Raw genomic sequence first — 72,089 nt, 5'->3', positions numbered from 1 at the left:
AAGGACAGGCCGAATTTTAAACAAACGGTCACAATCAGGGTGATCGCGTGGCAACGCTAAACCATTATCAACAAAATGCATCATCCGAAGAAGAAGCATATACCAATCACGACTTATGACTGCTGGAAATATAGCTGTTGCCATCAAGGGACTAGTGGACCAATATGAAGCGATTGATGGCTTCCTTAGCAAGCCCATCAAAAAAGTTAATCCCAAAAACTTCATCATCTCTTCAACATTTGTGGGAGTCCACCGGGTTGCTCTAGAATGGGGCTTAAGGCTGGCACTGTTGTCCCTCAAAAATTGATCTGCATACAAATTAGTTTGATCAACATTCTCTTGCAAAAACACATCGTCAAAAAACAACTGAAAAAAATTTATTGGCAGAAAATTCTCAGTATTCACTCTATACCCAGGAACACCAGTGAACTCTGGCAATGCCGGCTGCACCATGCCAGGGGAAACCCAGAGGCCATCCCTATCAACGGGGGGAGCAGCCACCCCAGCCTGCAGCCCAGAAGCCTCTTGCTGCTGTCCACCAACGGGAAGCCTAACAGCCACAGATACTTCTGGCTGCACAACACCAACAGAAGACATAGCATCCCCAGAGGGCTCTTCCTGCACTACCCCAACGGGAAGCCTAGCAGCCTGAGATGCTTCTTGCTGCACTACACCACCGGGAAACCAAGCAGGCCCAGATGCCTCTTGCCGCTCTACACCAATGGGAAGCCTAACAGCCCCAGATGCCTCTCGCTGCACTACACCAGCAGGAAGACGAAAAGCACCAGGTGCCTCTTGGCGCACCACAGCAATGTGAAGCCTTTTGGGCGCAGGCTGCAGCCCACATGCCTCTTGCCGACGTAAAAATAAAGGAAACCGTGCGGCCCTAGGCAGCAGCACAGATGCCTCTTGGCCCACTACCGGCACATCAATGTCTTTCTCTACCATAGGCCCTTCATCAGCACTAGAAGAAGATTCATCATCCGATGAGGATGATTCCATGCGAAGAGAAAACTCACTGCCTGAATCTTCTGCCCCTACCTCTGGGTCCGAATCGGACTCAGTCTCTGAACCATGGTCAGAGGAAGACTCACAATGCAAACCAAGAACCTGCTGAGCAGTAATCCTGCGACTAGCCATTATCCTTACAAAGCAAGAAGACTGCACACACAAGTGAACAACAACCTACACTGTGCAAAGTAAGAAGTAAACAAGATAAGGCTTTCACAAAAAGATCAATACAATCCAAAACAATTTCACTCTTACCAAATATAGCTACACTCACCAGCACCTACTCTGCTGAGACACAGCAAAAAGAAATGATATCCCACTAGAAAGAAAAAAAGAAATGACCGATTAGAAAACAAAGTGCACATCAAACACTAATGCTGAAAAAACAAAAAAACAAAAAAAAAACACAGAGCCACACAAACTGCTATAAGTACAACCTTTTTCAAAAAGACAAACATCAAGGGAAAGTAGTACAAAATACATTCACTTACCAAGCACAAGCAACTACACAAGCTGCAAACAGACCCGCAACCTACAACAATCCAAACAGCAAAAGCCTGGAACAAGACAAAAATAGAGAAGAAAAAAAAATTACTACCACATTTCACAAACAATATAACAATTAAAAAAACAACACACAAATTTGCCCCCCCAAATTTAAATTCGCCCAGATGGGCCATCAAATAGGGCTTAGACCAATTGAGATTAGATGAGGTTTAACATCAAGACACTGGTTAATTTTTCTGAATTTTTTTTACTGCCTGACCCCTTTGGTGCCAGTCGGTCTTTTGCTCCTACCAGTACCCCCATCACACAGGGGCAGTAAGGACATTCATACACCTTTCCTATGTGTGACACATACAAAACATTCACACCGCCAGCGCCATTCAAGGGCCCATCACTTTCACACGCCCACATATCTGACACAGCAACTACAGAAAATGATGGACTGCGTAGAGTGTCACTCAACTAGCAGTGTGTGTAGTGACCAACAGAAAGTAACTACTCACACACCGCCAGCCGAGCGCCAGTCCACCCACACCGCCATCCAAGCACCACTCCATACATACCGCCAGCCAAGCACCACTCCACGCACACCGCAAGCCAAGCGCCACTCACCGCCAGCCAAGCACCGCTCCACGCACACCATCCAGCCAAGTCCCACTCCACACACACCGCCAGCCAAACACCACTCCACACACACCACCAGCCAAACACCACTCCGTGCACAGACAACCAAGTACCACTCCACGCACACCTTCCAGTCAAGCGCCACTCCACACACACCGCCAGCCAAGCAGCACTCCGTGCACAGACAGCCAAGCACCACTGCACGCACACCATCCAGCCGAACGCCACTCCACGCACACTGCAAGCCAAGGGCCACTCCACACATACCGCCAGCCAAACACCACTCCGTGCACAGACAGCCAAGTACCACTCCATGCACACCACCAGCCAAGCGCCACTACACACACACCGCCAGCCAAGCACCACTCCACACACACCGCCAGCCAAGGCAGTAAGGACAAAAAAAGACCAACCGGCACCAAGGGAGGCGGACAGTAAAAAACAACCAAAATTATAAACACCATTGGAACAAAACTCAAATCCTAGGGCCTAGTGGGCCAAAAAACAGGAGGCAAAACGTCAAAAAAACGGGCAGATTTGCCCCAAGGGGGGGGCAGAAATTCAAAAACATAATTACTTCCCACCAGGAAGCGACCCTTGCCCAAGGGGTCGCTTCCTAAAAACTAAATTTAAATTCCCTGGTGCTAGTGAGCATTTTCTGCCCCCCCCCGGGGGCAAAACGGCAAAAGAAATGGGCCGATTTGCCCCCAGGGTGGACAGAAAAAACAAAAACACAATCATGGCCACCTGGAAGCGACCCTTACCCAAGGGGTCGCTTCCCAAAACGAACACATTGCCCCAACAAAAATCCCTGGTGCTAGTGGGAAATTTCTGCCCCCTGGGGGCAAAACGGACGAAAAACGGGCCGATTTGCCCCCAGGGGGGGCAGAAAAACAAAAAGTTCATTGTGAGGCCACCTGGAAGCGACCCAGATTCAACACAAAAGGCATTAAGAAAAAATCAATGTAATTAGCTACCGTTCCTTTAGTGATCCCTGTTCAGACACTATTGGTCGCCCTGGTCGTTTTAGTGGGTTCTTATGTACCTTGGGTAAAAAATATACAGTTGCTGTGATAGGGTGTTACGTAATTAAGAATTTCCTTTCATCGTCATCAATCAGATTCTGTTGCTGCCAGAGAGAATTTCCTATCCAAATTGTCTTTATATATTTGTGTTGGATTCCTCTCCAATCTTTTGTAATATTCTTTGTTCTTTAACTGCGTGTGAGCTTCCAGTTCATAATCTATGGTGTTTAAAATGACGATGTTGTCACCCTTACCCGTCATTTTTATGGTTATCGATTTGTCCTCCATTAGGTTTTATAGAGCCATTCCCTCTTCCTTTTTCAGATTATCCTGATATTTAGTTCCTCTAATTTTATAAATATCCTGAACTACAGCTTCTTGGAAAATATCGATCTTGTTACCATGAGGTAATTGAGGATAGAAACATGAGGGAGGTTTTTTACCACTCAAGCCCGCTTCTTTTTGCTGGCATGCTGTAGTTTCAGTGATATTTAGTTCAGCTATCACATCCAAGTTCACCAGCGTCAGGAAGGCAAGCATATCCATAGTTGTTAAGGACGGTTCTCCCAAATTGATCTCCATTTTTTTCTTTTTCATCTTCGAGAAATTAGCCATTTCTTGATTCTCCTGAAAGATTTTGGCAAGTTTGATCTTTCTTATATATTTATAGATGTCAATACGTGTCTGAGCCATATCTATCGGTTGTGTAGAACAAAAGTTAATCCCATGTTTTAAAAGGGATATTTCGTTTTCTGTAATCGTACGTGTTGAGAAGTTCATTACCACTAATTCTTCCTTATCATCTGAGGTATCCATTAAATTCATTTCAAAATCTTTTGGCGCATGCTCCTGGTGTTTGTAACAATTTCCTCGGAGCCACTTTCTCCTTTTGCCTCCCCTTGTTGTTCTTTTGATGCCGATGCCCTGGGTACCCATTGTAGCCCTCTTCCCCTTCCTCTTGGGACTTGGTATTGTTCTGTTCCCAAAGTCTCTGTTGGAGAACTAATCTCATGTCTCCTAAAAAATTCCGAGTGGCTTGTTTCTCACTTGATTCCACATCATTCTCGCTAGCTCGTGTCGATTTTAGTGATGTGACACTGGTGGAGCTTTGTGCCGTGCTCGCCATATGGCCCTGATCTTTAAATATATCAAATTTGTTTGCATATGTGAATATGTGACCTTGTGCATAATCTTCCTTGTCTCTTTGAAATTTTGACTGTGTCCTTGTTTTCACTACTACCTCATGTTTCTCCACTTATCTTTCTAAATCCTCTTTTAATTGTGTCATTTCGGCATTCATTTCAACTGCAGCTAGACCTTTTTCAAGTTCTTGTAGTTCTTCCTTAATTTTTGATAATGCTAATTCGATATGTTTGACTAGAATGGATATTAAGCCCAGAGTGGAAGTTAGCAGATATTCCCCCCACTCTTGTAGGACTTCATTGGTCACATCTTGTTGACTCTGCATTAATAATATTCTCAATCCCCTGGGGACTCTCCGTACTTCCAGATATTTCCTTAGGGTGGTGAGTTCCCACCATTTGTTGATCTCTTTTTGGCTTAATTTCTCCCATAGTTTGAGTTTGCTCTGTGTATCCGATTTTTTGGCCTGAGTGTTTTATTGTTGTTGTTGGATTTGTTTTTGTGATGTTACATCTTGATCAGAAAACAAGACTATTTGTTCATTTAGTTTGGCATCTCGTTTCTGCATATTTATTTCTTATAGACCTGGGTTTAATTGTTGCTCTTTTTGAAAATTGCTCCAATCATTACAGATTGCTTCAAGGGGATATGAATCCTCTCCGTGGGGTGAAAAAACAGTTTTGTTACTGAAACAGGGGGTTAACCGCTTGTTCCCATTGGACAAGTCTTGCGGTATCTCTCCAGTACAAAATGTCACCCTTTCACGGAAGAAACCAGCTTTTACATGAGAGTCAATTGCAGTGTTTTGCAGTCCAATTTCTAGCGCGTAGATCACGGCTGAAACCGTGCTTACCTCCACCCTCCGATGTCGGGTACGCCGGTTCATGCCGTGTTGGCGTGTTGATCCTTTCCTGCACACTTCCAAGCAGCTGGTGTTCTCTGGGTACCGTATTACTTCTCTCCACAACAAGGCTCGAAATCACGGATCCCTGGCTCTTCTCCTCTCGGTGCGGAACTCTTCCGCAGAGACACGCCAATGAATTATCCACCACAACTTCCTTTGTCAGGAAAATGAGTACGCACTCACAGGATGCAACCTTTCCCCAAATCTCTTTATTTAAAGATAAGCACCCAGTTCACAAAGAAATACCGACGTGTTTTGTTATCAACTGATAACTAATTCACGGTTGATATCGTACAACATTCAAAACACCCTATAAAAAGAGATTAACCAAACATGTGACTCGTGATATCACTCAATACTCCATGCAATGCATTATGGTAATGGTAGGTAACGAAAAATACATATATGTTATTGTGGTATTACAATGGTATAGATGGTGTGCCACATTGTTTGACAGTATTGTTAAATGTCCCTTCTTAATTCATGTAGTCTCATCCTTGTTTATTTTGATTTTATTTTTAGTATTATTTTTATTTTTATCTGTTTACAACAAATTTTCCCTCAAGCACAGAAGTCGCTCGTCTTAATGTGCCTATGGTGCGTGATTTAAAAAAAAACTTTATTTGTTCTTTTCTCAATTTTATCGTTCATTGACAAGTTTTACCCACACAATTAAAACATTGGATCCAATGTGTTCTTTTCAACCACCCTCTCTTTAAGGTGACATCGTAACCGCACTGGACGGTGCTTCAACTGTTCAAGATACCATCATATTTTATTTTATTCGTGACTACGTGTGGCTTCTAGCAACAGAAACCCGATTCGGTGTTTATTTGAGATGCCCCAAGAAAAAAACTAACCAGGTCACCCTTCCATTTTGAGGATTTAGGTAACTGTTTTATAAAATGACAGGGACTGTTTAAGTATTTAAAACGATCCTATTAAGGACGTCACAATCTATTTATTTGTTTATTTATTTAAGCCCTCCAGTGGGCATATGAGACTATTTAGTTATGTTTGACAGTCCGTTACTACATTTATTACCGTATAGGGCAAATCGCCATTCCCATCATGCGATGGGTTATCACGTTAGTCATAAATGTATCTTGATCTGTTTGGGTAGCAATCCCTGTTTAGGGTATCACCAACTGTCATAACCATTGCTGTCAATGGTTATGACTGTATTTTGATATGTTGTGTGTGCGAGACAAAGAGCCAAATATAACTACAAAAAGGCACTGCACAGAGTGGGGCTGCAAGTCCCAGGGAGCCCGGAGTTACTGGCCCGCACCTGAGACCACTTGCCTGCACCTTCAAAGCACCTCACCGCTCCCGCTTCGCGGGAGCCGCTTCATTTGTTTGAGGAGGACACCTGCAATGCACAGAGTGGTACTGCAAGTTCCAGGGAGCCCGAAGTTACTGGCCCGCACCTGAGACCACTTACCTGCACCTTCAAAATATCTCGCCGCTCCGGAGCCTCTTCGCGGGAGACGCTTTGTTTGTTTGAGGAGGACGCCTGCACTGCACAGAGTGGGACTGCAAGTCCCAGGGAGCCCAGAGTTACTGGCCTGCACCTGAGACCACTTGCCTGCACCTTCAAAGCACCTTGCTGCTCTCGCTTCGCAGGAGCTGCTTCGTTTGTTTGACGAGGACACCTGCACTGCACAGAGTGGGACTGCAAGTCCCAGGGAGCCCGGAGTTACTGGCCCGCACCTAAGACCACTTGCCTGCACCTTCAAAGCACCTCGCCGCTCCCGCATCGCAGGACACGTGCGGGACCCGCGCCTGGCCAAGGGCGGGCCCGTTTGAACCCATTAGAGGCCGGAGGAGGCTGGGCTGGGCCCCCCTCTTACTCCTGTGATTCCTAAGGTTAGTTGATACATACGTACTGGTGACTTAAATATCTAGGGATTTCCCTTTTCACTCTTCAAATTTTATTTTTACCTTTCCCTTCCTCTGCTGTGGTCGTATTCTGTTATAATGAGCACTTGCGAGGGGAAGGCTAAATCTGTATTCCCTGGAAGGAGCGTTGTGGGGACTTTGGACCAATTTTTGATTAGAGCTAACTCGGTCTTGGCCCACGAGATAGCGCAGAGCGAGCGAAGTCTCTCTTAGATTTCCCACAAGGTAACCGCTTATCGCTGGGTGGTCTGAAATCTGTACGTATACCTGAGCATTCATCGACTCCAGACATTGATTCTCATGACCAAGCGAGATGTGCAACCCAGATGCCCCCGACCCCCTTGGATTTCTCAATAATAATGGAGGATTCAAATAGTCCTCCGGTCACGGAGAATGCCTCAGAAGGTGCACCCAGATGTATAGCTTCACGTATTGCCACAAGGTTGGCACCCAAACACAAACCTCCATCTACGGCTTACCATCGGTATTACCAGAGGAAGAGGGGAGGGGCCTGCAAAGGCAGAAAAGTGTAAAAAAGCCTATGTCATCAATCCCCCTCCCTGCAATCGTCGGCAACGTGGCTTCTAATCAAGATCTACATACTGCTCTGCTTCTTGATACTCACGAGGCTCCGTTGGCCAAAGTGGGGGCTTTTATTTCATCATCTTTGACCCCAATTTTGGAAAGGCTTACGTTGATTGAGGACAGATTAACTAACTTTTGAATCACAAACTGTACCCAATCTTTGTATTATTAAGGACACTCTGGGAAAATTGATCGGGTCCCTATACCTGCTACAAATGTGTTGTGCAATCCGGTTATCCCCAAGCCTATTCCCGCAATTCCCCTTTTATCTAATTTAATTCCTGTACCACCTGGCATTTATGATAGGGCGGGAATAGACTGTGTTGTTGATCCAGTGCCCATGGGTACCCATGTGGGTGAAATAGGGAACATGTCCAGCGAGTTTGCTCAGCTCATCCCAAGTACCCCTAGGGAGGAGGGCAGTTGGATCCGGGGTGGGATACTAAGCAACCCCACGCAACAACATCCTGTTTGCAGGACAGGTAACCAACCTACCACTGTTCATGGCTTTTCAGATTGTGATTTTTTTGGAAAACTTTTTATTAGCAGTATAAATGTGAACAAAAGCGTACATTCAATTATGCATAGCTGTTTCAATAATATGTAATCCACATCCGTTATCAATAGGCACATAATAACCATTTTCAGTTTTTTGTTTGTTACATTACATCCCCAACTAGTCCCTTCCAACTCCCCCCACCCTACTGTACCCTCCCTTGGCACCTACACTCCTGCATTATGTTAATTCTTGGTACGCGGTCCAACCTTGCAATCCAATTCACAAGCAATATACCGTCACAAACCTCCACAGGTCTTTCTACAATATGTACCATACATGTTTTGTATTCTATTCTGTGCACCTGTATCTGTGCTTGGGCATCTGTGCAGTTGGTGACATGAAACACATGGGAGGCTTTACACACTACAAACATAGCAACCCTCCCCTCAACCAAATACAGATGATGAAATAGATGTATCGTCCCCCACACAAGCCTCAAAGGTCCCTACCATAGCATTCCAATCCAGCGACAATGGAGTCTTCCTGAGGCCCCTACGCTCCTCGTGCTGCAGTGCCATACCCTCTGTCTTCCCCATCGCACCACTTCTGCCCTCCATACCTCCGGGTTAGGTGGCCTAGCCGACTTCCACCTCATTGTTATGGTACGTTTAGCAAGCAGGAGAGCTAAGTCAGCAAATCGTGTGGCCACACTTTTTTTCCGTTCAGTGGGCCCCAGCCCCAGTAAGCTATACTCCAGAGATGAGTACGGTCTGGCAGGAGCCACCCTAGTTAAAGCAACATGTATCGTCTTCCAGTAGTACCCCAACTTTGGGCACTCCCACAACATATGCAGTAGTCGCGCATCCTCTGCGCCACATCGGGGGCAAGTGTCAGCCGTGTTTGGGAACATTGCGTGTAAACGGTGAGGTGTGAGGTACGCCCTGTGCAGGACCATCAGCTGTATGAATTTAAACTTCGGGTTCCTTGACACTTCCTTAGGGAATTTAAGGATACGCTCCCATTCCTTGTCTCTGACTGCCCGGCCCACCTCCCCCTCCCAAGCGTCTCGCAAGGGCTGCAACGAGGTCGCCCTCCCCGTTCGTATACCATTCGTTATCCATTTTGTCAGGTGACTGCCCGACCCCATTAGGTACTGCATAGTGAGCAGTGGGTTCGTGTGAGGCTCTTCACCTTCCGGTGCCCATGTTAGTGTGATGTAGCGTCTCACCCTGGCGTGCATTAGAAAGCGCCCTCCCGGGGTACGGTGCGAGTCGTGAAAATCCTCAAAGGACATTACACGGCCCTCGGCTTTTCAGATTGTGATTATCCAGTTGTGCATAATCACTTGGCCGGTAGGATAGATACAATTGGATCGAGAGCCCTACATCTACCACCGGCCGCTGCACCCCTGGCCATGGTCTTAAAGAATGTTCCAACCCTACAGGAAGGGCAGACGGAATCCTCTGAACAGCTAATGGCTTACCACACAACTAAATGCAGAAGGGAAACTGGGCTGGGATATTGGTAACCAAATGATTATGGCAAGACGGGCTCCGTGGGTTGGACATATCAAAAAGGAAGGGTGGGGTGACTGTGTAGTGGCCAATTTTAATAATGGGCATGTTGTTATATTCCTACTGGAGTACCAGGGGAGTAGAAACCCAGGAAATCACACAGGGAAAATCTCCCTTTTGCCACTGTTTTTTTTTATGCCATTACTCCACGCAAGGGAGGGGGGCCTTTTGGCATTAAAAAGACCTATAGACGGTCTCTTTGACTTCAACCATGCCTACAGGTATTCCCCTTTGTCTGGCCTAGAAGCATGTGATTGCCTGCCTTCAGAACATTTAATGGTGGCAGCGGATTATATTCCCCAGCCAACTGTTTCCCTTGTGAACACCTTATCCCCTAAGATAGGTATTACAGGGGGGCCTGTGCACATCTAGGCTTCAATGTTGATAGAACAGGGGGAAGGTCCCACTCCTAGTACATTAAATATATTATCATGGAACATTGCTGGCCTTTTTTCAAAGACCACTTCTTCTGATTGGTTTACTTTTATTGAGCCTTTTGATATCATCGCCTTCCAGGAGACCTGGTCTCTGAGTCAGATTTATTATCCAGGCTATCTGGCTTTTGGTAAAACATCAATTGCAAGTTTCAAAGGGCGCCCCTCAGGAGGATTAACCATTTGGGTCAGACAGCAGATGGGGTATCAGGTAAAAGAACTAGGGTTAGATAACCCGGATATTCAGGCGCTTAAAATAACCGCCAAAGATGAACCCGATTTAATATTGATTAATGTATACGCAAGAGCGATGGTGGGGGGGAAAGCTCTCCAACCGTCTCTAGTTTAGATCAATTCATTAAATCTTTAAAAGGGACAAGTGATTGGGTTATTGCAGGGCATTTTAATTGTACGTTTGAGCCACTTGGCTCAGAAGATGGCTGCCTCACTAGCGATGAGGATGCAACATGGGGTGTGCCGTCATTATCGCTCCCCCCAATTAAAAAATGGACGGAGGCAGTCCTACAATTAAAAAGTCTCACATTGGAAAGAGGGCTCTGAGCTGTCAATGGGAGATCTAAATCCGATAGCAAACCTAACCCCACTTTTAACAATGGAATGAGAAGCAGTAGGATTGACTACTTTTTAATGAACTTAGAACTCTGGCTGAGGCTAAAGGATATGGAGGTCCTAATAAGACCAGAGAGTGATCATGATCCATTATCTCTGAAATTGGAGGTAAAGGGCTGTTTACAATCGAGTGGCGGTACAGATATCATAACGGCAGACTTACTTATGTCACATGACTGTCGAAGATTAAAATGGGCACGGGTCTCCGAGGGTGAGGGTATTATGGCCCAGATAAAGCTGACACTCGAAGAATCCCTCTCAGCCCTTTCCTACCTTGATTCCAGCAAAGCTAACCTCTCTGCTCTTACTGAGATTCACCAGTCCTTGTTTGCTAAGTTGAAAAGCTATTTTACGAAAAATATGAAAAGATCTAATGTCCTTTCAGTGTATAAAACCGCTAAATGGTATGATGGGGCATGTACACTAGCTTTTAGACACCTGTCCCAAGTGTTTAGAGTGGGTTCTACGTGGGAGGTAAGGGAGCGAAGGTTAGAATATAAGGCAAACCAACTTAAGGCAAAGAAGGCCTTCGATGAGAATAGATGGAGGGACTTATTGGAAGCAAGTAATGGGAAAAACTGGTGTCGGTTCTGGCACTTGATTAAATGGGGTAGCGGTAGTGCCGGCCCGGCCCCGGTTAATAATGTCCCTCCAGAAGCCTGAGTGGCACACTATCAGACCCAATTCTCATCATCTGAAGATAGTTCTAGGAATCTGCCCCGTGTAGAGAAGGATTTAGTTCTAACATTCTCGAAGACGGAAATTGAGAGAGCCCTCGATTGTGTAGCAGCAGGCAGAGCACCGGGACCGGATTGCATTCCGTCGGATGTATTTAAGTCAGACCGGGAGAACTGGTTGAATTACATCTTTATTCTTGTGAATGGTTTGGCCAGAGGGGCACCTATTTCTGAATTGTGGCGTGGGGCTGAAATTATCTCCATTTATAAAAAGGGGGATTGCGCTAGTCCAATTAATTATCGGCCCATAAGCCTTATAGACACCATACAAAAAATTGTGGCTAGGGTGGTGCTAAGTAGGGTAAACAGTTGGATAGATGATAACGAAATCCTATCCACCTATCAAGCAGGGTTTCGTTTCCACGTTAGCACTATCGATCAAGTTTTTAGATTCATGTTGATATACTGGAATACTGTGGTCCTAGCAGGGGGGACACTTTATGCTGCATTTGTAGACCTTAAATCTGCATTTGATCTAGTCCCCCACCGCAAGATGTGGGACACATTTAGGGAAGCAGGGATGCCTACTGAGATCCTATCTTTTATTGTAAAATTACATGAGTCAACATATGCCAGAGTACGATGGGGTCAGCAGGGTGAGCTAACAGATCGTTTTCCTGTGGGCAGGGGTGCGTCTAGGCCCCTACCCTCTTCTTCTTGTTCATAAATAATGTTAATGCTTACTATACTGATTATCCAATGGACGCCCCTACTCTTGCTGGGTCTAGGGTTCTGCTACTAATGTTTTCAGACGACACTTTAATCTTGTCTAAGACGCAATCTGGTCTGCAGCGAGCCCTTGATCGATTTACTCTTTTTTGCAGTGACCATGGCTTAGCGGTTATTGTTGAAAAGATAAAGTACATGGTCTTGCATAGGCATAAAACAGTGAAGGCTAGAGTAGAAATGAATAATAAGTCCTTGGAACAAACTGACTCCTTTACATATCTGGGTGTCACTATGGGCAAACGTATGAACTGGAAGCCACAGCTAGACTTACTAGTCTTAAGGCATAATCAATTAGCAGGGGCCCTTTTAAAAGAATTCAGGTTATCCCAGAACAAACCAGACCCTTGCCATATATCAAGGAAAGCTTAGAGCGTCAATAATGTATGGGGCGGAACTATGGGGCTTCCAAAATTTAGCTCCACTAGTTGTAGCTCAGAATACATTTTTAAGGTCATTGACCGGCCTCCCTCAATCTTCCCCTCTTAGGCCCTTACTTTTAGATCTAGGGTGTATCTTTTTTGAGGAAGCTGCGGGTTTTAGACCACTTGCTTATTGGCGCCGACTTTGGACCACTCCAGAGTTAGCGCCCTATGCTAAAGCTGCTAAGTTTACTAGAGAAGCTGATGAATCTAATAAAAGTATGTGGTTACGAAAGATTAAGGCAACGTTATCAGATATGGGCCTCATTCATTTGTGGGAGGACCCCGAAGGGAATTCTTTCCCATCCAAACAAGATTTCAAAGCCATGGTTTATCAAAAGTCTTCGTCCTTGGTCTCCGGTGCATCCCTTACTGGCCTCTTTCTTGATTTTAAAAGCAAATATAGGCTCGAGGCCTATTGGGATATTATTACGTGCCCCGGAGATAGAAAATTATTTCATCAATTTAGAGTGGGCACTCTCCCACTAAAACCTTTTATGAAAAAGTGGGGGGAAGTCCAAGACACAAAATGTCACACTTGTGTAACTCATGATGAGACTTTATCACATGTCCTGTTTGTGTGCCCTACATATAAGGGCCCTCGACAGAAGTGGCTTAAACCGGTCTGTAAAATGATCGGAACAAGATCTTGCCATATGGCTCTGCGTATCCTAAAAACAGATACTACTGAGGTCATAGTTATCGCTATGGCTAAATTTTTTAGCTGGACCCGGGCACTTAGACGGAATAATTTGCAAGGCACAATGTAACCTGATGTATTGTGTAACAGCGTTCTCTAGGAGCAAAATTAGTTAACGTCACTGGCATCATTTTTCGATCTGAAATGGAATTTTAATACGTCAATTCTTTTTTTTTAACAAAACTTCTGTGTTGCTGTGTGTTTTTACATATTTATTGTATTGTTTAAATCTGTCTTTTATGATTGATTTGATTGAATAAAGACGGAAATTGAAAAAAACTACAAAAAGGCACCAAAATTCCTGGGACAATCATTAACAAACTACACCGTATTTAAAACCATTTCCTTGTTCCGTTTTCTGTGTTCTGCCTATATGTAAATAAAATTTCATTACTCAGGGTAAATATTACAAAACCATAATCTTCTTACCCAGTTTCGTTAGGGATGAACATACAGTTCCTCACTTTGATTAAGGCCCCACGGCGCAGAAGTTCTGAAATTCAATATCTGTCGGGATTCTCAACGACGAATTGAATTTGTTGTTGGGCAATTTGACTTCAGTTGTATTTTTGGCAATATTTTGCTCTTTGTCTCGTACACACAACATATCAAGATACAGTCATAACCATTGAAAGCAATGGGAAATTGTCTCAATGTTAACCGAATTCAGAGAGGCTTGTTAGAAATCAAAGAATAAAAAAAGTTTTAATTGTCCACCGGAGGGCTTGAATAAACAAACAAACAGTTGGTGATACCCTAAACAGGGATTGCTACCCTAAAAGATCAAGATACATTTATGACTAACGTGATAACCTATCGTATGATGGGAATGGCGATTTGCCCTATAAGGTAATAAATGTAGTAACGGACGGTCAAAGTTAATTAAAAAGTCTCATATGCCCACTGCAGGGCTTAAATAAATAAACAAATAAATTGATTGCAACGTCCTTAATAGGATCATTTTAAATACTTAAACAGTCCGTCATTTTATAAAACAGTTACCTAAATCCTCAAAATGGAAGGGTGACCTGGTTAGTTTTTTTCTTGGGGCATCGCAAATAAACACCGAATCGGGTTTCCGTTGCTAGAAGACACACATAGTCACTAATAAAATAAAATATGATGGTATCTTGAACAGTTGAAGCACCGTCCAGTGCGGTTGCGATGTCACCTTAAAGACAGGGTGGTTGAAAAGAACACATTGGAATCAATGTTTTAATAGTGTGGGTAAAACTTGACAATGAACGATAAAATTGAGAAAAGAACAAATAACTTTTTTTGCTGAAATCACACACCATAGGCACATTAAGACGAGCGACTTCTGTGCTTGAGGGACAATTCGTTGTAAACAGATAAAAATAATTAAAAAAAATTAAAAAAAATGAACAAGGATGAGACTACATAAATTAAGAAGGGACATTTAACAATACTGTCAAACAATGTGGCACACCATCTACACCAGTGTAATACAACAATAACAAATATGCATTTGTCATTGCCTACCATTACCATAATGCATTGCATGGAGTATTGAGTGATATCACGAGTCACATGTTTGGTTAATCTCTTTTTATAGGGTGTTTTGAATGTTGTGCGATATCAACACTGAACAAGTTATCAGTTGATAATGAAATGCGTCTGTATTTCTTTGTGAACTGGGTGCCTATCTTTAATTAAAGAAATTTGGGGAAACGCTGCATCCTGTGAGTGCGTACTCATTTTCCTGACGAAGGAAGTTGTGGTGGAAAATTCATCGGCCTGGCTCTGCCGAAGAGTTTCGCACCGAGAGGAGAAGCGCCAGGGGTCCATGCTTTCGAGCCTTGTTGTGGAGATATATATATATTTATATATATCAAACAAAGAGGGTACAGCAATAAAATACTGCTTGAGGCAAAGAATAAGGTGAAAAACAAAAATCAGATCGAATTGCTTTTACATCAAGCCTCTAGAGCGGACTCCATCAAAAACGAGGCCCCCAAAATGATTACTACATATAGTAGAGGTGCATGGGCATTTCGTAAAGCAACGAAAGCCCATTGGAGTTTCCTAACAACTGATCCAGTAATAGGCAAACACATGGGTAACTCACCCAACATCACATACAGACGTCCTAAATCCTTGAAGGACTGGCTGGTCCACAGTTATCAACAAGAAGTAACCACAACACATTGGTTAAATCCAACAAAAGGTTTTATGATATGTGGTGCTTGCAAAGCCAGTAAAAAGAGTAAAAGTCGTAAAACCTATGTAACATGCTTAGGAACCACAAAAACCATAATGAAATCGATCACATGTACTAGTGACTTTGCGGTTCACATATTGGAGTGTCCATGTAGACTTAAATATGTCTGTAGCACAAAGCTACAGTTGAAGGCGAGAATGTTACAGCACTTAAGTGTGGTTATTAATCTCGATTTCAACTACCCTGTAGCCAGACATTTTGCTGAAAAGCATGACAGCAATAGCAATCAGCTGCAGTTCTATTGAATAGATAGGCTTCTGCCACACCAACGGGAAGGGGACAGAGAGAAAAATCTCTGTATTCTGGAATCAAGATACAGCATTGATTTAAACACCAAAACCCCCAATGGATTGAATAGTGGAGAGGAATTGCCAACTCATATAGGATGCTAAAATTATTAACCTTGACAAATAACCAGCTTGGTTTCTCTCAAACAGATTTTACCCGAATCACTGATCAGTTTTAAGGTTAGGACAATTAGAGACCCGCCAATTTGCATCCACCTCTCTATGATCATGAGAGAAATAACACGTCTGATCATTTATACCAGAAGGCCAGATGGAGGTTATTGTGTAGTCATGTGAATGCCCATTCTAAAATATAGGAAAGGGACCTTTTGGCGAGTGTAGTATTGTCCTGCAAATTTATCACAGGTATAGTGGTTTTAGATATTTAAGGATTCATTCACTCACGTATGTTCCAGTTAGGAACATTATGTACCAATATGCAGCAATTCCCTATAACAAAGATACCAATTTAGAATTAGTGTAGCGGTACCAGGAGTACAGTACTCTAGATTGCTCGTCACAAAAGTTTGTGTAACACAGGATGACATAGTTGAATTGCTTAGAGGAAGCATACAGCATGCCATTACCTCACGCATTGATTGTAAAAACAGTGATTCCTGATATGAATCAGTGGCAGTATTCGTTTAGCGACGAATCAGGCACAACAATGTGCTTATCCTGTAGGAATATAACATTGGTAGCACTCAGCGGTCAAAAGCTTCCTTTTTTCCGCACACCAATAAAATGGTCTATGCCCTGAAATAATATGGGAATCATGTATATATTTGATTTATGTTCTACATCACAGATAAAGCAATGTTTGAATTAACTTTATTGATCGTGACAACCAGAATGACAAACATCTATGTTGATAATTGCGGTTGAGAAATTTCTGTCTATATTTCCCAATTCATTGTTCTGTTACATATTTGAGATTTGTGAAATGTATTTACTTTCATGATTTGGTGTGGGCCTTTTAAAACCCTGCTGTGGCGATATTCGGCAGAGTTTTTGTGATGAATTAAGAGGGAACAGAAGTATGCTTTCACTTTCTATGAACTTGAATCTGTATTTCTAAGGGAATTTGCGTACACAAATTACTCGATAAAGGCTAACGCCGAAACCCGTCGTCTTGGTGCATAATAAATTATTGTGCAGTCTCCATGTGTGCCGCTCTTGTCGTTTTTCCTGGCAATTATTGAAGGATTACACTGGAAAACCTTTTGATATATATATATTCAATCTCCGAGTCCACCTTTAGTTGCGTGGTTTACAGCACTCTGGAACGGGTGCGGTTAAACGTGGCGGCAGGACCACGAATACATCCAACTCACACTCCCCTTCACAGAAAAGAAGGTACCGCACTCATGGGTTCATATTCATCTTGTTTATTCATAAATAAATGACGGGACGCATTCCGGCTGACTCCTTCCTCGGCCATAGTTTGTTTACTGGCAAGGCACGCCATTTTAACATATACTCGCACATGCGCAATTCGGTTCCAACATATAAATAAAAAGCGGTTTTTTCAAAGGCCACATTTAGCGGGTTACATTGAGCGCCATTACCAAATTAGTTAGTGTGGTTTTACGGTACATCTACCATGTTAATTCATTTCAACATTGCTTTCAATTCACAGTATTTCTAGAAAATAAATTCATTTGGTTAATCAAAATTGTAATTAATCGAAATATGCGATCTCGTTCATGATTTAGCTCTGAATGAGCAAACATTTTCTTAATTTACCCATCTTCTAAAACTCAGATTTTCATCAACATAATCAAACAATATGAGACCATTTGGCAGATGATATTTCTATCGATATATACGATATCGTTCATGATTTAGCTCTGAATGAGCAAACATGTTCTTAAATTGACCATCTTCTAAAACCCAGATTTTCATCAATGCAATCAAACAATATGAAACCATTCAAAATTTATACAAAATTATTACGGAAGCATTTCTTGGTACCGGGGCAAGTTTGTGATTGAGCTCTGGATGAGCCTATCCTTTCAATAAATCCAAGTGATGCTCAACTTATGAATTGTGAGAAACTAAAATTTGCAAAAAATTACTGAAAAGCAAATTAATAAGAAATACAAATCCAAGTAAAGCAATAGGACAGACAGGAAACTATTTTAGGGTTACTTGACCTTAAAGTTGATCTAGCCTACATAAATGACCAGTTTCTCTTCTGTGTTCAGCCCCCCCCCCCGGGGTTCTCGTCTGCAGATAAATAATATATCTCGACTCCAACCTCCGTAAACTGAGTTACCTATTTCCTCCTCTCTTATTGGGGGTAACGTGATCAATACTAAAAAATCTCAAGACATTTCTATTGCTGGAATGAGATTCGGCAAAATGTCGTGCAATGGGGTATGCAGGGTCCTTTTTTTCTCTATAGCTCGTGCATGTTCAAGGATACGTTTTTTAGTTGGATGTATAATGCTTCCTATATACAATAGGTTGCATGGACAGTAGAGGCAGTATACACAGTATGGGGTGTTACATGTCATAAACTTGTTAAATTTCCTCTCTTTCTTCAGACCTGGCACTTTAAAAGACAATATCTTATTACTGTTTTTGCAAGCTTTGCATCTTACGCATAGGTAGAAACCAGTTAGATCACTCAGACGGGCATTCTTTTTATCAGTGTCAAAATGGCTCCGCACAAGATTGTCTTTTAATGACCTGCATCTTCTGTAAGTAATCTTAGGATAGGTCGATAAACCTTTTCCTATTACTTGATCTGTTTTCAAAATATGCCAGTTGTGTTTAATGATTTTAGCAACTTCCTGGGTCTTTTCAGTAAAAGTCATAATTAGATGTGGTTGAGTTACTCGGATTATCGGATTTACGTTCCTGCCTCTTAAGCAGTGATTTCCTAGGATCTTCTCCGCCTTTTTTAATGCAGATTGTATTACCTCATCTGTGTACCCTCTGTTTTTAAATGTCTGTGAAGCTTCTAACGCAGACCTTTCAAAGCCCACTGGTCTGGTACAATTCCTTGTTAATCTTAGAAATTCCCCATAGCTTATACTTTTAATTAAAGGTGTCAGATGACTACTGCTGGCTTCCAAATTGAATTTCCCGCTGTCAGTTTATGATAAAGGGAAGTACAGATGGTACCATCAACTATAAATACCTTCAGGTCAAGAAAGTTCACTTCTATTGCACTTATTTCTCCACTAAAGTGAAGATTGACATCATTTTTTGTTTAAAATTTTTTTATTGCCATCTATTAATCAGCAGTATACATACACATTGTTATCCAATCATTTAATGTCTGCAAGGCCCTCCAGAGTGTCCAGCCGGGCATCATGTCTCTACTCCATATCTCCTTGTACCCTATGACTGCCTGCCACACTATACAGTGCTAGCTGTACTTGATTGTCAGCAATGCTAACAACCTAACAGTTCCCCTCTCTACTATCCCCCCGTCAACCCCCTCCCCTGCTGCTGTCGACCAACCCGCCAAGTTGCCTCTCACTGTATACATGGTCTGGGTCTCATTCATATCCGTCTAAGCCGTGTGTCGTGCTCATATAACCCACCATGTACGGGGATGCTAGGATGCTATGGCCGCTCATGCCTCCCCCTCAGTCCCTCCTTGATCCAGTCTCCCAGGGCTAGCCGGTTGAGATCCTGCCTGTGGCGGGTTAGGTGCAGACTCCTGGTCCTCATTCTTCAGGTCGTCTACCAACTCCCCCTAGGCCTGCATCCTCTCCAGTCGTCCTATGCCTCTCTTTGCATTCCGAAGCAGTATTCTATGTTCCCAGCTTGCCCACTTCACTAGCTCCCTTTTCCAATTGCCTACCCCCGGACCTGCCAGGGTCTTCCACTTGCTGCTGAGTTCGCGTTTTGCCAGTATATATGCCAGGTCTTGGAACCTGGCCATGACCTTGGTTTTCGCGGAGTGGGGGCATAGGTTGAGCACCACTTGACTGGGGGTGCATGGGAACTCCTTCTCAGTGGCGCGTGCTGTCTCCCGAACCACTTCTTGCCAATATCCCTCTATCCGTGGGCAACTCCACATTGTGTGAATATAACTAGCCCCTACCTCCTGGCAGCGTGGGCAACTCGCATCCTCCCAATTAAAATAGCAGTTAATTCTGTCAGGGGTAATATATGCCCTATGCAGAGTATAAAAACGAATTAATTGGAATCGTGCGTTGCGGGATACCTTGGTGGCTCGTAGCAGCGTATTGTCCCAATCCTTATCCGTTACAGGACTCCCAATGTCGGTCTCCCATTTATCTTTCAGGCTCTCCAGTGGCCCCGTGGAGTCCCGCCGAATGGCTCTATAGATACATGAGACCGCCTTAATGACACCTCCTGCTAGACTTATGTATTCGCATGTAGAGTGTGTAGGTGGTTCTAGTGCCTCCTAACCCCATTGCCTGTGCATAGCCCCAGTGACTGCCCCATATAACAGAAAATGTCCCTGGGGAATATCCCAATTGGCTTGGAAGGCCGCGAATGTGAGAAGCTCCCCGTCACCGTATAAGTCTCCTATCTTAGTGACTCCCGCTTGTGCCCATTCCTCTAGCCCCCTCCACTGACCCCCATGTGGGAGCGCCTCCAATAATGCCACAGACATCTCTGGGGAGTAAGGACGTTTCGTTTTCTGAAGACACCTGACCCAGCAATTTCTTAATATCCTATGCCCTGAAGAGTTTATTGTGCGCTGGTTAATGGTGCCCATGAGTGTACTCAGGAGATCTGTTCGATTCGGGGTGAATGGGGGCGTCCTCCTGTCCGGATCTAGACTTCCTGCCACCCACTGTGTAAAGCATTGGAGCTGTCCTGCCAGATAATAATTCTCCATATCCGGCACCGCTAGTCCCCCCTCTGGTTACACTCTGCGCAATGTAGCCAACGCCACTCTGTGCCTGCTGGGACCCCAAATAAAAGTGGCCAGAATAGAGTCGAGGGATCGGAACCATGTCTTGGGGATCCACACTGGGAGCGTGGTAAAAATATATAGCAATCGGGGTAACGCCACCATTTTCAGCAATGATATTTGTCCCGCCACTGACAGGGCCACATCCCCCAGAACGCCATACTGCCTTTTAGTGATCGGAGAGCCCCCCCTATATTTCCCTCCTGAACATCAGAGAGATCATGATACACTCTAACCCCTAGGTATCTAAAACAACGTGGTTCCCACTGTAGGTCCCCCAGGCCCGCAGGTGGCAGAGCCTCCCTTGCTATCGGGAAGAGTCGTGACTTCTGCCAGTTGACGCAGAGTCTAGAAAGTGTTCCGAACTCGTCCATCATGTGCTGGGCTCCCCCCAATGCCGTCCTTCAGGAAAAGCAGTAAATCATCTGCATATAATGCGATATGGTGCGTCTGCTCTGCCAGCCTAATACCCTCGTATGGCATCCCCGATCTTGCCACACACGCCAGCGGCTCTATTGCCAGCGCGAATAGCAGGGGGAAGAAGGGACACCCCTGACGTGTTCCCGCTCTCCATATTGTATTGCAGGGAAATGGTGCGGCCCTTTCGTACCCGCGCCACTGGCTCTTTATAGAGTAATTTAACCCATTGGATGAATCCCTGCCCCAATCCCATCCTCGCGAGGACTGCATATAAAAATTCCCACTCAAGGCTATCAAATGCTTTCTCGATATCGATAGCGAAGATCGCCCCTCCTGCGCCTTTACCGCACCCTGTTGTAACACTGCGAACAGCCGCCTGATGTTCAGGGTGGTGTTTCTGCTAGGGATGAATCCCGCTTGGTCGGAATGTACCAAGGAGGTCATATGTGGCAGTAGTCTGGTGGCCAATATCTTACTGAGAATTTTAAAATCGAGATTTACCATCGATAGTGGTCGGTATGCTGAGCACTCAGTTGGGTTCTTGTCAGGCTTGAGCAGGGGAACCATTACCGCCTCCCTTGTTGTTTGTGGTAACCTCCCACTCTCCCACGTGTCCGGGTATAGTTCCACTAACCTGGGTGCCAGCTCTACCAAGTATGTCGCATAGAATTCCTGGTGTAGTCCGTCTGTGCCCGGAGTTTCTTTCCTCGTGCCATAGCTTTGACTGCCCCCCTGATCTCCCGTTCTGTAATCGCTACTCCAAGCAACTCTGCCTCCTCTGCCTCCAGGGTATGGAGCGGAAGAGGTGTCAAGTATTCTGCGATTCTGACTATGTCGCGGTTGCCAGTGCTTTTGTATAGGCGGGCGTAGTACTCCCTGAACCGGTTACTAATCTCCTCTTGCGTATGTAAAGGGCGCTCCCCCTGGTCATGTATCGTCAGTATAGCACTGCCCCGCCTGGACGGGTTAGCGAGCCATGCCAGCTATCGCCCAGCTTTATCCCGCTCATCATGTGTCCTATCCATGTATTTCTGGAAATCAAAGCATCGTAGATGCTCTACCTGCACTGCCACCTCCTCCTTAGCCTCCAGGAGTTCCTGCCTCTATTCCGGGTGTTCCGGCCATCTCCTCTCTAAGTTCCTGAGTACCCTATCTGCTCTCTCTAAGTCTGCTGTGAGCGTCCTACGGACCCCAATAGATGTAGCCATTCATCTCCCCCTGATCACAGCCTTGAAGGCCTCCCATTCCGTGATTCTAGAGTCAGTGGTGCCAGCATTGCCAGCAAAATATTGTATGATGTGTTCCCTAGTCTCCTGTTGAAAGACCTGGTCTTTGAGTGCTTCCGGTTTGAGACGCCATGTAGGGATGGGCTGCAAAATCCTCTCCCGCCTGTATCGAAGCATGAGTGGGTTATGGTCCGAGACTGTTCTGTTCAGGTACTCTGTCCCCCCCAGCTGGGTGTAGAGGCCCGGTGTACGTAAAAAGGTGTCTAGACGGACGTGTAAATCGTGGGTGTGGGATAAGTGCGAGTAGTTCCTATCTGTCGGGTGTGCCCTGCGCCAGGCATCTACAAGCCCCCAGCGAGATTGCCAGTCCCTAAAATCCCTAGCCACCGTGTGTACTCGAGAGTCTCGAAGAGGCGGGTGTGATCGGTCCATTTCAGGATCTGCAATACAATTAAAATCCCCCCCTACTAAAACCACCCCAGTCATGTATGGTGCCAGAATCCCAGACAGCTGCTCCAGAAACCTAACGTGATCTACATCCGTGCCATACACATTGACCAGGGTGACATCCTGCCCGTCAAGCCTTCCTGAGACAATCACGTACCTTCCCTCTGGATCAATTTTATGCTCAATAGGTTGGAAGGGGAATCCCACCCATACCCAGATCAGGACTCCCTGGGCAAATGCTGAGTATGACGTGTAAAACGCCTGCCCTCTCCAGCGCCTGCGCAGTGCCTCACCCTCCTTGTCCAGTGTTTGAGTCTTTAGGAGCATCGCTATCTGCACCCCTCTCCTATTTAGTTGTGAGAATATTTTATACCTTTTACCGATGGAGTGCATGCCCCTAACATTCCACAACATGATGTTATAAGTGGCCTGTGTCTGCTGCATGAGTGCTCATGTTTACCCCCTTGCATATCCCGAGACCCAGAACCTCTTAACGTAGCATGCAAGCATCTCCTTTCCCCCGTAGACAGCAGCATCCCTCCCCGTTAACTATAGTACCAAACCCTACCTAAAACTAAAAGAACGATCCCAACTCCCCCTCCCTAGGACAAGTGAGAACATCTCCCCCACCCAAACTTCGCACTTCCGTGCTCAAACAGACAGAGCTCAGAGGTGGTGGTTAGGCCAAAGTCCACCGGGAGGATTGCCGTCCTCTCCACCCCTCCGGATCCCACCCCCCGGCTTACGAATCTCTGATAGGCATCAGGGAACCCCCCCATGTGATGTGCAGGGTTCTATTACCGACAGCCCCCTTTTTGCCCCCGAAAATAGTCCTGGGTATACTTGCGCGCGTGGCCCACCTCACATCAGGTCATCTGCTGATCTGGGAGTTACATGCAGCAGGATCTTGCTGGCATCCCCCACTGAACTCGAGCTGGTTTCTGAGTCCGAGTCCCTCTGTTCTTCCCCGGATTGCGATATTGGTTCCCGGGTGTCTGCTGCACTCAGCGAGGCCACCGGTGATCGCACTGGCTCTAGCTCGGTTCGCCTCCTCCGCCTACGGGTGGTTCTTTGAAGCTGTCCTTCTGTCGGGGGAGCGCGGCAAGGCCTTGTCAGCTGGGCCGTTTCCTCCGTGCTGCTGTCCTCGGGTATCTTGCTCCTCAATCCAGCCCCATACGTCCTGGGGGGTGGTAAAGAAGGTAGTTCCTCCATTATGCACTATGCATAGTTTGGCAGGGAAAACCATAGAGTAGGACACCCCCATCTGGCGCAGTTTCTGTTTGACCTCCGTAAAGGATGCTCTTTGTTGTTGCATCTCCCGTGAAAAGTCGGGGAAGATCCGTACCACACTGTTGCCTATCTTAAGCTGCCCTTTAAGATGTGCCTGCCCCAGCACATGGTCTCTATCCTTGTAGAACAAGAGGCGTGCCACCACCGGCCTCAGCGGTCTGCCAGGTTGCGGGGCTCGAGCTGGAACTCTGTGCGCCCGTTCTAGTGCAAAGAATGTGGACAACCCCTCAGCCACTGCCCGTGGAGGGAGTTATGGTGGGGCAGGGAGGCGGGGAGAGGGAGGGGCAGGGTGGAGGGTGCTAAAAGCCGGCATATGGATAATTGCAGGTAAGTAAACAATTTAATTAATAAAACGAATTTGGTAGCGCGCCTTGCATCGCAAAATGCGATGCAGTGCGCGCTACGAAATTCGTTTTATTAATTAGCGTGAATTAGAGTCTCCGCGTTCCTCACTCGCCCCTTGTTACTCAGTGTCCCGCCTCTTGGTGTTCCGGCCCATGATGCCTTCAAGGTCAGCAATTCTTACTCCCAGCGTGGGCTATGGCAGGATGAAGGTGGTTGCGGTCCTACATGCCTTCTCTCGAAGGTGAGTGGGAGCTGGCCGCTCTGAGGCACACTCTTGTCATTATGCGATATTCAAGCCGCAGTCCCATCCACAGTGGAATCCAGTTCCATTGTGATAATGTTCGTATTCCACTTCCGCCCCAGCCCCCTCCGCTTTCGGCCCGTCATCTCCGAACCCGCCTTCGCTGCGTCCCTGACCGATGTGAAGTCCCAGCCACCACTACTGGGTCACTGATGGCTCAGAAGGTCCGCAAACAGCTGTCCCGTAGTCCAGTTTGCCCACTCACTCTGTTCCAGCTCCGCCGCCAGCCTCCCGACCAGTGTCAACAATCGCAGCAGCCACACCGTCTACCGCAAAGGCTCAGCCCGCTGCCCATTATCTTGGGGTCACTATCTGCATCTAGAGCTCCGCTGCACAAAGTCTGAGGAGCTATGCCGCCCTGCGACCCTGCTCCAGCACCTGCGCTCTCCATTAGCCACAAAGCAGCAGTTCCAGTAGTGGAGGCTCAATCAATCAATCATAGCATTTATAAAGCGCGCTACTCACCCGGGGGGTCTCAAGGCGCTTGGGGAGGGGGGGTCCGCTACTGCTCGAACAGCCAGGTCTTGAGCTGCTTCCTGAAGGCGAGGTGGTCATGGGTCAGGCGGAGGTGAGTCGGGAGGGAGTTCCACGTCTTGGCGGCGAGGTAGGAGAAGGATCTTCCTCCTGTGGTGGCTCTTCGGATGCGGGGGACGGCAGCGAGGGCGTGGTTGGCTGATCGGAGCTGGCGTGCGGGAGTGTAGAAGTTGAGGCGGCTGTTGAGGTATCTTGGTCCTTGGTTGTGTAGGGCCTTGTGTGCGTGGGTGAGGAGTCGGAACGTGATTCTCTTGTTGACTGGGAGCCAGTGCAGGTCTCTCAGGTGTCCGGAGATGTGGTTGTGTCGGGGGATGTCCAGGATGAGTCTTGCAGAGGCGTTCTGGATTCGCTGGAGTCTCTTCTGGAGTCTGGCAGTGGTTCCGGCGTAGAGGGAGTTGCAGTAGTCCAGTCGGCTGGTGACGAGGGCCTGGGTGACCGTCTTCCTGGTCTCGGTGGGGATCCATCGGAAGATCTTACGTAGCATGCGCAGGATGTTGAAGCATGACGAGGAGACGGCGTTGACTTGTCTGGTCATGGAGGAGTCCAGGATGAACCCCAGGTTGCGTGCGTGGTCTGTTGGTTTGGGTACGCTGCCCAGGGCGGGGGGCCACCAGGAGTCGTCCCAGGCGGAGGGTGAAGGTCCCAGGATGAGGACTTCCGTCTTGTCTGAGTTCAGTTTCAGGCGGCTGTTCTTCATCCACTCGGCTACGTCTTTCATCCCCTTGTGTAGGCTGGCTCTGGCGGTGGCGGGGTCGTTGGTGAGGGAGAGGATCAGCTGGGTGTCGTCGGCGTAAGAGATGATGTTGAGGTTGTGCTGGCGTGCGATGGCCGCGAGGGGGCTCATGTAGACATTGAAGAGGGTGGGGCTGAGCGAGGAGCCTTGAGGAACGCCGCAGATGACTTTGGTGGCTTCTGATCTGAAGGGGGGGAGGCGGACTCTCTGAGTCCTTCCGGCGAGGAAGGAGATGATCCAGTCTAGTGCTTTCTCTTGGATTCCGACGTTGCTGAGGCGCTGCTCTAGGGTGCGGTGGCAGACAGTGTCAAAAGCCGCGGAAAGGTCCAGGAGGATGAGGGCCGCTGTTTCCCCGTTGTCGAGCAGGGCTCGGATGTCATCAGTGCCAACGATGAGGGCGGTCTCGGTGCTGTGGTTGGCCCGGAAGCCGGACTGCGAGTGGTCGAGGGATCCATTCGTCTCAAGGAAGGCGGCCAGCTGCTTGTTGACGGTCTTCTCGATGACTTTGGCCGGGAACGGGAGGAGCGAGATGGGGCGGTAGTTTTTGAGTTCGGTGGGGTCCGCTGATGGTTTCTTCAGTAGAGCGCTGAGTTCGGCATGCTTCCAGCTCTCCGGGAAGGTCGCTGTGTCGAAGGAGGTGTTGATGATGTCCCGCAAGTGGGGTGCGATGACGGAGTCGGCCTTGTTGAAGACGGGGTGGGGGCAGGGGTCGGTTGGAGATCCGGAGTGGATGGAGTTCATCGTGCGTAGAGTTTCCTCGGTGTTGATCGGGGTCCAGGCGCCGAGGGTGGTGGTGGGGGGTGCAGGTACTGTCGTGGGGTGCGTCGGCTCTGTGCTGAAGCTGTTGTGTATGTCCGCGATCTTCTGGTGGAAGTAGGAGGCGAGGGAGTTGCAGAGGTCTTGTGATGGGGTGATGTCGTTGTTTCCGGCGCTGGGGTTGGAGAGCTCTTTGACGATGTTGAAGAGTTCCTTGCTGTTGTGGGCGTTGTTGTCCAGTTGTTCCTTGAATACGGTTTTCTTGGTGGTGTGGATCAGTTGGTGGTGTTTTCGAGTGGCGAGCTTGAGGGTGGTCATGTTGTCTGGTGTTGGGTCTCTGCGCCAGGTTCTCTCGAGGGCTCGGCAGTTTCTCTTGGAGCTCTTGAGTTCGTCGGTGAACCATGGTGCTTTCTTGCTGCCGGGTCTGCTGGGCGGGGTCCTCAGTGGGGCGAGGTCGTCTGCGCAGTTGCTGATCCACTTTGTGAGGTTGTTTGCGGCCTGGCTGGTGTTCGCTGAGCATGCCGGGGGGTCCTGGCTCAGGGAGGCGGCGAGCTGGTCGGCTGTGATCTTGTTCCATCTTCTGTGTGAAACCTGTTGCTGGTGGTGGTGTATCGTGTTCTTTTTGTAGCTGAAGTGGACGCAGCTGTGGTCCGTCCAGTGGAGTCCGGTGGCGTGGCTGAATGAGATGTCTTTGCTGGAGGAGAAGACGGGGTCGAGTGTGTGTCCGGCGTAGTGGGTGGGGGAGGCTGTGTTCTGAGCACTTTGCCTGCCTGGCGTGTCGCTACCCCTCCGTAGCTGTTGTCCCACCGCTCCGCCTAGCAGGTGCCCCTCTGCACCGGTCCGTCTCTTCTCCGTCTCTGAGCGTCCAGGATTGCCCCGGGACACCGGGCCTTCACTGCCGTGCCCCACCGTGAATCCAATTTCGGCCTCAGCAATGGCCGGCATGGGCGTCCCTCGTAGCACTGCCCCCCTATGCTGCGTCCCCGCTGCGGTCAGTAGAGGGGGCCACGCAAGGCAGCTCTCATTCCAGTCTTACAGCCCCGTCTGTGCCTCTATCAACCAGGACTTGAAAAACAACACACCTGCCTATGCTGAGCAGTTTTTTGGGAATAATTCTTTGATAATTGTGCATGAACAATAAACATGAACAATGGCTTTTGAAATTGCAACGTTTCTTTTAATTTTTTGCAGACTATTTTGCTTTTTAGTCTTTTGCTTGTTTTTTGGCATGAGAATACAAAAAAATGTGTGGAAAAATACTATACATTTACATATACACAAGAAAAAACACACTTTGGTATGTACAAAATTCACTCAAACTGGCATTCAACCCATTCTTGGCCATCCAGACATACAAAAAACATTCATACAGGTCCCATCATCATAATACAGTTTGTAATAATGCAAGAATAGTAACAGTTGTAAATTTCAAACAAAAGTGAAACTTTTTTCAGTTTTTTAGAAGGAACAATAATCCATCACTTGAATGACACAACCATAACAACAATGATGATATGGGACTGGGTCAGGTCGACGCGTTTCGAACCTTTTCCTTAACAGGTTCTCATCAGGACCACAGTGTTACTAAACGGGGAAGAGGAAAGCAATAATCACTATACTGAACCTGGGAGGTCACCATCTCAACCAAAGTACCCCTGCACTCAGCCTACCTTAATACGTGGGTCAAAGCTCCTCAAATAATGTAGAAAGCCGATGTATTCCCATCAAAGGGGAGCGAAGAGGTGCTGTGAGAAAAGGATAAATGCAATCAGTCATGCCGGCTCACAACGTGCTGTCTGTGTCTACACTAGAGCGGGGCTTAGAGGGACAGAGGGAGGTAGCGTGTGCTCACCTTGCAGCGCGTGTGCGCTCGCCAATGCTTGTTGGATGGCGCTCGGTCCGCAATTTCTGGATCCGGCGCCTCTGGAGATAAAAATGTAACGGTAAACGTTTGGAATCGGGCAGGCGGGAGAGAGCGACGAGGGCCGATTGACGATCGCGCTAAAGCGTGCCAGTGTCCGCTTACCTGAAAACCAAATTGAACTCTTCAAACCAGTGTCTCAAACGTCCTCGCTCCTCATACAGTCACTGCTTGCAGGTTACTGAAGCCGTGTAGTCACTTGACTAAAGGTGGAGGAAGCCTCCCAAAGCATGAAGGGAGTTGTAGTTTGGATAAAGGGAGTTGTAGTTCGGTATCAATAAGGAGAATTCTGGGAGATGAAGTCCTGTGGGCTAAATCATGGAACAGTTTTGTAGATTTCCGAAATTTCGTTTAGTCCACTGACTGCTGTGTCATACTTCATGATCAAAAGTGCCTCTCTTTGGTTTAATCTTAATTCTAAGTTCCCCCCTCTGGGATCTTTTTCGATTTTGGACAGGACAGTCCATTTGAGGTCCTCTTTATCATGCTTGTTCATCAACCAGTGGTGTACCAATGGCGCATTCTCCACTTCTCTGCGAATTCTCGATTTATGCTGCGTCATACGTTGTCTGACCTCCTGTGATGTTTTCCCGATGTATAGTTTAGGACAGGGGCAGACAATCGCGTAAACTACATTCCTGGTTTTGCAGTTGGTAAATGATTCATGCTTCCAGTGGATGTTGTTAAAGGAGAATACTGTTTCTTCCATGGTGTCATGACAACAAGTGCAAGTGCCACATTTGTGGTGCCCTTTTGTCTGGGGGAAGCCAAAAAGGCTTGTAAGAGTTGGTGTTTGTTTACTGGGTAAGGCTGCCCTTACAATGTGGTTCGCCACACTCTTCTCCTTCTTGAATGCAAATAATGGTGAATTTCTCATGTCCTCATGTAGGTCTTGCACTAGATGCCAGTTGAGGTTTATCAGCCTTTTAAGTTGATTGGCAGCAGGGCAAAAGGTTGATACACAAACCATACGATTTTGCTCAATCCTGGCTTTCTTAACCATTAATGTTTCGCGGGGCGTCCACCAAGCTCGCTTAAGAGATTGCTTAAGGAGTTTTCTCGGGTAACCTCTCTGGAGAAGCCTCTCCATGAGTGAATTTGCATGGTGGAAATATTCTTCTTTGTCTGAACAATTCCTGCGGATCCTCAGGAATTGTCCAAAGGGTAAATTCTCTCTTAAACTCCGAGGGTGATTGCTGGTAAACAGCAAGGCCTTGTTCCTATCGGTTGTTTTTCTAAATAAAGTTGTTGCCAGATTTCCATTGGCAGGGACAACTTTCACGTCCAAAAATGTGATAGATTGGCTGGACGATATGCAATTAAATTTAATGTCGCTTGAGCGCCCATTGAGCCATTCAACAAACTCACCAAGGGTTTCTGTAGTCCCAGTCCAGATAAAAAAGATGTCATCTATATACCGCATGTAATGCGAGATCTGATGACTGTAGGGATTGTCGTTGTAAATAAATTTCTTCTCATACAGGCCCATAAACATAATTGCTAGTTCCGGGGCAAAGGGACATCCCATGGCTACTCCCTTCACCTGAAGGAAGTAGTCGGAATCAAAAGTGAAAAAATTCTTTCTCAATGCGAAGGATGCCAGCTGTACAATGAAATCAGAGGGTACTTGGCAGGGTCTGACACGTGTCTCCAAGAACCATGCTAGTGTCTCAAGGGCCTGGTCTTGGGGAATCTGCGTATACAAGGATACGACGTCTAGCGTCACTAAGAGCTGGGAGTCTTGTTCAAAAGGAACTGTACTAATTCTTTGGAGGAAAGCCGTGGTGTCTTGAAGATGTGCTGGAATTTCTTCAATGAATGGTTTCAGAAAGAATTCGATGTACTTGGCCACTGGTTCTAGTAAGGACTCACACCCAGAAACTATGGGTCGTCCTGGTGGATTTAATTCATCTTTGTGGATCTTAGGTAATAAATAAAAGACCGGAGTTCGTGGGTTTTTGTTCTGTAAAAAATTGAATTCCTTCGGTCCAATGAATCCTAGATCAAATCCTTTCTGGATGACTGAAAATAGTTCACTCTGAATTTCGAGTGTGGGATTCCTTGTGATGCGTCTGTAGCATGAGTTGTCCTCCAATTGTCGAAGTGCTTCTGCTTTATATTTAGTGATGTCCCATATCACTACAGCTCCCCCCTTGTCTGCCTGTTTGACTACTATATTTCTGTCATTTTTCAGAGTGGCCAAAGCTTCTTTCTCTGCTTTGGCGAGATTGAATTTAACAAAATTACGCTTCTTTTCAAGTGCTGATATTCCTGAAAGGACTGTGCGTTCAAACGTAAGTATCTCTTTGGGAATTTTTGAGCCGGCTGGGCAAAAGGTGGATTTCTTCCTTAATCCCGTCACTTCTGTTTGATTTTCCTCGCATATATCAGAGAAGAATGTCTTCAATCTTAACTTACGACAAAATTCCAAAGTTTCTAACTTCATCTTAGTGAAGTCTGTAAATCTCGACGGGACAAATCCAAGGCCCTTCGTCAAGATAGATGTTTCAGCTTCACTTAAAATCCTGTCAGATAAGTTAAAGATGGATGGAAGGTTTAACTCTTGTAGAACCGGGATCGCGTCCTCATTTCCCATGGCTGGACGGGACGGGACCGACCTCTCGGTTTCTGTGGGCCTTGTCCTAAAAAAGGTGCCTGGTTTTGTTGTTGACGTTGTCCCTGGTCTTGCTGGTTGCCTTGCCTATTTTGATAGGATCTATTAGCGGTGTTAGAATCACTTCCAGACGAGGATGTATCTGAGAATGAAACGAAGGCACGTCGAGAGCGGCCCTGGTTATCCTGAAGGAACCGCCGTGACTCAGAGTTAGAGTAAAAGTCTTTTCTTAGGTAGGGGTATACCAGGAGCCATTGCCGCCATGGCAGTCAGTCCGCAGGCCTCGTCCAGCTCCAGAAACCCACTAGAGTCACCCAGCACTCGCTCCTCGCGCTCTTCTGTTTCCCGCTGCGGGCCCTATATTCTCCTCCCCGCAGCGCTGCTTCCTCCTCCCCTCAATCTGCACAGCTGTCCGCCCTCACCCTGATCTCTCCCCCATGAGAGGGGGGGCACCTGTCGACATGCGTTCCAGGCCGCGCTAACCATATTGGGAATCAGAGTGCCTGCCGCAGCCATCGTCCTCCAGGCCCCGCTCCTGCGTGTGGGCACTCGCCAGGTCCCGGGGTCCGCCGCAGCTCCTCCCCATGTCTCCTCCTTACCAGCGGTATTCCTGGCTCCTGCCGCAGATGTCACTCGTCCCGCGCCCAGGGCAGTAACGCAGGGCAATCGCTCGGCAGGTCCCCAGCCCCTCTGCACACCAGGAGCTGTTAGGACCGCGCGGCCGCCATTTTACTCAGCCCGCGGCCGCAGATCTCCGGGCCTACCGAGGCTCTTTTGTACGCCACCTCCGCACCAGCGGCAGTCCCGGTCCCCGCCTCTTCCCTGGTCACATTTCCAGCCTTTGAGTCGGCAGCGCAGGACTGCCCCCAAGCAGGCACACAGCTCTTCTGCACCCCAGAAGCTGTTAATGCCGTGCAGCCGCCATCTTGCGTGGTCCGCGGCCTCGCCGGCTCATCCGCTCTATGTCTTCGGGAGAGGGCTATCAACCCCTCGCAGCAAATGCCCCCGACACCCCTATGCTTCCGACGCCCCCAGGGCCGGTCTCCTCGTTCGGGGCTCATCTGTAGCAGGATGGTGCCAGAGAGGGGACAACCGACGGGAGCTCCGATTCAGGCTCCCGTCTCCATCGGCGTCAGGCCACGCCCCCGTGAAGATTGACATCATTATGATTCAAAACTGTTATATATTCCTCTGCCTCCTGCTTTGATCCTTTCTAAAATATAAATAAATCTTCTATATAGCGGTGCCGCCCAACTATACATGAAACCCATCTCTGGCGGTCATCATCCCAGGCCACCTGCTTCTCCCACCAGCCCACGAATAAATTTGCGTGGCTGGGGGCGAAGCAGGTTCCCATGGCTGTTCCTTTCAATTATACATACAGTTTCTGTTGGAAGAGAACAATGTTATTGTAGAGGCAGAAGTTCACAAATTCAATTAACGTTAGGCTGTGTTCAGCTAAATGTAAAGATCTACTTTTCAGAAAATATTCAACTGCCTTGATGCCTTGAGTGTGGTCTATACTGGTGTATAGACTGGTTATGTCCAAAACTATCATCAGCATGTCAGGTTCCCAATTAATGTTAGAAATAATTCTAACAAAATCTGTCTTGAACATGTGATGAAAGTGTCTTTACGAGAGGAGCAAGAAAAATGTACACAAATTGAGATAGATGTTCTGTTAGACTTCCAATCGATGATATTATTGGGCGACCAGGTGGTCTACTTGCATGCTTATGAATTTTTGGCAAGTGGTAAAAATTTGTTAAAATGGGATATGCACAATTCAAAAAAACCAAACTCATCCTTGTCAAGCATTTTGCGAGTGAAGTGGTTCTACGGATTTTATTAGAACTATTTCTAACATTAATTGGAAACCTAGGGTTCTTCTAAAAAAACAAATGGGTTCCTTACTAAGGAGACTACTTTCCAATGATCCTGATGACTGGATTCTGTAGGGCGTAGCTCTGAGGTTGTTCTCTTTGTTTGTTTATATCCATGACTAGGGGAGACGATCGAGCGCCTTTGCTGCCCCCTCTTTCACTTTACTTTGTTAATTGTCAAGTAGTAGATCCCATGGAGTCATGCAGGGCTCTTATTGACCTGGTGGTAAAATTGGACCACTGATTAAATGAAAGACTGCGAGAAAAAGGGTGTTTTGATGCTTGGGTAGTGATATACAAAGACAAGAAGGTAGAACCTGAGAAATCAACAGACCAGAACCTATGCAAATAGGAAGTTTTAAGGGTCCTCTTAGTTACAAAGAGCGACAGAGACGTAGGGACAATAATCTTCGTCTGTATTGTGGAAAGCAAGGACATTTCTTGAGTGACTGTCCCATTAAACCTAAGAGAAGAAATGAGTCGGGAAACTCCTAAGCCCAGAGGCCTGTAGTGACAAGTGCTTCGGGTAGGTCAGGATTAATTGTTTCACAACATGCAGCTCAGAGAATTTCCTCACATTCTTCGCATCACTTTCTTGGTGCTTCTCACCTAAAGTGGGAAATGCAAACCATTGAACTCCAGATTATGATTGATTCTGGCATAGCAGGGGATTTCATGGACATAAAAAGGGTCAAACAGATGGGAATACCTTTTTTGACCAAGGCTATTATGGATGAGGTGAAAACCATTGATGCTAGCGACATAACATCAGGTCCTATAAAACATGCTACTGGGGTATTGACCCTCCTCATATGATAAACATGAAGAAAATGGTATATTTTTATCTGTCTCAGTCCCCTCAGTCCCCTGCCATCTTGGGCATTCCATGACTAACACAACACAACCCTGACATTGATTGGAGAAGTTATTCTTTGTCATTTCATTCTGTCTGCTGTAAGACCCATTGTACCTATGGAACAGAAAATCATTTGGACATAGCTGTGACCACAGAAACTGTAGTTCCCGAATTGCCTTCTTGCTATCAGGACTTAGCAGAAGACTTTGATTTAAAAAAATCTACTCTTCCGCCACATAGACCATATGATTGCAGAATGTATTTGGTTACTGGAGCACAGATGGCCTGCAGCAGTATCTATGCCTTAACTGATAAAGATAACATTTACTTAAGAGAATGCTTGGATGAAATGCTACACATTGGGTTTATTCATCTGGATCACCTGCTTTTTCTCCTTTTTTTTATTTCAAAGCGTGAGGGATGTAGGGTGACCAACTGTCCGTAAATTTCACAGACCATCGGTCATTGTGGTGTCCTGTCCGTCATCATTCCTTTTATGGACGCCTTTTGTCCGTAATTCTGGGCATTTCAGCAAGCTGTGCTCTTCTCCTGCGAGACAAAAGGGGGTGGTGATGGACGGTGCACTTTGCCACTGGATTCAAGCAAGCCGGGCTGAAGACGGCTGCAATGCCAGAAACCGGTCCTCGGAAGCTAGTTTCCGGTCCAGGGAAGGCATGGCTTGGCAGTTCGGGCTGGACTGTTCCCATGAGGCACAGGGTCAGACTGATTTGAATATAGCCATGTCTGAACTGGGGTGGCAGAGTGGGCTAAAAAACGGTGATGGATCAAACCCAGATCCTTTGACTGGGTGTGAGTGTTTGATTGGTTCAGATGCTTCGTCCATCACCACCCCCTTTTGTACCGCTATGGCCGCCATAAGTGTGGCAGGGTATGCTCAGACGTGAGTCCCTTGCTCACTTTGCCACTGGATTCAAGCAAGCCGGGCTGAAGACAGCTGCAATGCCAGAAACTGGTCCCCGGAAGCTTGTTTTCGGTCCAGGGAAGGCATGGCTTGGCAGTTCGGGCTGGACTGTTCCCATGAGGTACAGGGTCAGATTGATTTGCATATAGCCATGTCTGAACTGGGGTGGCAGAGTGGGCTAAAAAACGGTGATGGATCAAACCCAGATCCTTTGACTGGGTGTGAGTGTTTGATTGGTTCAGATGCTCCGTCCATCACCACCCCCTTTTGTACCGCTTTGGCCGCCATAAGTGTGGCAGGGTATGCTCAGACGTGAGTCCGTTGCTCACTTTGCCACTGGATTCAAGCAAGCTGGGCTGAAGACGGCTGCAGTGCCAGAAACCGGTCTTTGGAAGCTTGATTCCGGTCCAGGGAAGGCATGGCTTGGCAGTTCTGGCTGGACTGTTCCCATGAGGCACAGGGTCAGACTGATTTGCATATGGCCATGTCTGAACTGGGGTGGCAGAGTGGGCTAAAAAACGGTGATGGATCAAACCCAGATCCTTTGACTGGGTGTGAGTGTTTGATTGGTTCAGATGCTCCGTCCATCACCACCCCCTTTTGTACCGCTTTGGCCGCCATAAGTGTGGCAGGGTATGCTCAGACGTGAGTCCTTTGCTCACTTTGCCACTGGATTCAAGCAGGCCGGGCTGAAGACGGCTGCAATGCCAGAAACCGGTCCTCGGAAGCTTGTTTCCGGTCCAGGGAAGGCATGGCTTGGCAGTTCAGGCTGGACTGTTCCCATGAGGCACAGGGTCAGACTGATTTGCATATAGCCATGTCTGAACTGGGATGGCAGAGTGGGCTAAAAACGGTGATGGATCAAACCCAGATCCTTTGACTGGGTGTGAGTGTTTGATTGGTTCAGATGCTCCGTCCATCACCACCCCCTTTTGTACCGCTTTGGCCGCCATAAGTGTGGCAGGGTATGCTCAGACGTGAGTCCCTTGCTCACTTTGCCACTGGATTCAAGCAAGCCGGGCTGAAGACGGCTGCAATGCCAGAAACCGGTCCTCGGAAGCTTGTTTCCGGTCCAGGGAAGGCATGGCTTGGCAGTTCGGGCTGGACTGTTCCCATGAGGCACAGGGTCAGACTGATTTGCATATAGCCATGTATGAGCTGGGGTGGCAGGTTGGGCTAAAAAACGGTGATGGATCAAACCCAGTTCCTTGGACTGGGTGTGAGTGTTTGATCGGTTCAGATGCTCCGTCCATCACCACCCCCTTTTGTACCGCTTTGGCCGCCATAAGTGTGGCAGGGTATGCTCAGACGTGAGTCCCTTGCTCACTTTTCCACTGGATTCAAGCAAGCCGGGCTGAAGACGGCTGCAATACCAGAAACCGGTCCTCGGAAGCTTGTTTCCGGTCCAGGGAAGGCATGGCTTGGCAGTTCGGGCTGGACTGTTCCCATGAGGCACAGGGTCAGACTGATTTGCATATAGTCTCGTCTGAACTGGGGTGGCAGAGTGGGCTAAAAAACAGTGATGGATCAAACCCAGATCCTTTGACTGGGTGTGAGTGTTTGATTGGTTCAGATGCTCCGTCCATCACCACCCCCTTTTGTATCGCTTTGGCCGCCATAAGTGTGGCAGGGTATGCTCAGACGTGAATCCCTTGCTCACTTTGCCACTGGATTCAAGCAAGCCGGGCTGAAGACGGCTGCAATGCCAGAAACCGGTCCTCGGAAGCTTGTTTCCGGTCCAGGGAAGGCATGGCTTGGCAGTTCGGGCTGGACTGTTCCCATGAGGCACAGGGTCAGACTGATTTGCATATAGCCATGTCTGAACTGGGGTGGCAGAGTGGGCTAAAAAACGGTGATGGATCAAACCCAGATCCTTTGACTGGGTGTGAGTGTTTGATTGGTTCAGATGCTCCGTCCATCACCACCCTCTTTTGTACCGCTTTGGCAGCCATAAGTGTGGCAGGGTATGCTCAGACGTGAGTCCCCTGCTCACTTTGCCACTGGATTCAAGCAAGCCGGGCTGAAGACGGCTGCAATGCCAGAAACCGGTCCTCGGAAGCTTGTTTCCGGTCCAGGGAAGGCATGGCTTGGCAGTTCGGGCTGGACTGTTCCCATGAGGCACAGGGTCAGACTGATTTGCATATAGCCATGTCTGAACTGGGGTGGCAGAGTGGGCTAAAAAACGGTGATGGATCAAACCCAGATCCTTTGACTGGGTGTGAGTGTTTGATTGGTTCAGATGCTCCGTCCATCACCACCCCCTTTTGTACCGCTTTGGCCGCCTTAAGTGTGGCAGGGTATGCTCAGACGTGAGTCCCTTGCTCACTTTGCCACTGGATTCAAGTAAGCCGGGCTGAAGACGGCTGCAATGCCAGAAACCGGTCCTCAGAAGCTTGTTGCCGGTCCAGGGAAGGCATGGCTTGGCAGTTCGGGCTGGACTGTTCCCATGAGGCACAGGGTCAGACTGATTTGCATATAGCCATGTCTGAACTGGGGTGGCAGAGTGGGCTAAAAAACGGTGATGGATCAAACCCAGATCCTTTGACTGGGTGTGAGTGTTTGATTGGTTCAGATGCTCCGTCCATCACCACCCCCTTTTGTACCACTTCTCCTGCGAGAAGCACCAGGAGTTAAAGCTTCTCACAATTGGGGCCAGCTCGCACTTCTCATTTGAAATCCACAGAATGCAGCAGCCCCTCCCCGAGCTTGCACAGACTGTGGACAGACCCATTGTCGTTCTAACTGCAGCTAGTTATCACATTTAAAGTGACAATGGGCGGCTGCCTTTAACATAACGTGCAGGGAGGAGAGTGTTTTGAGGTGAGTGACTCACTTGGAGCCAGTAGATTGTAGCAAAGGAGCTTTTCCCAATCAGAGTACTGTGGGAAACCTGTGGCCGTGTGTAGTTTGCCAATGTTGATCACTGAGAGCCAGACATAATTTAAGTACATTCATCCCTGGGAGTGTGGCACCTTCCCTGCTGACAGTGCCAGGGGCTATTTTTTGAGAATGCAGCACTCCTTTCCCTTACTACTTTGGAGACACAGAAAGGCCTGTCTCCTTAAGAGATGGTTACAGTCCAGCAATTAAGAATATGCAGGGGTTTGACATTGACAGCACATCCAGTTTAGGAGCTCTGTAGATTTTAGTACTTGCTCTGTGTGCTCAGGGCAGTTTGATTTTATTTGTAATCCAACAATGATGAGCAGTTTATGTTGGTAATCTATTTACTTACTTATATACTATTGTCTTGTCTGACCTCCTCGGACACATCTGTAAAATCTACCCTTTGTCTGGAATTATTTTTTTTTTATAAATCTTTTTATTGTTATAAAATAATATGAAAAAACAATAAGAGCGTATCAAGTGCAATGCAGACCAACACATACAAAGAATCGAACAATTAAAGGATCGCAATATCGGCAGTCGTTGAAGTAGGACACTGAGATTCTAACATACGTTTGACGAATCAAGATTATAAAACTAGCGGAGTTAGCCTATATCAATGCGTGCCGCCCACAGGCCCCTGCACACACAAGCCCCTCCACCCACAAAATCAGGATATCAAAGACCATTGCGCCCCTCGATACTAGAATCGTAAACAGGATAAAGTACGGACATTTGCATGCAAAAACAGACAATTCAAAATAATAGAGCTCGCATCGGCACCTTAATACTAAGAACAGAGTCAGGATATCCACTAAATAAGGAAAATAAAATAAAAAACGCAACGTGCGCAACACCCCACCCCCCACCCTGCAGTCCTGCATGCAGCTTACGCCAATCCCCAACTAGCAGTGTGCCGGTCGCCCAATCTAATCTACAAATACTAAAAGAAGTATGTGGAGGAGGGCCTTCGTACAGGCTCCGGGCTTCTCCCCCCCCACCAGTTCTAAGCCTCCCCCTATTACGGATATATTATCATTTCACTATCAAGCGAAAATCGGGGGATACATTACTCGCCTACACTGCCTCCCGGTACCAACATTAGAAAGTGAATCCCGCACTACTACCATTTAAATAAGAGTCTTGAAACGATAGGTCGTCCTCAGCCTTGACCTGTTCGATCAGTTACACAAATGTTCTTAAACGGATAGCCGCCATCTTGAGAAATTCAAAAGAACAGTAGCGAGCCGGAAACAGCTGGGATTTCTCAGTCTCATTGTCACTGGGTCCCATCAGTGTCGATAAGATCCACGGATGTTGTTTAAAGTCCAGGTGCACTGAGTTCGGAAAGGGAGAAAGGGCCACCTTGTCGAGCCACTCCTGAGTCGTCACATGAGTCATCCGATACATTGCCTGGTGCGATTTGCCCTCAGTCGATAACAATATTGTAAGCACTAACATAACCGGGACCTCCAATATACAGGCCTTAGCCAATTTGCAATCCAGGGTCTCCCGCATCGCTCGTTTTATGGGATTGTTGGCCGCTATTAGTCTGGGTAGTGTGGATGTCGTTACTTCCGCAGTAGCATTAGATTGAACAAGAGCTATGTCGCTATGTCCCAGTCCAAAAGCCACAGCATCCAGTTTGTGCTCCAAGGCTTGGGCTTTCCAGTTCAGTGAGAGATGAAGACCCTCGATCGCCGCCATTATAGCCCCAAGTGTAGGTTCAATCCTGGTCAGCACTAGTGGGTCCCTCTCAGTAGGGAAATTCTGGTCCGGTCTCAGAGATCCTCATATAGGATATGTCGTCCCAGGTCATCCGTTCGAATTTTCCCAGATCTCTCGGAGGATCGGGTCCGATTCACACGAAGGTCGATATTGAGCGCCATTTCATGAGTTTCGTTCACGGTCCACCCCTGGGCCCTCGGGATAGACCAGGTGAATTAGAAGCAACAACACACGTTCCAACCCCTCTGCATGCAAGGATATCGCGGAGCTGTCTTCAGGATATGCCCGGAACCATCGGGTCGCAGTCTAGACGGCACCAAGCCGTTTATAGTCCGGGCTTCGACAACCAATTGTTCAGCTCGCATCCGCAGTGTCATTGAGTTGCCTCATTTCGGCGCTAATCCATACGGATATTTGATGTTAAGATCGGGCAAAATATGCTTCCATTCCGGTGGACCGGCTCCTCCCGAACTCTTATGGCCGATGTTGTTCAACTAGAAGCCGGCTGTACTCCCACTCGAGGCCCCGGCTTCAATGCTGATGTAGGCCACAAACTTCAAGACGACGTTTCTCAGTTCTCAAAGCAGGTGGAACTTTCAGGGTCACTCGGTGTAGCGTTATTTGGTTTCATCTACCTGGGAGCGTTGCATAGGCACAGGATAACTGGCAGGATCTTGTAGCAGGATGAGGAGGTCTGCGGAGCCGGGAGCCTAAGCGGCCATCTTGGTCGCCAGCTTGGCTCCTCCCCCTTGTCTGGAATTTTTGTCCTGAATTTTGACCTTCTGTCCTGATTTTTTGTCCTGAATTGTGACCCTTTGTCCTGAAATTTTACGCTCCTTGTCCTGAATTTGCACCCATGCCAGTTGGTCACCCTAAAGGGGTGTCTTCGATGTTGCATAGACTAAAGAGCCCTCAACGACAGCCCAATAAAAAAAAATAACCTTTACCCATAATTCAATCCTTAGTTTACCAAGTCAAACTTTCCAAAATCTTCACTAAATTTGACTTAAGAGGGGCATATCATTTGGTAAGGGTTCAGCAAGGCGAAGAATGGAAGACTGCATTCCGCACCACGTTTGGGTTATATGAATCCTTAATTATGTCCTTTGTAACACCGCTGCAGCCTTCCAATTTGTAACATAAAGGAAGTCTTGAGAGAAATGTTGGTTATATATGCAATCGTGTATATAGATGCCATTTTGATCTACTCCTCTGTGGTAGAACATAAAGAACATGTCAAGGCTGTGCTTGAGAGATTAAGAAACAACAAACTGTATGTGAAACTGGACAAATGTGAATTTAACACATCTCAAATCAACTTTTTGGGGTTTGTATTATCTCTGAATGGAGTGAGCAAGGACCCTCAAAAAGTGTCAGCCATAACACGTTGGCAGTCTCCTTGATCTGTGAAGGAAGTACAAAGGGGCATATTAGCAAGAACCTCGTTAAAACTATTGCCATTTTAGCGCCAGGAAACTGCCGCTAAAACGGCGATAATAGGCTTGCTAATATGCGTTACAGAATTCCAATAGAAGCCCAGGTTAGATGTCCTGCACATCTAACCTGGGCTTCTATTGGAATTCTATAATGCATATTAGCAAGCCCATTATCGCTGTTTTAGCGGCAGTTTCCTGCCGCTAAAACGGCGATAACTTTAACGACGTTCTTGCTAATATGCCCCAAAGTTTTTTAGATTTAGCCACCTTTTAGAGCTGTTTCATTAAGAATTTCTTCGCTCTGGCTTCTCCCATTACTAAACTCTTAAAAAAGGGAGTTACATTCTTGTGGACCCCTGCATCTGAGGAAGCATGCAACAAATTGAAAGAGGTGTTTACCAATGCCCCCATTTTGAAACACCCTGACCCATCACAACCCTTTGTTGTTGAGGCTGATGCATCACGGATAGCTATTGGGGTATACCTTCTCAAAGAGACAAAACCTCATGTTGCTTTTTATTCACATAAACTGTCTTCCACAGAACAACACTATTCAGTGGGAGCTTTTTGCAATAAAACGAGCTTTCGATGAGTGGCTCCAGTATTTATTGGAAGCACTACTTCAGTGACTTTGATTTCGTATTATAATTCCAAGCCGGTAAAAAACATGGGAAAGCTAATGCCCTATCCCGGCTTGGAGATGAGATTGGAGAGACTTCAGGCGACCATCCCCCTATTATAGCCAAGGAACGTATTTTAGGAGCTATATGTTCAGAAAAGAATTGCATACATGAGGTATTACATGCCCAGAATTCCCAGGAAGTCAAGGACTGGGAACAGAAACACAAGGGAATTAAAGTGCAAAACCTACTTTACATTCAGGGAGGCTTGGCTATCCTCACATTGCCTTTTCAACTACAAGCTTTGGCATGGTATCACACTCATCTGCTCATGGGATGCCAGGATACAAAAAGACACTAGAACAGGCATCTCCAACGAATAGCTCATGAGCTGCCAGTAGCTCTCCAGGTACCTGTGAGTAGCTCTCCTAAGTGCAGCCCAGCCTACTAATCTAGAAGCTTGTACTTGATTGAATTATTATATGTATAACAAAAGTTAAAAAACATGTATTCAAGATGAAAATATGTGTATTTTCATTACTCATAAACTAACTTTTTTGAGAAAAACGGTTGATTTTTAAAATGTATTTAAAGCTGTTATTTGAGTTGGAGAGTTGAAATACTCATACTATTATCTTAGTGCCAGGATGATTGCCGTTATGGTTTTTATGCATTACCAATATATAGAAGCATTCCAAATTGATAATGCTTTTTTACTTTACTGATGGCAACCCTGCTTATTTAACTGATGTTAACACTGCTAATAATCTTAGAGGGGGGGGGTCACAATTACGTCATTGCTATTAGTAGCTTGGGATTATTTTCATTGAACAAAAGTAGATCTCATTTCGGAAAAGGTTGGAGACCCCTGCACTAGAGCTAGCAAGAAGGCAATACTGTTGGCCCAATATGGCAAAAGAAACGAAACAATATATTAAAAAATGTCATGTCTGTGCACAAAGTAAAAGCTCAGACCAGTCTCCTGCTGGCTAATTAACCTCTTAACCCACTTCCCTGGTGCATGACATTTTATTTTAATGGATTTCATTGTAGAATTATTAAAAACCACGCAAGGTTTTACAGTCATTTTAGTAGTAGTGGACATGCTGACTAAGATGTCCCAGTTCATTCCCATGAAAGCACTTTCTACATCTGAAGAGTTGGCCACAATATTTGTGCAACACATAGTGCGGGTACATGGACATCCTTCTGTGATAGTGTCAGATAGGGGCCCCCAATTTATTTCAAAATTTTGGAAAAGGTTGGGCACTCTTCTTTCGTCTGGCCATCATCCTCAAACCGATAGACTGAGAGAGTTAATGTCTTGAGGAGTATTTAAGGTGTCAATTACTACACTCTTCACTCGATTGGGACATATTTCTATGGGCAGCCGAAATTGCTTATAACTATGGTATGAACTCCTACATTGGTCTTTCCCCTTTCTATTGCAATTATGGATTCCATTCTCATTTCTTGCTTATGGCTCCTTCTGTTTCTACCCCTCCTCCTGCTGCTCTGGAGTTTGTTGATCACATACATGTTATTCAGAAGCTAGCTTACATGGATCTGGATAAAGCCAAGGAAGTGTCCAAGGGCAACGTGGATCCGCATCACCTCTCTAGACCTGATTTTGTGATTGGGGACATGGTTTTTTGTCCACACAAAACATTGCTGTAAAAGGAACCTGTAAATGTAAACCTCCTCTTATTGGCTCCTATGAGATTATCACAATTGTCATTCTGGTAGCCATGAAATTGAATCTCCCTCCTACTTTGAAGTTTCCTCAGTTTTTTCATGTTTCTTTGCTGAAGCCTGTGGTGGCAGGGATGCGTTTGTTAGTACGGCCTGCTCCGGTGATACGAAGTGGGTGCCAATGTGGACTCTAGGAGAGTGAGGCGTAGATTGCATTATTTGGTCATTTGGAAATGCTATTGTCCTGAGGATCATACTTTGGAATCCACTGGCCATGTACATGCCCCTCGTTTGTTGCGTCTTTTTCATAGACGATGCACTGAAAAGCATAAAGTCGGTCCATTCTGGCGAAAAATCGCTTCATGTTCCAGTTGACGCGCGTGTCTCTCTCACTTCCAGGCAATTTCATGTTCCTTCCGGGTAAGGACGCCATGCAGTTCGCATCCCTCATTGGGCTTCTTGTTCGGTGGCCTTTACTGGCTCCTGGTGTTCGGTTTGCATTCGAAATCCACGGCTCTGTTCTCATACATCAGTCAGCATCCTTCAAAAGGCAAGAGAACATTTAAAGTATTGATGCTGGCAGTAATGGAGTAAAACGCTTGGCGCTTACCTCACTATACACTGTAATACTTATGTGATCATAGTTCTTCGGCTTTGGAGATCCCATTTTCATTGTGTGCATTGTAGAAGAAGCTGAAATAGAGTAAATCAGCTTATTAGTGTCTCCTGAGGATTTAAGCAGATATATAACACGTAGCCCTGCATATTTTTGCATTTTTTTTGTTTAAATAAGAGGTATAACTCAAGTATTAAATACTGCTTTCTGTTCCCCTGATGGATTTGTTGACTTTTATGGGCTATTCTTGTTTCCCTGCTATATCCTGATTTTAGCTAGGTGTTTACACTGTTACATTTTTTCAAGCCCCATGTTTAATTTACTGTGCTGGGTACACACAATATTTCTCTTTTCTATTTTATAGATTGCACACTGCTCTTGAAAAACCAGTCACTGAATTATGTGTGGAAGAGGTGAGATTAACAGGTAGTCAATGCAATTACAACATAGGTACCTTTAGACATAAGTTGTGTTTAACATTTAAATACTGACACACAACTCTAATGCTCCTATTCTGATCTTTACATGCTGGTAACACAAAGGACTACCTTCAAACTTACCTCCCTCACTGAAACACACTGTGGGACATTTGTCTTTCTCTTCCCTTGTTTTCCCTCTCCCCCCATCTTAGCAGTCTTGCTTTGACCTTGTTGAGCATGTTTGGTGGGTGAGGGAAGTTGGGACTTTTTCCTCTGACCTTGCATATCGCTCCTGCGGAAACTACAGGTGAGAACTAACACTCAGCTAACTGGAGCACACAAAATTGGAAGACAGAGCAGCCTTTTTAGCAGTTTGGTCAGCAAAACTGTTACATTTTACCTCTACTTCCTTGGTAGTTTAGCATGCCACACATTTACCAATATTATCACAGCTACAATGGTTCAGGAAGCTTTTCCTGAACCATTGTAGCTGTGATAATATTGGTCTGCCCCAGGTTTGGGTAACAGCCGCCAGTATATATGGGGAGGTGGGAGGAAGAAGCAGCTGGGAGGCGGGAGGCAGGGGCAGCAAATGGGCAGTGGGCCGTCAGGGGGGCGGGCCGCAGGGGATGCAGCGGCAAGGGCGGTGAGGGACAACGAAGGTAACAGAAGAAAAAAGGGGCACAAAATGGAGGGAAAAACAAGTGGCACAGAAGGCAAAAGGGGCACAGAAATTAGGGAAAAACGAGTGGCACAGAAGGCACAAAAAAAACAAGAGGTTCAGAGGGCAGAAGGGCACAAAAAACGAGTGGAACAGAAGGCAAAACGGGCACAAAATGAGGGGGAAAATGGGTCGCACAGAAGGCAGACAGGCACAAAAACCGAGTGGAACAGAAGGCAAAAGGGGCACAAAAATGAGGGAAAAACGAGTGGCACAGAAGGCAAAAGGGCACAGAAATACCAGAAAAGCGAGTGGCACAGAGGCAAAATACAGAACACACTAATACAGGGGCAGCTAAGAACAGAAGGCAGAACGGGCTGAGAGGCATGGGGGCAGCGAAGGGAACAGAAGGGAAAACCGGGCAGAGACACGGGGGCAGCGAGGGGTACAGAAGGAAAGACCGGGCAGAGAGGGCACGGAGACAGCGAGGGGAACAGAGGGAAGAAAAAGGGGCACGGACCCCGTACAGGCATCGGGGGAAGACAGACAACAGCAGTCATAGACACAACAATGAAATGCAGGCAATACAATAAAACGATAAAGCGGAAGATGAACAAACCTACCTACGGCCTACCACTGGCCACCAGGGATGAGGCGCAGGTGGAGGCCTGCGTGTGGAGGAGGGTCTCGAACTTCCTCAGCGGCGGCAGCTGGGGCAGGGAGAGACAGGCGGTGCTGTGAAAGGGGGAGCGATCTACCTGGTGGGGTCAAGGGTCGCTCTCCTCACCGAGCAGCGGCCGCCCTATATGGGGAGGTGGGAGGGAGGAGCAGCTGGGAGGTGGGAGGAGGGGACAGCGAATGGCCAGTCAGGTGGGCGGGGCCGCAGGGGACGCAGCGGCAAGGGCGGTGAGGGACAACGAAGGTAACGGAAGGAAAAAGGGGCACAAAATCAAGGGAAAAGCGAGTGGCACAGAAGGCAAAAGGGCACAAAAACGAGTGGAACAGAAGGTAAAAGGGGCAAAGAAACGATGGAAAAACAAGTGGCACAGAAGGCAGAAAGCCACAAAAAACAAGTGGAACAGAGGGCAAAAGGAGCACAAAAACAAGGGAAAAAACGAGTGGCACAGAGGGCACAAAAACGAGTGGAACAGAGGGTAGAAGGGCACAAAAACAAGTGGAACAGAAGGCAAAAGGGGCACAAAAACGAGGGAAAAACGATTGGCACAGAGGTCAGAAGGGCACAAAAAATGAGTGGAACAGAGGGCAGAAGGCCACAAAACCGAGTGGAACAGAAGGCAAAAGGGGCACAAAAACGAGGGAAAAACGAGTGGCACAGAAGGCAAAAGGGCACAGAAATACCGGAAAAACAAGTGCCAAATAGTTCCTGTTTGTGAAGCAGGAACTATTATTATAATATATAAAATCACTATGCGTCATGGGTGCATCGGTGAAATAAATGCAAAGTTTGGTTAGGTGAGCAGTAGTAAACAAGCAGTCGTGTCTCTCCATGGAGAGCACTGGGAAACAGTGAAGCTGGATTAAACACAGGATACACCAGTGAGAAGCATACAATAACAATATTTCATATCTGGGCCTGGACATGGAAATATGCAGAATTGTTGTGGTCAACAGTAATGCAGCAACCGAGGAGAGGGTGGCTAAGAACACATGGAGATGACTTTGTAAAGTCAGAGCTCCCGCGTCTTAGGTCCGTGGCCACAGTTATCCTTCTCCCCCTGGGTTCCCTCACTACACATCCCTGGTTTCCCGGTGATGGTATTGACCTCCTAAAACAGTACATAGCTGTGACGGCCTCCACCCACAGAGCTCCGCTGAGAAATCAAAATGGCGGATCCGAACCGCATCGAAGAGAGGTGGCACTGCTGATGGGTGCTACGGCCTGTGTGGTCTCTTTTGAAGCATGCAGGGAGCGAGGCGGTCAGAGCCTAGGTAGAGGCAGCAGAGCCTCAATGGTGGCCCATGCAACCGGGAAACATTCAAGAGAATTAATTGGGAGACGGGACCCTCCCCACCCCACTCTAAAGGTGACAGCCCGTCCTTTAAGAAGATGGGGATGAGGACATTTCCTACCCCACACCATACCACCAATGAGAAAGGGACACCAGGAGTGACCAATAGAGAGTGCCTGTACTAGAGGCGCGCCTAGAGGCACGTGCTCAGTGAGAATGGCTTGGGGACACAGAGAAAGGCCCATCGAGAGCCTGAGAAGCACATCAAGACACCATCATCCTGCCACCATAGAGTAAGACCTCACACTTTGGGGCACGAAATTGGAGGAACACCTTGCTCCCAGAAGAGGGCGTCCCTCCCCGCGGAGAGGTGCTCATGCCATGGGTGTTGCTAACAGCTTTGTCCTTAATAGGAGGAAGGAGATTTCCAATCTTGGGTTGGCGGGATACACTGGAGAGAGCTGGACCACCCCAGGAGTGCTACAACGGCAACTGGACATAGCCTCTCTCTGTGGCAACATGCAATTGAGGTCACTGTCCCCAGGGCCAGGTTTTCTTTCGCTACCCCATCTGTTGTCAACAACTTCCTGTGTGTGACCCACTTGAGGAGCAGTGCAGACACAATAGTGTGAGCGAAGCTCGCCAAGAACCCCTCCTTGGAACCATGGGCTCGGAGCGGGGCCATGAAGGTGGAACTTGTGCCAGAAGCAGTGGCTGGTGGCTTGGCAGCCCACACAGTGACAATATTGGCAGCCATCAGACACCAAAATGGCCCTGGAGTTAAAAATGTATACAGTGGCCCAAGATGTCCACCTCCTGTGGGCGACCATGGAAAACTGAGAGACAGGGTGACAGAGGCAGAATCCGTCCTCATCCAACAGGATCATGAAACCACTGACCACAGAAACAAGGTGCAGACTCTGGAAGGAACAGTGACCGCTCTGGAAGAGAAGCTCAATGACGTGGAAGGTCGGTCTCAATGGAATAATATCCGACTGATCGGTCTCCCGGAAAAAGCAGAGGGCCCCAGCATGGAACTGTTTTTGGTGGAATGGCTGTCAGTCACCGTACTGAAAGGTAACACTTTCAAATGGTTCACGGCTGAACGTGCTCACAGAGTTCCTGAGAGGCAGCTGGATTGGGGGTCCCCAAAGGGCAGTGGTGGCCTGGTTGCTCAACTTCTGCCATTGGGATGCCAACCTGCATGAAGCCAGGATGCGAGGTTCGTGGACCATTGAGGGCTGAAAAGTGAACATCTATCCAGATTACACAACCATGGTGCAGTGCCAACACTAATCATTCCTTGGGGTGAAAAGTCACCTATGAACTTTAAACCTCTGCTACGCTCTGTTGTTCCCGGCAAAGCTCCGGATCAAGGACCAAGGGGAATCGCATTTATTGGCATGGTGGAGAAAGTCTGACACTGGTTAGAGGCCTGAGGACACTCAAGATCGGGGATCATGAACACACCTGGGGGCATATTATCAAGCCCCTTATCGCTGCGTTATCGGCACTTTTCTGCCAATAACGTGGCGATATTTGCATCGCCCTATTATCAAGGCAGCGTTAAGTCAATTAACGTGGCTTAAAGCCACGTTACTTGACTTAACCCTGCCTTGGTAATAGGGCCCCTTTCACGATGAACTCATCGTGAAAGGGGGCGTGCAGTGGGTGTTGCGGTGGGTGTTCCACCGCAACACCCATTCTTTTTGGCGCTGCCACCTATTATCAAGCTTGGCGATAATAGGTGGCAGCGCCAAATTTAATACCAGAAAAATCCTGGTGTTAAGGTTGTGATACGAGGAGAAATGCTTCATTTCTCCTTGTTTTTGCTTTTTTCATGTGTGCTGCCTTGTGCAGCACACATGGAAAAAGCAAAACGCCAAGGTTTCTTTATGTACAGGAAGGTGTCCCTTCCTGGACATAAACAAACCTCTTTTTAAAAATGCCAATTTGTAACTTACATGTGTGCTGCATAAAGCAGCACATATGTAAGTTACGAAATGCCTTTTAAGGTTTGTTTATGTGCAGGAAGGGACACCTTCCTGTAAATAAACAAACCTCCCAGCTTGCAGACACCCTTGCACTCTGGTGCAAGGGTGCCTGCGCTGGCGATAAGTTGTAAAACCTACCGCCATCGCTGGGGGAAACGCTAGGCTGCACCATATCCTTGGTAATATGGTGCAGCCTAGCGTTTCCGAAGTGGCGAAGAGAGGCGTTAAGCCAAGATGGCTAATGCCTCTCTTTGCCACTTTGTTGATAATATGCCCCCTGGTCTTTGGGAAATCGACAGAGACGTAGACAGGAGTAGTGTATACTGTAGACAGCCTCCACCAGAGACTGTGGCAGGTCCTACCCCAGCTCTAGTTAGCAATGTACATTTTGTTCACATTACATAGAGTCTGCAGCGCAAGGTTGTGAGGAGGGGGGTCTGCAGGATTTTACAAACAGGCTCGATAGCAGAGCTCGGTAAAAAACATACTCTGTTATGGGGACAGATCACATGCCACCGTCTGGGGATCGTCACTCCACAGACAGATTTACCCTCAGGCTGTTATCCTGGAACATGATTGGCACTCAAAAGAGAACTGGTGTTTAAGTATCTGAATAGACACAACCCTGATATTATATTGCAACAGGAGACCCACTTGGGAGGGAATAACTGTAAGTTCCTAGGAAGAGTGGAGGGAGGTACCAAGAACTGGCCCATGTGGGAATCTCGGTGGGATCAAGAGAGATGGGGCTCCCTATGCATAGATCCCTACCGCTCCACATTACCATAAGCTGGGAAGACCCTTGGATGCTTCACTGAGGGTAGTGGCCGGTGGAATTGAATCAACATAGCGTTGACCTCAGGCTTGCAGACACCTGGATTTGAGAAACTAGGGGTATGGATCGCACAGGTGCCAGATGGGGTCTTGAAATGAGGGGATCTTAACCTTACCCTTCTTGGGGACTTGGATAGAGTGACAAGATCCGGCAGACCGCCCAAACCTGACATACGCATTTGTACTTTCCTAGAAGCGACTGGGTGAGTGCATATATGGAAGGAAAATCATCCTGCTCAGTGCCAAGACTCCTATGCTTCCATTCAATGTGCTCCCAGTTCAGATTGGACTATATGCTCGTCCTCAATCACTAGCAGGTCATGTACAGCAACATACACTACCTTCCAAGAGGGATTTGAGCTCACTCTCCCATGACGACAGTTATACGGTCCTCCCTGTCCAGAGAGAAGGGCGGGTGATGACTTGACCCCTGTAACTTGACAGACTGGAACACGTGGAAATCTGTACTCCGGGAAGCGGAGCACTATCTTCACCACAATGCCTGGTTGGTTAGCTCTGGCACCACCCAATAGGAAGCATAAAAATCGGTATTGCGAGGTCAGCTGTTAGCCTATATAGCCGGGAAACCTATAGAGCGGGAGAGGGAACTGAGGGATTTTGAGGGCCAACAGGCCCATAAGGAGGCAGATTGCATAGCCATCCCCACCACTGAGCAGATACCACATTTGGAGGTTCTCCAGGACAAATATAGGACCCTAGCCACACAGAAAGCTAGAGGCCTCTTTCAAATCGGGCAGGCTTGCCTATATGAAGTGGGAAATTAAGCCGGAAAACTCTTGACCTGGCTAGCAAGAAGGGAGGAAAAGCAAAGGTGGATTTCAAGGGTGCATGGGTCAGATGGGACTCTGGTGTCTACAAAGTAGGGTGTAGCCCAGGCATTTGCCGTCCACCTGAATAGTTTTTATCATTCGCAGGTGGGGCAGAATGGTAACTCCCTGGCTGAGTTTTTCCATGATTTACCAGTTCCCCAACTGAGAGACAAGGCAAGGTTTACATTGAAGACGGAGATCATCGAAATGGAGATCTCCTAGGCCATAACCAAATACACTGGCGGAGGGCGCTGGGACCCAATTGGTTCCCAGCTATATACTATGAATGTGTGAAATCCAAAATCATGGGACCACTCAAGGCAATGATGGAGGTGGCCAGAGAAAGTGGAATTGTGCCCAGAGATTGAAGGCAAGCCATAATAGTGTTCATTCCTAAGCGAGGGATACTAAGGGAGTACTGTGCGTCATATTGGGCAATCTCCATGCTGAATGTCGAAACCAAGATCTTGCCAAAACATTGACTAACCGGCTGATAGAGACAATAATTGCGACTGAAAAATCTGTTTTTACGCTGTTCAGATCAAGTTGGCAAACCTTGAAGAGGCTTTTCAGTTGCCTGGTGAGCCTAAACTGTGTGAGGGAGCAGGCCATGCTATTAAATCTGGATGTCGCAAGGCCTTTTAATCCGTGGAGTGGTCATACGTCTGGCAGGTGATGCTCAAAATGGGCTTCAGCTCATCCTTCATGGTGTGGATAAGGCTACTGTATAAGGAGCCGTTGCCACGGGTCAATGGTGCGACCACTTGAATTCCACCTAACCAGGGGTACCCAGCATAACTGCCTGCTGTCTCCCTTGCTCTTTGTGGTGGCATTTGAGCCACTGGCTCAATGGATCCGAACAGATACCTTACTACCGGGGCTGAAATGGGACCAGGATTGGGAGGATGTGATCTTGCTTTATGCAGACAACGTGCTTCTCTACCTGCCAGACCCTGAAAGCTCGATAGAATGGGTCCTGCACATCATGGAAGTGTTTGGGACCCATGCGGTAATCCATATAAACTGGGCCAATTCAGCGATTTACCCCTGACACTGTGGGAACCGGAAGGTGAGTGAGACTCTCCTCTGCAATGGGAACTCAAGGGGGTTGGGTATCTGGGAATCTATGTGACAATGGATCACAATAGGTTTTACACCAAAAATATGGAGAGGTCCTGGAAAACTATAAAAATGATGTCAAGCACTGGTGACTGCTCACTCTAACAATGATTTATTGTAAGGAGCAGTTAACGTCCTATGCAGAGCTCCTGCTGGCCTCTTCTCGCTCAAGAGACATCTGGGAGCCCCTGGCGGATTGTCTGAGGAAACACTTGACGTGAAACTGTGTGCTCTGGATTTAGGTGCCCGAACTGGACATTCAGGCAATGGCTCCTGCGGATGGGGAGGAACTTAGGATAATTGTCTATTACCTGCCTGCCTGTGCTTCTTTACGAGCCAACTGGGGATGTGACACTGTCTCCTAGAGCTGTGCCCATATTATAGTGAAGATCTGTGCTTCATCAACAAATGCTTGTCAAAATGTTGCTGCGATCTTATGTCGATACTTTACTGCAGCATGACATTTGAAGTATATATACTTATTGTCCGTGCTGTGCATCCATATGTCAAATTGATGTATGTTTTACATTTATGTAAGTTGAAAAACTTAATAAATAAGGTTTTTAAAAAAAATAAGAGTAACAGTACTATCACTAGCTGCTATGGCCAATAAAGAAAAGACTACAAAATTACAGGACAAAAAAAGCAGATGAAAGAGCTAGAGGAAGTACATAAAAGAACTGAAGGGCAGACTATCTGGAGAAAACTTGCAACAGTGTGTGCTCAGCTTAAAGCCCTGAATGCCAACAGGGCACAATATGCCCTGCTTCGAATAAAACAAAAATATTGCAAGGGCGGGAACAAAGCCCTGTAAGCCAGGAGCTAAAATGGGCAGAGACAGTTACTTCTACCATAATACAGACACGACTATCAAACATGCATTTAACGACTACTATAGGACATCATGCTCAGCAGAGCATAAACATGAAGATATAGTTAATAATCACCTACGAAACATGGCAGCCTCTAAACTTATACTTGCACACAAAGAATGTCTTTGCAATTTAAGAGGTGAACATTAGCATCTCAAGACTAAAACCACAAAAGTGGCCAGTCCAAAATGATTTCCCCTCACATATTTTTTAGAGCAGAGTCAAATAAGTAAAGACTAGCACCAGTCTTCATAGTGTTGCCCTGGCCAAACCTAAGAAAAACCTAACTTCATGCTTGACTGACATGCTGATCTGCCTGTTAGACATCAGAGCCAAGCTGTTCATGGAATTCTGGCGAGCCGACTAGGCCCACATATCCAAAGCTTGATTCGCCCTTTCCTCTGTCCTTTTCTTCTTTCTTTCCTTTCTTTTCTTTTTTCTTTCTGTCCCTTGCTTTCTCTCTTTCGCTTTTACCCCTCTTTCTTTTCTACTATAATATTGCTATCAAAGTGATACCGTTATTCTTTATTTTGGTCATTGGAGATGTTTTATATTGCATATATGAAATACCTATTTGCTTTCTCTGGATCATATTTGTATCTTTTCTGCATATCTTGGATTTTTCCGCTCATTTATCATATCACTTTTGTTTTTATACCTAACGTTGTCTATACCTCTTTGTAAAATTAATAAACTTATTGAAAAATAAATAAAAAGCTTGTTTCGCCCTAACCAAGCGGGATTTATACCTGGTGCAGGGTGAATCAAGCTTTGGATATGTGGGCCTAGTCGGCTCGCCAGAATTCCATGAACAGCTTGGCTCTGATGTCTAACAGGGAGATCAGCATGTCAGTCAAGCATGAAGTTGCCGGCAGTTAGATGCTGACATTCTTCACATGCTGTGGCATTGCCCGGTCTAAAACGAATACTGGAGCAATGTGTTGACTGCCCTGGCGACCTGCACCTCTTGTACCGTTTCATTTCAATGGGAGGTTTACATATTGTACTTATTTAGAAGGAATAAGAAGCACAGGGCCACCACTCGATTCCTAGACCTGGGTCTTGTGGTGTCCAAATGCTTAATTACTAAGCGATGGAAATCCCCCCTATCGCTTCACACACTCGCCTGTTGCCGGTCTCTACTTAGCTGGGCTGAAGCAGAAGGGGTGGCCCTCTGATGGGAAGACCTCCTTCCTCTTCGCAAATTTCCCCTAGCACCTCAGTAGGACACTATGGCATTGAAACTCTGGGAAATGGTCACTAACGCAGGGGACCCCTATACGCTATCTCCGGCTGATAGCCACGGATCATCCTCTGCCCATTCGGGCGTTGAATAGCACTGACTTCCAAGACACTCTGACCATCTGACTACAGAACCTCATTGTCGCTGGGTGCTGATGAGTTTGGCCCCCCTTTCCCTTCACCCCCCCTCCCCCCTCGGCTACACAAGACACGGCGGAAGGTCTCAAGCGACTCTCCTACTCCTTTCTTGCTTTCTTGCGTATGTTGCCTTCCTTTTGTTGTATCCTATGTCCGCAGTTGATGCAATTTGTACCATGTCTGACTTATTTACATGCCGATCAGTGGTACCCACTTTTTTGGGCCCGATGCTCCTCTTGATAGGCGGAGTCATTGGACTTTCTGAAGTCAATGTTATACAATTCATCTGCAACACCCTCTCCTGTTGAGAGCTCGTTTCTGTACTACTGGCAAACACTTATCCATAAGGTACGGGCTTTGTTCGTCCTGCAGTTGACAAAAGATAACATTCATTAGTTAGAGCTTAAAATATCAACGTCTCTTGAAAAGATGGAACTACTACAACCTAGCTCAGGCTCTGCGGAAAGAGCAACAAAAACACAAGGGATACTGTAGGTCTGTAATAGGCTCAATATTGTATGCCAATTCTAAAATAAAGCATGTATGAACAAGTGTCTGATCAGTGAAGAAAGAATAAAGTATGAGAACAAGAGAGAAAATACTCCCATTAGCCCACCGTTTGGCGGAAAATCGTCATCTGGGATTTTTTGTAAATAGACTGGTATCCGTTATGTCTCTCACCTGATGATATTGTGAGAAGACCTATGTACAGATCCTCCAGTGACAAAGAAAATGTATGGATATCATGGCTAGATGGGAGGGGTTGCAGTGAAACAAACAGTGAAAAAGAGAGTGAGATAAAATTACCTAGTGTGATGCCAAGGCAAAGTACTTTATTAGGGGGGTCATCACAGAGGTAATATTAAAAGCAACAGTATGTGGATAGTGTTTAAACAAATATCACTATCAATCAGATGGAGCTGGTCGACATGTTTCAGCCTATAAAGGTTTTCTTCAGGACCTATGATATGGGATACTACTGCAACAAATACTATACAAGTTAACAATCACTTGATAGAAAAACCACAAATTTTGTGGATGCCTACCGTATACCATCTAGTAGGTCAGTAGATTCTCACCTGTATTAAAATATAAGAAGAACAGACACAAGACATACATGCAAAAATTATGAAGGAACAGCATTGTATATATTGTACAACACATATATTGGCCTTATATCCTATATAGAACAAATATAGTAAAAAAGAACTCACCCAAAATTTTTTGGGGGAAAGGCCTCACCTCGCCTGGCACTCGCTCAGGTCTAAAAGAGGCCCCGCTCTGAGGAAATAGAAAAAGGTAACAACATATCCATTTTCAAATGATTCTGTTGAAAATAACAAATCAGTGATTTATTAATCCAAGTTCATTGTAAGACTTCCTCAAACTACCTATTTATAAACAGAAAGCAGTGGACAAAGGATGTGGTCCACAGGTCAGTCAGGACTGACCAATGACACTTGACTAGAATAGGAGCACCAAAAATGTGTGTTAGTGGAGCAAGCAAAATGGACCACCATCTACCTGAGACAAAGAACAGCCCAGGAAAATAGGTTGGCAAAGTACTCCACAGAAAACAACGCCAGCATTCAAAATGGAATCACCGCAGCGGGGTCAAAGGCTTTTTTGAGAGAAAACCGTCCAACCTACCTGTCCGTCGGTACCTCGGGCTTTAACTGAGCCGAGGGGGAGGTACCGAGGTCAGGGGAGACTGTGCTTTTAAAGCCCATCGGCTGACCAAAGTGGAAACTGCTGACAATGGCTGGTGATTGGTCAGAAAGGAATAATCAAAACAAGTTTGTTTTAGTAATGTGGTCTGCGTCAAACAGTGGCCATTATTTATTTTATGTTTCTTTTAATTAGTTCGATCTACACAGTTTGGAGAAACACGGAAAATTGTAGAAATTCACGGCTCAATTGCTAAAAAATAGCCGGATTTAGTCGTCATGTTGGCGTATCATGTCCATAGGGCCTATTGGTTCATATGGCCGTGCAAGCGATGTGATTGGCCCACACGTGGACCAATCCTTTACTGCCTTTATCGGCAAGGAAACGCCGTCATTACTGGCGTCCCTGCTGTATCTAGTCCAAGATTAAAAAACAAGAAAAACCACCTGAAATTGGTAGACCATTCATTTATAAAACCAGAAAGACTGGTGCTATAACAAGCAGGAACTGAACTGACTGTGAAAGGAAACCACCAATTGGTAGAGCGGCTGTAAACGAGTAGCTGATTGGTCCCAGCATTCTTTAGCAGCCGCTACCCAGACATCACTCGATGCAATGGTAGTACGGGCACATTCATGATCATATCGAGCCCCAAACACACATTACTGAACCAGTTAATATTGAAAAAAACGGAAAAGGAAGAGAAGCGCTAAGGACCGCAATCAGCCCGTCCTACGGTGCGCAGTTCTCAACATACACACCGGCATAGTCGCGTGACTACAACAGTGCAGAGAGCCCATTGGATACCGGGCCATTTCAGCAATCCCAATAGGTCCGTGAAAGACCAATCACAGTACTCGAAATACGGCCTGTTGTCGTCCGTGGCCGGCTCCACTTGGGGTCCCAGAGAGACCAAATAGACCTGCTCGTAGGCTATATATACCCCCAAACACAAATATATATATCTTTCAAACACATATATGTATCTCAAAGATAAAGGGAAAAGATCCCTACAGGCAAGGACAGACTACGATAGTATTAACCAATCATATTTTGAAAAATGTTGGAACGCCCTTTAGGTATATTAACCCGAAGATATAATAGCTGATCCTGTAGCAGATCCTGGATACGCACAGTGCTCTGGAAGAACAGGGCATCTCAACACACTTCAAAGCATCTGTTGGAAAGGGGGGGTCTACCTGTCGACCCTAATTAGGGAGAACTATCTTTAGAAAACCACAAACGTTATTCAATGGATACCGACCCCGTGATGTCTATATAACCAAACCCTGATAGAATATAGAGAAATGTCGAAAGATGGCACACTGGAAAGAATGTTGCAAACAAGGGCAACACCATATAAATGGCAAAGCGCTCCAAAGTGCCGATAGTTCAAAGGGTGTAGGTGTAGAGGGTCATAGCCCTAACTCAATGTTGTTGGATGGTGATCTCACTGATCGTGTCAGGGTCTAAATCTGTATCCATGGGATTTCATCGTTTAGCCCGTTGGTATCACAGTGAAGCTTGAAAATCCACTTCTGTTCCCTAATGAAGAGGTATCGGGAGATGTCTTTCACATGTTGGGGGATGAAGGGCTGTTCCAAAACTACCCACTTCATTTCTTATGCACTATGTTTTTTTGTGAGGAAATGATTGGTGAGACGTGTAGCTTGTCTATTATGTCTAATGGTGTTCATGTGTTCTTGTATTCTGAGTTTTACTTTTCTGGAGGTCATCCCTACATACCGGAGGGAACAAGGACAGGTGATCAAATATATAACTTTTTCGCTATTGCAATTTGTGTGACGCTTGAGTACCCAAGGGCGTTGGGTGCCTATATCAATTGTCATGGTTTTTTCAGTCTGTGGGCACACAGAACAGGTACCACAAGGATAGTGCCCCTGCACTGACGGAAGATTCCATAGTGTAGTAACAGGGTTGGAGATCATGCCCCGGGTTCTTGTGTGGACTAGTTCATCACGTAAGTTTTGACTCCGCTTAAAAGCGAAAAGGGGTGGTGGAATCCTGGTGCCTGCGGTGTTCAGGATGCGCCAGTTCTTGCGCACTATTTTTTGCACCTGTGTGGAGGCTGTATTAAAGGTGGTCACAAAAGTCAGTTTCTCCATGGGTGGTTTCTCAAATGGTGGAGCCAGTAAAGTCTCTCGAGGGTTGTTAGACGCCCTCTTACTTGCTTTTTTTGTCATAATAATTGTTATTGCATTTTTGTAAAAAAAAAACAGACTCAAGGCACAATCCGCCATTATGCCCTCACAGGGGTATCCATGAAGCAAAGCTTGCTGCTCATATCCACTGGCACATACATGCGTACGGTTCTTACACACCCCAATGTACCCCAGCCCCATCTGTGGCCATAAGTACCAGGAGTTCAGCCTCGAGGAGGCCGGGATGTAGTTTCCGTGTTTGATGCGGGGCGTGAGCACCCGGGGGGTCGTTCCATCACGAATGTCACTGCGCTGCTCGTATCTCGTAAGCCCCTTTCCCGAGCAAGTGTCAGTGTATGCCATCCGTAGGTGAACCCCCGCGGGGCTCCAAGACTCCAAGCTATGCAGTACATCAAGAGTCAACCAAAAATTACGAAGTAAACCCCACCTACCCCCCTCCCCCCCAACTCCCACTTCCCACCCCTCCCTCCCTCCCCAGTGGTGTGGACGCATTACAGTAGGATCTTGAGCCCAGAAATTACCTCAAAGTTGGAACAGATGCATGGCCTTAACCGTGGGTGGGCAGACTGCGGAGGGCAGACCTTTTGAAAGGAAGGAGACAAGTGGTCCCCATCGGAATGCAAAGTTCTTAAAGTCTTCTCGGGATATATCAGACATGCGCTCCAAACTCAACAGGTGCCACAGGCGAGAGTGCCATAGGGACATAGCCGGCGCCACCCTTTGCTTCCAAGCTGCCGCAATAGCTAGTTTAGCAGCCCCCAGGCAGAGCCACATAATTCTCTTGTCGGCCCTGGTCTGATGTTCCAGTAAGGGGTCCCTGACGCCAAGTAGGGCCTCAGTCATAGTAATCGGGACGGGGTATCCCAGGATGGTCTTGATCTGCGCCAGGATCTCTTCCCAAAAAGGCCGAATGGAGGGGCAGTCCCACCAGATGTGTTGGAAGTCCCCCAGGAGGCCACATCCCCTCCAGCAGCGATCAGAAGTGCCGGGGAAGATTTTAGCCAGCTTAGATGGGTACAGGTACCAGTCTGACATCACTTTCAAGTGGGCTTCCCTAAGAGCAGTGGAGCGGTTGAATTTAAAGATATCGGACCATAGGTGAGTCCAGTCTGTCTCGGAAATGTCGCGCTGGGCCATCCCCTCCCACCAAGCCATGCATCGTGGGCGCGGTGCAACGTCTGTGGATAGTAGGAGTTTGTATATGGCCGAGATAGCCCCCTTCATGGACTTTGTTTTAATGAGAAGTGATTCAAATGCAGTGAGCGGCCTGGTGGCACCCTCTCTAACCCGTGGATCAAGAGCCCAGTGCAACAGCTGTGTGTGGTGGAACCTCTCCTGGCTTCCCACTCCGTAGTCTCTCGTGCAGTTCTCGAAGGTAAGGGGGTCGTAGTTATGAAATAAGTGTGTCAGTGCGAGGCAACCCCCCTCCCTCCAAGCGTTAAAGGGTACTTCTATGAGCGCCGGTGGGAATAGGGAAGAGAAGTGGATGGGGGTGAATGGTGACGGGAAGGATGTCCACCCGTCCCGAGTTGCTACTGAGTCCCATACCTTAAGAGTAGTGCGAGTCGGGGTACTGAGGTATGCGTTGAGGGGCCGGTCCTTTTTCTCGCGCCATATTAGGTCCCAAATCGTACGACCCGCTATGCTACGATCCATATGGAGCCAGTGCTTCTCCGATTCCTTCTGAGACCATTCGATCAAGATACGTAGCTGGGCCGCCTTATAGTAGAGCTTAAGGTCAGGGAGACCAGCTCCCCCCTCCCTCTGTGGCCGCCGAAGCATGGAAAAAGCGAATCGAGCCCGCCCTCCTTGCCAAACAAAGCGCAGAATCATGGTTTTTGCTCATTTGAAGAAGTCCTCTCCTAGCTCTATGGGGAGAGCCTGAAACAGATACAGCAGCTTGGGGAGCAGTGTCATCTTAACAGCGTGTATACGCCCCAGCCAGGAGAGAAAGAGCGGCTTCCATCTTGTTAGGTCCGCCTGGATGCGGGAGAGTAGTGGGAGAAAGTTAGCTGCATACAGTTTCTCCAGGGACGGCGTCAGTTGCACCCCCAGGTAGGATATGGAAGAGGTCGCCCACGCAAAAGGCGTTAGGGATCGGAGCCGCACGGAGTCCGCATGGGAGAGGGTCAGATTAAGGATATGGGACTTAGTCAGATTAATCTTAAAGCCCGCCGCTCTCTCAAAGGAGTTAAGTACTTCCTGCAGGAGCGGGAGTGAAGCCGCTGGGTTAGCTAAGGAGGACATCGTCCGCAAAGAGGGAGATATTATGGGACTCCCCGGTGAATGGCAGACCCTCGATCCCCTGATGTTCCCTTATCGCTATAGCCAGGGGTTCAATGCTAAGGGCAAACAACAGGGGGGACAGGGGGCAACCCTGTCTGGTCCCCCTGGAGTGGAAAAATGAGGCAGATTGTACTCCGTTTACGGAGACCGTAGACGTTGGATGTCTGTAATTGGCCTGAAGCATTCGTATGAATGTGGGGGAAAAGCCAAATGCCCCCAGTGTGGTCCACAGGAAGTTCCAATCCACCCGATCGAATGCTTTCTCGGCGTCTAGGCCGTCCAGGACCGCCGGAATATTAAACTTGTTAGCCTTCTTGATCAGGTGGACGATGCGTCGGGTATTATCATGCGTTTGGCGCCCCTGTATGAAGCCAGACTGGTCTGGATGAATAATGAGCGGCATGAGGTCAGCCATTCGTTTGGCCAGTATGGAGGAGTAGAGCTTCGCGTCGATGTTCAGGAGGGCAATGGGCCGATAGGAGGAGCAGCAAGTGGCGTCCTTTCCTGGTTTGGGTATTACGGAGATTACCGCTTCCGCCATTGAGCCAGCAGTGTCACCCTCCGAGGTCATCCTATTAAAGAGGCGGACAAGGTGGTGACCAACGTCCGCCAAGAACGTCTTATAAAAGACCGCGGTATACCCGTCAACCCCAGGTGCCTTATGAGGTTTCAGTGTTTTAATGGCCAATTGCACCTCCTCCAGAGTGATAGGCGGAACTAGGGTCGCATTCCACTCCTGGGAGATCTGAGGAATCGGTAGATCCTTGAGGAAGGCCTGCTGGCGGGTCGCGGAAAGGGCGTCCGCTGTGTACAGCGCGCCGTAAAAGGCTCCAAAGAGTCCCGCCTTGTCTTCATCTCTGTGGACTAGCTACCCTGTACTGTCCTGAATACCCCCAATGTATTCCCGTTCCCTCTTGTCCTTCAGTTGTCTAGCTAGATGCTTCCCCACTTTGTTGCCCTGAGTGTAGGAGACGTTGCGCAGTTTGAGAAGGGTGAATTCTGCCCTATTGTTATAAATGGCTCGCAATTTGCCCCTGAGTGCTGTCAGAGTGCGAAGTGTCTGCCTAGTGGGTGTAAGTTTATGGATTCAGTGGCCTCTAATTCCTCCTCCAAGCTTTCCCTTTCCTTTGCCCTCTGTTTGTTTAGAGCTGAGTTGAGCACTATGCATTTGCCTCGTAACACCGCCTTGAAGGCGTCCCATGTAATGAACTCCAAGGTCCCTTCCGGGCTATTCAGGGAGAAGAATTCCCTGATAGCGTCCCTTAGCTGTGTAACCGAGTCTCTATCCCTCGTCAGAGCCTCAGGGAAGTACCATCGGGCCGGTCGAGGAGTCTGACCCAACCACGAGAGGCAGATTGTGTACATACCGTGGTCAGAGACAGAGATGAGGAAAATTTTGGCATCCTGGAGGACACCCTGTATGGACTGACTCAAAAAGATGTAATCCAGCCGCGAATAGGACCTGTGCACATGCGAATAGAAGGAGTAGTCGCGTGTGAGGGGGTATAAAGCGCGCCAAGTGTCCAAGAGGCCCATATCCCCCATTTGCGTCTGGATGGACTCAGGAAAGGTACCCATGTCGGAGCGACGTGTGTGTGTGCTATCAAGTGTGGGGTGCCAGACCAGGTTAATATCCCCCAGAAGTAAAAGAGGGCCCTCCGCAAAGTCGGTTACCCTCCCCAGCAGTGAAGTCAAGAAAGCTTTTTGCCCAGTATTGGGAGCATAAATCACTACAAAGCATCAGCCATCTCCCTTCCCTATCTCCGAGTGTGGCAGTGGGTTGGAATTGCTCACTGGAGCTGAAAACGAGAGCTACGCCTTTCTGCTTAGTGGAGGAGGAGGCCTTATAAATGAGTGGGTATTTTTTGTGTTTAAGACGATGATCCTCAGTTTTCAATAGGTGGGTTTCCTGCAGAGCCACTATATCTAAATGATGGTCTAGAATGTACTTCCAGACCTTTTGGCGTTTCTGCGGTGAGTTAAGGCCTTTGACATTCCAGGTTCCTATAGTCAGCGGCATGATAGAGCAATTCCTGGTATTACGGCTGTAGAGGCTAATCCCCGCTCCGAGCTGCCCCGTGATGTATTCTCATCTCTCTGCCCCTCCCACGGTGGCCGCCCGTCACCCGCAGCGATGACAAGACTCCCTCCCCCCCGTACCACAGTATTAACACCTAGCCGCCCCGTCTCCACCCCCGCAGACCACCACCCTCCCCACAAGGAGCCTACTGTGAGAGGTAAAACATTGTGCACACCACCCCTCCCTCCCTCCCCATGAACATCCCCCAGAAACAACAAAAAGGAACTGTGGAACAGAAAGCCCCAACTCTTAGACATTAACCCAGGCCTATGTAAAGTTTGTCCAGGCCCGCAGAACAGGAAAGAGTGGGCGGGTTATGTGGCAGTGGCGGCTCGACGGCTCGAGACCCCCCACCCCGTCCCCAATCGCATCGCCATACTTAGCTGAACATGACCTTCATTCCAGGCAATCAAGAGACAGCACCAGTGTCCTTGGAAACTTCATGAATCGCAGCAGCCTTTTCCTGTGCCATCGTTTCCGTATTCGGCTTGAGGGTTTTCCTGGAAGGGCGTCCTCTGCGCACTTTCTGCCAGCCATCGCTAGTCGCTCGCGGGGACCTGGACAGGGCCCCGGACATCTGCATCTCCCCCTCCTCGACTTGCTGGGCTACTTCGAGAGGAAGGCCCAGGAGGGCACAAGTGTCCTGCAGGGATCGCAGCTGGTGGGGTGCCCCATTCCACCTAAAGATCAATCGAAAGGGATGCCCCCACGAGTATTGAACACCCTCCTTGCGCAGGAAAGCAGTGGCCAGTCTGAAGGACCGTCGCTTTTGCAGTGTGATAGCGGAAAGGTCCTGAAATAGTTCTACATCGAGGCCTTTAAATTGAAGGGGTTGTTTTAGGCGGGCTGCTTTCAGAATGCGTTCTTTTAGGGGGAAATCCGGCAGGAAAGCCAAAATGTCTGGTGGGGGGCCACGAGCTCGACGAGCCAGACCCACCCGGTGGGCCCTATCGATGCGTATTTCAAAGTCTTCCTCTTCGTCGAGTACTGTGCGGAACAGGGCCTGCAGATACCCCGTCATATCATCCCCTTCTGCTGTCGGTGGTACATTGCGGACCCGGATGTTATTCCGTCTCGAGCGGTTTTCGAGGTCCTCTGTGTGAGCCTGAAGCTCAGTCTGTTGTTCGTTGAGCCGGATAATTTCCTGTCTCAGGTGTTCCACTTCTTCACTTCTGGCCTGCCCCTCAAGTTCAGCGGAGGCCACCCTCTCCCCGAGGTCGTTGACATCTCGCCGCAGTTCTTTGTAATCCCCCGCCATTTCTTGTCTGAGGGCTTGGATATCTTCTTTAAGGGAGGCGAAGAGGGTCTCCATGAACGCCTTGGTCGCCGGGGCCTCCCTATCATCGTGGTCTTTCCCCTTGGCAGGGGGTGCCTGAGGAGGCTTGTCAGGGCTTTTCTCGCCCTTAGCGGGACCCTTGGACATCATGTCAGGTATGGTGCAGTTCCCTTTGCGATTGGAGGACGCCATCTTGTCCTCGTTGATGAGACCTGACGCGGTGGTCGGCGCGGATCCGGCCGAGGGACGGCAAGCACGCCCTGGTCAAGGACCTCGTGTCTCTCGTTTGGTGCCCCCGCAGTGGAGCAAGGCTCCGTTCAGTGCAGTTCCGAGGAGGCCAAGTACCCCCCTATGGCCGCTCCTCGCCAGGGTCCCCTCAAGCGCCTTCTGCTCCCTGGTCACGTGCTATGGGCCCTCCCGGCCTCCCCCGGTCCGTTGCCGCTCCTGTTACTTGGGTCTCCCCCGGGGGCTCGATAGCCGCACCCCGAACACCCCTGCCGTCCTCGGGTCACTGCTGGCGCTGTAGCCCAACCCGGCCAAGAAGCCTCCCCTGTCGGCCTCAGAGCGGCGCCGCCGCCCGAGCAATTCCCTCAGCAAACGCCAGATCCCCAGACGTTGGGTGGCTCGGGAAACGTCCCCGATGGTCTGCCCAGCACCTGCCTGCAGTCGCTTTCGGTCGTGTCCCCGACCTCGGGACGCCGCTCTCGGCCGGCTCGCCATCGCCGCGCAGGCCCAAGCCGGGACCTCGCGTACTGCTTCCAGCCGCCTCCGTAGGGGCCCAAGTCCGCTGATCTCCTCGTTGATCTCCGCGGCCTACCAGCAGGGGCCGCTCCCTCCGGACCCGCACCACAGTCAGCGGGACCCTTGGTGCCGCAATCGGAGCTCGTGGATGCGGGGGAGGGCTGCTTTCACCTCGTCCCCGCGAGAGAACCCACGGCTCCTCCGCACCTCGCTCAGCCACTGCCCACTCCGCCGCCTCGGCGGCCACTTCACCGTCCTCCGGGCGGTCGCGGGGTCTCCAGCCGCCCCCGGGGTGCCCAGGGAGCTTTCAGGCACTGACGCTGGTGGTACCAGGGAAATCGGGTCGCTTATAGGGACGATTCAGGGCTCGAGGACGGGGAGCCTCCGGAGATCGCGTCCAGCTAAGCCGCCATCTTAGCCACGCCCCTTATGTGCTTTTTTGATAAGGGCAGACGGGTATTGTCTTTGCTTCAATTTACCCGCCAATTCTCGTGACTGTGCCTCAAAATCTGAGCGCTTAGAGCAGTTCCTCCGAACCCTAAGAAATTGTCCAAAGGGCAAATTTTCTCTTAATGATCGAGGGTGGTGACTGTCAAAGCGGAGTAGCGAATTCCTCGACATAGGCTTGCGGTATAATTTGCTAGCCAAATGTCCGTCAAGAGGAATGATGAGTAAGTCGAGGAAAGGGAGCTCCACATTGCTTGATTCCACAGTGAATCTGAGGAAACGATTCTGTGTGTTGAGCCAGGTCTGAAAGGCTAAAAGAGAGATGTGATACCCCTCCACACTACTAGAATATCATCAATGTATCTCTTCCACAACAACAGCTGGTGATAAAAAGGGTTGTTGTGGTCGAGCACATGACGTGTTTCAAAAGAGTAGACATAGAGGTTGGCTAAACTCAGGGCAAAAATACTGCCCATTGACGTACCAGATATTTGGAGGTACAGTGAATCCTCAAACTGAAAGAAATTTTCAGTCATCGCCACACGTGCCAACTCCATGGTGAAGCTGATTGGTGTAATGCTCTCATGATTTTCAGCTTCCAACAAACCCCGCACTGTTTCTAATGTTTCTTCCTGAGGGATGCAGGTGTAGAGAGACTCTACATCAAAGCTGACTAATATGTCAGTCTCTGTGTCAAAGGTTATTTCTGGAAGTAACCGAAGTACATCTTTTGTATCTTGTAGATACGTTGACATCTTTAGAACCTAAGGTCTTAGAAAGACATCAACAAATGATGACAATGGTTCTAACAGAGACCCAATCCCGGAGATAATGGGTCGTCCTGGGGGTGGTCTAGTGGCTTTGTGGATCTTGGGCAAGATATAAAAGTACGGTGTAACAGGACATGAGGTAACCAAGAACTGGGCCTCATGTCCAGTAATCCAGCCCTCTGCAGTGGCCTCCTCCACTAGACTTTTTATCTCAGCTGTGAGTCTTGAGGTAGGGTCAGTCGTGAGCAGCCTATAGGAGTTGGTATCCCCAAGCTGTCTGAGGCATTCTGCATGATACACAGAGGTATCTAAAATGACTATTGCTCCGCCTTTGTCGGCGGGTTTGATTATTATACTCTGGTCCTTTGACAGAGTGTTGAGTGCCTATCATTCTTCCTTGGACAGATTTTGAAAAGTGTCCTGTTTAGAGAGATCCAGAGAGCCAATTTGATGGATCACTGCCTTCTCAAAGGCACCGACCTTGGGCGGTACCTGTTGTAATAAAGGGGTGAAAGTAGATTTCTTTTTGAGACCAGTGTTGGTATCTGGATCCAGTTGGTTTTCATCCCTTGTTGTGTCAGAGAAGAAAAAATGGAGACGAACCGGGGTCGGTATCCATTGAATAACGTTTGTGGTTTTCCAAAGATAGTTATCCCTAATTAGGGTTGACAGGTAGACCACCACCTTTCCAACAGATGCTTTGAAGTGTGTCGAGATGCCCTGTTCTTCCAGAGCACTGTGCGTATCCAGGATCTGCTACAGGATCTGCTATTATATCTTCGGGTTAATATACCTAAAGGGCGTTCCAACATTTTTCAAAATATGATTGGTTAATACTATCGTAGCCTGTCCTTGCCTGTAGGGATCTTTCCCTTTTTCTTTGAGATACATATATGTGTTTGAAAGATATATATATATTTGTGTTTGGGGGTATATATAGCCTTACGAGCAGGTCTATTTGGTCTCTCTGGGACCCCAAGTGGAGCCGGCCACGGACGACAACAGGCCGTATTTCGAGTACTGTGATTGGTCTTTCACGGACCTATTGGGATTGCTGAAATGGCCCGGTATCCAATGGGCTCTCTGCACTGTCGTAGTCACGCGAGTATGCCGGTGTGTATGTTGAGAACTGCGCACCGTAGGACGGGCTGATTGCGGTCCTTAGCGCTTCTCTTCCTTTTCCGTTTTTTTCAATATTAACTGGTTCAGTAATGTGTGTGGGGCTCGATATGATCATGAATGTGCCCGTACTACCATTGCATCGAGTGATGTCTGGGTAGTGGCTGCTAAAGAATGCTGGGACCAATCAGCTACTAGTTTACAGCCGCTCTACCAATCGGTGGTTTCCTTTCACAGTCAGTTCAGTTCCTGCTTGTGATAGCACCAGTCTTTCTGGTTTTATAAATGAATGGTCTACCAATTTCAGGTGGTTTTTCTTGGTTTTTAATCTTGGACTAGATACAGCAGGGACGCCAGTAATGACGGCGTTTCCTTGCCGATAAAGGCAGTACAGGATTGGTCCACGTGTGGGCCAATCACATCGCTTGCACGGCCATATGAACCAATAGGCCCTATGGACATGATACGCCGACATGACGACTAAATCCGGCTATTTTTGAGCAATTGAGCCGTGAATTTCTACAATTTTCCGCGTTTCTCTAAACTGTGTCGATCGAACTAATTAAAAGAAACATAAAATAAATAATGGCCACTGTTTGACGCAGACCACATTACTAAAACAAACTTGTTTTGATTATTCCTTTCTGACCAATCACCAGCCATTGTCAGCAGTTTCCACTTTGGTCAGCCGATGGGCTTTAAAAGCACAGTCTCCCCTGACCTCGGTACCTCCCCCTCGGCTCAGTTAAAGCCCGAGGTACCGACGGACAGGTAGGTTGGACGGTTTTCTCTAAAAAAAAGCCTTTGACCCCGCTGCAGTGATTCCATTTTGAATGCTGGCGTTGTTTTCTGTGGAATACTTTGCCAACCTATTTTCCTGGGCTGTTCTTTGTCTCAGGTAGATGGTGGTCCATTTTGCTTGCTCCACTAACACACATTTTGGTGCTCCTATTCTAGTCAAGTGTCATCGGTCAGTCCTGACTGACCTGTGGACCACAGCCTTTGTCCACTGCTTTCTGTTTATAAATAGGTAGTTTGAGGAAGTCTTACAATGAACTTGGATTAATAAATCACTGATTTGTTATTTTCAACAGAATCATTTGAAAATGGATATGTTGTTACCTTTTTCTATTTCCTCAGAGCGGGCCTCTTTTAGACCTGAGCGAGTGGCAGGCGAGGTGAGGCCTTTCCCCCCAAAAATTTTGGGTGAGTTCTTTTTTACTATATTTGTTCTATATAGGATATAAGGCCAATATATGTGTTGTACAATATATACAATGCTGTTCCTTCATAATTTTTGCATGTATGTCTTGTGTCTGTTCTTCTTATATTTTAATACAGGTGAGAATCTACTGACCTACTAGATGGTATACGGTAGGCATCCACAAAATTTGTGGTTTTTCTATCAAGTGATTGTTAACTTGTATAGTATTTGTTGCAGTAGTATCCCATATCATAGGTCCTGAAGAAAGCCTTTATAGGCTGAAACATGTCGACCAGCTCCATCTGATTGATAGTGATATTTGTTTAAACACTATCCACATACTGTTGCTTTTAATATTACCTCTGTGATGACCCCCCTAATAAAGTACTTTGCCTTGGCATGACACTAGGTAATTTTATCTCACTCTCTTTTTCACTCTTTGTTTCACTGCAACCCCTCCCATCTAGCCATGATATCCATACATTTTATTTGTCACTGGAGGATCTGTTTATAGGTCTTCTCACAATATCATCAGGTGAGAGACCTAACGGATACCAGTCTATTTACAAAAAATCCCAGATGACGATTTTCCGCCAAGCGGTGGGCTGATGGGAGTATTTTCTGTCTTGTTCTCATACTTTATTCTTTCTTCACTGATCAGACACTTGTTCATACATGCTTTATTTTAGAATTGGCATACAATATTGAGCCTATTACAGACCTACAGTATCCCTTGTGTTTTTGTTACAGTTGGATTGGGGGATAGGATCCTTAGTAGGTCTTTAAATTTGTTTCCCCTATAGACCCTTCTACACAGTTGTTTTTTGCTAGTTCAGTGCAGCTTTTGGCTGCGGGTCTTTTGTCCATAGAGATAAAGCATAGCTTGCCTTATCTGTTGCATTCCCTCTTTATGATATTTTGGTAGTGGTTCCCTTGAGATGGCGGACTTCACGGGCCTCTCCTTCGACGATGACACTTTACTCTCTATTCTCACTGAGAATCCGAGCATTTTAGACTCAATGCCAACCTCTGGACCAACCCAGATTGGGGACTGGGACACTATTCTTAATCTCAAAAAAAGCCATTCCCGCACTATTGCCCATGGTCAAGTGATGGCAGAATATCTACGTGGGAAATGTGCCCCAACGGGTCTTATAGTCACCAATACCCCGAGGCTGTTCCTTACAGACAAGACCTTTCTTAAGGATTGGTCACTCATCGCGTGGCGGTGCACCCGCGACTGGATCATTCTAATCATCACTACTGCCAAAAGGGTGGCCGATGCCATTCTTGTTGAGATCCAGGTCCTCGAGGGTCAAATAAAAACCACACTTACTAACAAACAATTCCAAAAACAACTGGATGAGACCAATAAAACAAATAAGGAATATAGAGACACCATTATCTTTACCAAAATTGACAAATTCAAGAAAGATCTGGCGAAATTTTCCTTAGAAAAAATCTATCCCTATATAAGTGACAGTTTCACACCCCCTGACTTCACCAAGAAAGGCAAGAGATATGGCTCAAATTATTCCACCTCCTCCTCAGATGCCGATTCAAGTGACTCAGAAGCAGGGACGAGTACAACACCCCCAGCCAGAGGTAGAGGCCAATACAATCGGCCCAATCGGAGGCGAGGCGGACAAGGTCCCTATTACCAACAAGGTCCATGGTGGCCACCTGCGCCCTGGGGCTATCCACAATTCCCTCAACCCATGCCCCAATTTGAACCGCAGCCTCAATTCTTTGACAACCAGGCTTTTTTATGGCAGGGCCGTGGCAGGAACAGGGGCAGACGGAGGGGCACACCCACAGTTCGTTGGGAAGACGAACAAGATCTCCCCAGCACTCGCGGACAACGAGGCCAATGATAGTTCTCCAAGGGAGTCAGGAGGACCTGGTAGTCAACTTAAGTTCACGTACTTTGACCACAACAGAACATCAAGTCCTAATCAAGGGTTTGGGATTCGTCCCCACACAGAGTGGAGACGCTTTCCAATTACGCGGAGAAGTGGAGAAATTCTTCCGCAAGGTTTGTCTCCATTTTTTCTTCTCTGACACAACAAGGGATGAAAACCAACTGGATCCAGATACCAACACTGGTCTCAAAAAGAAATCTACTTTCACCCCTTTATTACAACAGGTACCGCCCAAGGTCGGTGCCTTTGAGAAGGCAGTGATCCATCAAATTGGCTCTCTGGATCTCTCTAAACAGGACACTTTTCAAAATCTGTCCAAGGAAGAGAGATTGGCACTCAACACTCTGTCAAAGGACCAGAGTATAATAATCAAACCCGACGACAAAGGCGGAGCAATAGTCATTTTAGATACCTCTGTGTATCGGGCAGAATGCCTTAGACAGCTTGGGGATACCAACTCCTATAGGCTGCTCACGACTGACCCTACCTCAAGACTCACAGCTGAGATAAAAAGTCTATTGGAGGAGGCCACTGCAGAGGGCTGGATTACTGGACATGAGGCCCAGTTCTTGGTTACCTCATGTCCTGTTACACCATACTTTTATATCTTGTCCTAGATCCACAAAGCCACTAGACCACCCCCAGGACGACCCATTATCTCCCGGATTAGGTCTCTGTTAGAACCAATGTCATCATTTGTTGACGTCTTTCTAAGACCTTTGGTTCTAAAGATGTCAACGTATCTACAAGATACAAAAGATGTACTTCGGTTACTTCCAGAAATAACCTTTGACACAGAGACAGACATATTAGTCAGCTTTGATGTAGAGTCTCTCTACACCTGCATCCCTCAGGAAGAAACATTAGAAACAGTGCGGTGTTTGTTGGAAGCTGAAAATCATGAGAGCATTACACCAATCAGCTTCACCATGGAGTTGGCACTTGTGGCGATGACTGAAAATTTCTTTCAGTTTGAGGATTCACTGTACCTCCAAATATCTGGTACGTCAATGGGCAGTATTTTTTGCCCCGAGTTTAGCCAACCTCTATGTCTACTCTTTTGAAACACGTCATGTACTCGACCACAACAACCCTTTTTATCACCAGCTGTTGTTGTGGAAGAGATATATTGACAATGTTCTAGTATTGTGGAGGGGGGATCACATCTCTCTTTTAGCCTTTCAGACCTGGCTCAACACACAGAATCGTTTCCTCAGATTCACTGTGGAATCAAGCAAAGTGGAGCTCCCTTACCTCGACTTACTCATCATTCCTCTTGACGGACATTTGGCTAGCAAATAATACCGCAAGCCTATGTTGAGGAATTCGCTACTCCGCTTTGACAGCCACCACCCTCGATCATTAAGAGAGAATTTGCCCTTTGGACAATTTCTTAGGGTTCGGAGGAACTGCTCTGAGCGTTCAGATTTTGAGGCACAGTCACGAGAATTGGCGGGTAAATTGAAGCAAAGACAATACCCGTCTGCCCTTATCAAAAAAGCACGTAAGAGGGCGTCTAACAACCCTCGAGAGACTTTACTGGCTCCACCATTTGAGAAACCACACATGGAGAAACTGACTTTTGTGACCACCTTTAATACAGCCTCCACACAGGTGCAAAAAATAGTGCGCAAGATCTGGCGCCAGGATTCCACCACTGCTTTTCGCTTTTAAGCGGAGTCAAAACTTACGTGATGAACTAGTTCACACAAGACCCCGGGGCATGATCTCCAACCCTGTTACTACACTATGGAATCTTCCGTCAGTGCAGGGGCACTATCCTTGTGGTACCTGTTCTGTGTGCCCACAGACTGAAAAAACCATGACAATTGATATAGGCACCCAACGCCCTTGGGTACTCAAGCGTCACACAAATTGCAATAGCGAAAAATTTATATATTTGATCACCTGTCCTTGTTCCCTCCGGTATGTAGGGATGACCTCCAGAAAAGTAAAACTCAGAATACAAGAACACATGAGCACCATTAGACGTAATAGACAAGCTACACGTCTCACCAATCATTTCCTCACAAAAAAACATGCAGCCTGATTCATGAAGCGAAATTGCGCCCGCAATGGCTGCGAAAATGCAATTGCGGGTGCAAAACACGGAATCGGCATTCAAGTACAAAATAGCGATTTCGCAAACACAGAATAGCGATTAAAATAGGGATTACGCTATAATAGTCGCAGAGTCCCGGTAGTCGCGCATTAGCGATACGGAAATAGC

This window comes from Lissotriton helveticus, chromosome 12 (genome assembly GCF_964261635.1).
Source record: "Lissotriton helveticus chromosome 12, aLisHel1.1, whole genome shotgun sequence".
Lineage (NCBI taxonomy): Eukaryota > Metazoa > Chordata > Amphibia > Caudata > Salamandridae > Lissotriton > Lissotriton helveticus.
This window is presented reverse-complemented; position numbering follows the sequence as displayed.